This window comes from Marmota marmota, unplaced genomic scaffold (genome assembly GCF_001458135.2).
Source record: "Marmota marmota marmota unplaced genomic scaffold, marMar, whole genome shotgun sequence".
Taxonomy (NCBI): Eukaryota; Metazoa; Chordata; class Mammalia; order Rodentia; family Sciuridae; genus Marmota; species Marmota marmota.
Genome location: NW_026000016.1, coordinates 24,312,497 through 24,384,585, shown reverse-complemented (window position 1 = coordinate 24,384,585; position 72,089 = coordinate 24,312,497). Strand labels below are relative to the sequence as shown.

The following is a 72,089-nucleotide window of genomic DNA, read 5'->3' as shown; positions in this document are numbered from 1 at the left end:
CAAAGATACTGCTGTGATACAAGAGCATGTCAAGCTTTATGGCAGGAACCATTTATTACAAGATTTTAGAATGTGACCATGAAATAACCCATTAATAGTGTACCCCTGACCAACAATTGGCACTAGATAATGATAAAAGCACATTATTTTTCACTAGAAAAGATGATTCTTTTCTATCTGGATAAGTGTACTAACAACTTTTTTAGAAAAACTTTATTATTGTAAATCTCTTTCACTCAGAACATTACACTGATAGATTTTGAGGCTTCTTATAGAGATAATGGTCACTGCCATGGGGACAGGCTAGAAACCATGTCCTTAAATGACAGCAGCCCTTCACTGCCAACCCAAATTTCAAGCTTCAATGGCATTTCAGAGGACAGAGGAAATGTTAAATGTAAATAAGAAGAAAAATAGCTTAGGTTTTAACACTTCTAACCCTATTGCAAGTTTTTCTGAAAGATGATAGAAATCTCAACTTCAATTTTCAACATTTGGATTTTGTTCAAAGATAATATTACAGATGATTTCACTAAACCCTGAGTATCCTTTTGTCCTCCACCAACCTATGCAGGTGGAAATGGACTGGTAGAAATGGACCTGAAGGTCAATTATCTATTCCATGAATACTTATGGAGGAACAACTGTATAATGCCATACTAAATGCCAGTATTTCAAAGTCCCAGCTGTTAAGGAGCCTCCATGCCTAGGAAAATAAGATAATGTTATGTGCAAAATGAAATAAGAGTATGGGGCTATGTGTTACTAAATGATAAATGGGGAAAGCATTAATAGCTGCTAACTTTCTGAGAAGGAAGGTAAGTCTAGAGAACAGAGAGGCATTGTTACCTGGTAGAGCCCAATTGCCTGCATTTAAATCCCAATTTGACCTTTGCCAGTCCTTTGTCCTCAAGCAAGTTACTTTAATTCTCTCTGCCTCAATGTCCTGATCTGTAATGAGCAAAGAGGATGCAGGGAGATAATGTAGAAGCAAAAACTGACACTTGGCCTTGTTTCCATGTGACTAAGGTTTTACATTCCATAATCAGGGGGAAAAAATCCAGTACCTTGTGATTCATAGATAAATCTAAAATAACAATCACCCTGATTCTCTTTCCATGAATAATTAAGTCCTCCATAGTTCTCATAAACTCCCTTTTATCTCTAAAAAAAAAAAAACTTATCTCTTTTTTGTTGTTGTTATGTTGGTACCTGAACATGTCATAACTTTTTGTGAAAATGATAATCATGTGGGAAAGTTGTTGCTTTTTCACCCTAAAAAAATATGTTAATTCTAAAGCCAGGCGCAGTGGCACACACCTGTAATTCCAGTGGCTCAGGAGGCTGAGACAGGAGGATCACGAGTTCAAAGCCAGCCTCAGCAAAAGCAAGACACTAAGCAACTCAGTGAGACCCTGTCTCTAAGAGAATACAAAATAGGGCTGGGGATGTGGCTCAGTGGTGGAGTGCCCCTGTGTTCAAATCCCTGGTAAACACCCGCACCCACCCCCCTGCCCGAAAAAAAAAAGATATATCAATTCTATAATCTTAACAATTTTTAGGTTTGGGCCCTTTAAATCCTTCTGTATGTATTTGGCAAACAGGGCTTCTGAAGCCTGACTCTCCCACATTCTTTGCAAGTCAATTTTCTGTTTCCTTTTCTAGATGTTCTGTCTGAGTCTCTTTTTGGCAGTAATAATACCTACCTCCTAAAGCTGTTGGAAGGATTAGCTGAGTAAATATTTATAAAGCACTTAGCACAGTATGAGGCTTTTGTTAAGTCATGAAATGGCACAGTATGAGAAGACTTCCCAGAGAAGGGCAAACTTGACTTGGTGGAGGGAAATCATTTAGAGGGAGAGAGGAACTGGTATGAGGGTAAAGATGTGAAGAAGCAATTGAAGAGCAGAGAGGCCACCTCCTTGGATGGGAACAAAAGACCGTGTGGAGAGAGAGAGAGAGAGAGAGAGCACCCAAGGGAGTGTCCGGTTTTGAATCATACATCGAAGGGCCTGTTCTTGTTGAGGAAAATAATAGAGAGTCAGGGACACTTTTATACTCAGTGTCACGACATGGCCACAACTCTGCCAGAAGAAATCTTTTCTTCCAAAAATGCCTTCAAGGCCAGCACCACCATTATCATGAATCACTGAAGCTTAGCTTTTCTCTTGCCAGTTGCCTACTGCTGCTGCTGCTGCTGAAAATGGATCTCAGCGTGGCTTCCGGCCCACTCCGCCAACCCCGCTAATGTCAGGGGCTGCTGGTCTGCTTGGAGGCCACAACTGAAGTTATTTTGTAAACAAATTAGAGAAGCTACAGTGAGCTTCTTTAGTATGTCCTAATGGCTTTTTGTTTCTGCCCATCCTATTTGAGGTGAAGCCACTTCAGATCAGCAAATAATTGCTACTGGCACACTGTGTAGTGTCCAGCCTTTCTTCAGTTCCTTTAGAACTCCCCCTTCAGAACTCCTTCTAGATCATGAATCTAGAAGTAGAACGTGTGATCTAGAAAAACAAGAACAAAGCTCGAAGCCTCACCCTACCTGGTAGGATTTGCATGAGAGACCACAAAGGCCCATGTGTCAAAGGTTTGGTCCCCAGGGTGTTAATTAGGAGGTGATGGAACCTTCAAGAGGTGAAACCTGTTGGATGTCTTCTGGTCACATGAAGGTGTGCCCTCCAAGGGGATATTTGGACCCTAGCCCTCTTCTCTATTTTCACTTCACCTCACTGCCATGAGGTGATCAGCTTCCTCCATCACACAGTCCCACCATGATGTACTTTCTCATCACAGGTCCAAAAGCAATGGGCCAATTGACCATGAACTAAAACCTCCAAACTTGTGAACCAAAGCAAACCTTTTCTTTTTGCACTGATTATATCAGGTATTTTGTTATAGTAATACAAAGCAGATTAGCATACTATGTAACTTCAAAATATACTACAAAGCATAGTAATGACAACATACATGGTACTGGCATAATAACCAACACGTGGACCAATGGATCTACATTGAGAGCCTACAAATAAACCTGCACATTTATGGTAAATTGATTTTCAAAACAGGTATTAAGAAAACAATGGGTAAAAGGATAACCTGTTTAATAAATAGTAATGGGAAAACTGGATATCTACATGCAGAAGGATCTCTTTCCATACACAGAGATCAACTCAAAATGGATCAAAGACTCTAACATCTGTCTAGGCAATGATTATTTGGATATGTCTCCAAAAAAACACAGGCAATAAAAACAAAAATAGAGAAATTGGATTATATCAAACAAAAAAAAAAAACTTCTACACAGCAAAGGAAACAATCAACAGAGTGAAAGACAGCCAGTAGAAAGGGAGAATATATTTGTAAAACATCTGATAAGTGGTTAATATCCAACATATATAAAAAACTCAGACAATTCAATAGCAAGAAAACATAACTTATTGTTTTAATAGGCATAATATCTGAATTGATATTTTTCAAAAAAGACATACAGAGGCTGGGGTTGTGGCTCAGCGGTACAATGCTCACCTAGCATGTATGAGGCCCTGGGTTTAATCCTCAGCACCACATAAAAATAAGTAAGTTAAAAAAGACATACAGCTAGGCTCAGTAGTGCATGCCTATAATCCAAGCTACTTGGGAGGCTGAGGCAGGAGGATTGCAAGTTCAAGACCAGCCTGGGCAACTTCACAAGACCCTGTGTCAAAATAAAAATAAATAAAAGGGCTGGGAATATAATTCAGTGGTAAAGCACCCTTGAGTTCAGGTATTAAGAAAATGCACACACACACACACACACACACAGCCAAAAGATATATCAAAAAATGTTCAATATCACTAATCATCAAGAAAATTCAAATTAAAGCTATAATGAAAAACCATCTCACAGCTGTTAGGTTGGCATTATCAAACTGATGAAAAAAATCTAATAGTCCCATATCTTAGCCATGTTATAAATTTTGTGTTCTTTTTGCTGTAGAAAAAAAAAGGATGAAGGATAACAAGTGTTGATGAGGATGTGAATAAAAGGGAACACTAGTATACTGTTGCTGGGAACATCAATTAGTATGGCCATTTTGGAAAAGAGTATAGAGGTTCTTCAAAAAGTTAAAAATAGAACCACAATATGATCAAATAATCCCACTATTGAATATCCAAGAAAATGAAATCAATGTGTTAAAGACATATCTACCCTTCCATGTTCATTGCATGCTACTCACAATAGACAAAGAATCAACTTAAGTGTCCATTAACTGATGAATAGATAAAAGAAAATATAGACTATATGCACAATGGAATACTAGTCAGCCTTTAAAAAGGAGCTTCTGTCATTTGTCATGAATGGACTGGGAAGACAATATGCTAAGTGAAATAAAGCCAGACACAGAAAGATAAATACCATACGATCTCATTTATATATGAGATCTAATAGCATTGAAGTGGAGAGTAGAATGGTGGTTACAAGGATTCAGAGTTTGGGGGCCAGGAAGATATTAATCAAAGGATACAAGATTTCATGCAGATAGGAAGAATAAGTCCAAGAGATCTATTATATAACAAGGTGACCAAAATTAAAATCAATGTGTTGTATTTTGAAAATTGCTGAAAATAGATTTTGAATGCTCTTACCACAAATAATGATAAATCCCTCACAATGGACCCATTTCACAACATATACATATTTCAAAACTGCACGTTGTATACCATAAATATGCACAATTTTATTTGGGAATTTAGCAAAAAAGGTATTTTTTTGGAATTGATTTATGGACCATTCAGAGAGTATTACAAACGTTTTGCAAACATTGGTTTGACACCTAATTCCCCTTTGCCTTTATATTTTCTATCCCCTTGATTCTATACTACCTTCTAACTTTTAAAAAATCAATGGAACATGTGCAGGAAATCAAAAGATTTTATAATTTTCCTGCCAGTTAGAAGAACTGTCTGCCAAAATCTTTCATTCCCACCAGAATCTTCTAATCTCAATTTTTTTCTGCATCTGCAAAGGAGTCCATAGTTTTGTGGTTGTGCTTTAGGGAATGTTACTATTTACCTATAGCAGTTCCAATTGCTAGATTAAATCATTTAATTGGCCTGGTGCTGGGAAAAGAGCATTGGTTTCTTATCCTGACCTCAACTCATGGCATGCTCTCAAATAAGATCTACACTCGCTGAATTTGATTTTTCTCACCTGTAAAACAGGAGGGTAGAACTTGTATAGATAATATTTAAGGTTCTTTCCAGCATTAAAATTCCATAACCTATTATCTCACGTGTATCTAATCAATCAAGGTGCCCTAAGACTTCCATCTCACTCCAGTCAGAATGGCAGTTATCAAGAATACAAACAACAATAAGTGTTAGTGAGGAGGTGGGGGAAAAGGTACACTCATACATTGCTGGTGGGACTGCAAATTGGTGCAGCCATTATGGAAAGCAGTATGGAGATTCCTCAGAAAACTTGGAAGGGAACCACCATTTGACCCAGCTGTCCCACTCCTTGGTCTATAGTCAAAGGACTTAAAATCAGCATACTATGTTTATAGCAGCTCAATTCACAATAGCTAAATTATAGAACCAACCTAAGTGCCCTTCAGCAGATGGATACATAAATATATATAAATATAAATATATACATACACACACACACACACACACATTTGAATATTACTAAGCCTTAAAAAGAATGAAATCATGGCATTTACAGGTAAATGAGTGGAGCTGGAGAATATCATGCTAAGTGAAATAAGCCAATCCCCAAAAACCAAAGGCTGAATGTTTTCTCTGATGTGTGATGCTGATCCATAATGGGGAGGGGCTAAAGAAGAATGGAAGAACTTTGGATTGGGCAGAAAGGAGTGAGGGGAGGGGAGAGCATAAAGGGGTGGGAAGGATGGTGGAATGAGTCAGACATTATTACCCTATGTGCATGTATGATTGCATGATTCTGCATCTTGTACAGCCAGAGGAATGAGAATCTGTGCTTCATTTGTGTACCTAATGTCAAAATGCATTCTGCCAGCATGTATGACTAATTAGGACAAATTTTTAAAAATAGTTATTTTGAAACAAACTCATTAAAGGATACCTTAAGTATTTTAAAAAAATGCCCTAAGTCACCAAACTCTGTGGACTAAACTGATTGTGGTAGAAAACCCCTGATTTGAATCCCAATGTCCCTCACCTCCCTCCTGTGTCCATGCTCTTATGTAATCTCCTCCCTTTCAATGTGGGCTGGACCCAGCATCTTGTTTCTAACTGATAGAATACAACAAAAGCAATGAGATGTCACTTTGCTAATTAGGTGCAAGGCTGCAAAACTAAGTGATTCTAACCTGATGCTAAACCACCTGGAGTTAAAGCAGACACATAGATTTAAGGACACAGTCCCCAACAATATCTGCACATCAGAAACCAGACCCAAGTTTTGGGGATTCCCCAGGCCACTGGCATTTTGAAGCAACTATCTACAAATTTGGGGAGTTTTCACAGTCTCCTCAGGTTAAAAAGTCCACTAGAACAACTCATAACTCAGGAAAATGCAATACTTACAAATTATAGCTTTATTGTAAAGGATACAAATTAGGACCACCAAATGCAGAAACACATAGGGCAAGTTTGGGAAGGGTCCCACAGGCATAGTTTCCATGTCCTCTCCCTGTGGAGTCAAGACACACCATGCTCCTGACACATCAATATGTTCACCAACGAGGAAGTATATACAAACTTCAATGTCCAGAGACTTTATTGACATTTCAATATGTAGGTAAGATTGGATGAATCATTGGTCATGTGATATGATTGAATTCAATCTCCAACCTCATCCACTCCCCAGAGGTCAAGTTAGAAGTTCCAACCCTCTAATCACATGGTTGGTTTTTCAAGCATAGCAACCACTATCCTGAAACTGTATAAACCCCATCATGAGTCATCATGTTAACACAAACTCAGGTGTGGTTGAGGGGCTAATGATGAATAACAAACACATTCCTATGACCCAGGAAATTCCAAGGATTTAGAGGTTATTTCCCCGGAACCAGAAGCAAAATCAAGACAAATTCTGCACCTTTCAACATTAAAACATTACCAGACTGTGACCTTTGTCTTGCTAGTAGAATGCCCCTCATATTGACCTTGATGAAGCAAGTGAGATGGTGCTGAAGAGCTCAGGTGAAAATGCTAGAGGAGCTGAATCTCCTCAATAACTCCATGAGTTATGTTGGAAGTGGCTCTTTCCCCAGTTGAGCCTTCAGATGAGGAATTCTGCAGCTTTATGAGGAATTCTGAGGCAGAGAACCCAGCCTAGCCCATCCTGTGTCCCTAAATCATGGTAACTGTGAAATCATGAGCATAAATTGTTTTAATCTGCTAAATTAAATATGTAGTCTATTACATAGCACAAACACACACACACACACGCACATACACAACTAATGTATTGACTACATTATGACCAAAAGCCAGTGATGTCCTGAACACAGATAACCTAGAAGATTAACCAATGGATCTACTATAGTAATATTTAGTAAATGATAAAATGAAATGGATATGTTAAGGAGAAAACTACTACCAACCTGAACTTCTTGTCTTAGAAACAAAGTTTGAATTGCTTGGCAATAAATCCTAAAAGCTAACAATTAGTTCATTTTAAACTGTGTGCCAGGCATGGTTCTAAGTATTTTGTTTATAGTCTCTCATTTAATTCTCACAGAAATTCTATAAAGGAGTCATCGTTATTAATCCTATTGTAGATAAGGAAACTGAGGCACAGAATTAAATGGCTTAACTTAGCTCAGGTAGGAAATTAATAGAGTGAAGATTTGAACCCTCAGTGGTCAGAACACAACCAATGCATTAAAACACTACCATACCATATTCCCTCCAATAAAAACTCAAACTGTAAAAAGTGAATTGCCTGTTAAATTGGTTAAGGGTCCATATTCTTATTAAAAAGAATTGCTCCCCCTCAAGTTTTTAACTACTTATTATGTGACATTGTTTACAAAGATATTATAAAGTATCAAATTATTCTATAATACCCCATGATATCTTATAATCAAAATAAAACCAAGGACTAAATCAAAATAAAGAAAACATAAAGACAGAGGGAAAAAAAGAATGAAGCTTGGAACAAAGTGAGAGCTACAAAGTCTTTTTTTATTGGGCAACAATGAAAACCACAAACTTAACTCTGAATGTTCAAAGTTCCAGTACAAAGAAAAAGTATATACGGTCAATTTTACATGATCCATAGTCATCTCAAAAGATTAAAGCAATTAGTTGCATAGGGCAAGAATAATCATTCCTACTTGAAAACCAAAGGAAAATGTTCCTGTATGCTCTCACAAAGGAAATACTATGCAATATAGTTCTGACCTGCCACAGCACATAGGAGGCTAAACAGTGCTCCTCAGCTTTCTGCTGACGGCTCAGCTCATGCACAGATTAACTAGAAATGCCTCGCCTCTCCTTTTATCCTTTTTTTAAATTTCTCAAAATAATTTTTTTAGTTCCTCCTACTCTCTGGTACCTTCTCTTGTGTCATTAGAGCATGGTGAAAAGACCGAAATTCAGAGCTGAAAGTGAAGACCAAATCAAAATCACTCTTACAATTATGGTTCTCATAAACAGGGAGAGGAGAGGGATAGAAAAGAGGACCTAGTGCCCTATATAAATAAATTGCTTCCTTCATATTGACAGCTAACTCTCCTCCATAGTTATAGGCCCTGTGTTCTGCTATCCTGCCAGTCAAGTTTTAAATTTGCTCTTACGATACAATAGATTCCAGCATGTATCTTCTCCTTTTACAGTTGCAGTAAGATTCTTTTTAATCTCTTTGCTGTGAAATCTTAATCCTCCAACACTATCCTCAACGGCTGAGCTGGGAAACGTCCTACCCTGTGCAGCTGTTTGAAGTCTCTGGCCAACCTATTTGAATGCTCATTATTTCCTGGATCCCAATGACCTTATAAATGAAGCTATTATATGATTATGGAGAACTGTTAAAAATAATATCAGGAAGCCAGGGGATATAAAACAAAGACATGAATAATTGCTTTGGTCTGTGATCGTTAAATGTTTGGTATCCATAAAAGGCAAAGCACTTAAAGTGGGGCAGGATGAGGCAAAACACTACCCAACTTCTTCCCAGAGTCCCTTTTGCAGATTGGTGCATATGGTTAGCCTTCTGATTTGCATGTGATTATTAGACTAGACAAGTGATTCTCAAAGGTAAGTTTTGTTTTATTTTGGGGTTTTTTTTGGGGGGGGGGTACTGAAACCACTGACCCAGCCCTTTTTTATATTTTTCTTAGAGACAGGATCTCCTTAAGTTGCTTAGGACCTCACTAAATTACTGAAGCTGGCTTTAAACCCACAATCCTCCTGCCTCAACCTCCCGAGCTACTGGGGTTACAGGCATGCACCACTGCATCCAGCTCAAGGGTAAGGATTATCCCTCTCTCCACCTGAGAGGGATTTATCAGAATCTAGAGAAGTGAACTCTGGAAATCACATTACATTATAATATTTTGCATTGGGGAAAAAGGAAAATGCTTATTTTAATTGCCAAAACTTATAAAAGTAGTGCTCAACAAGATCCTATTGGCTGCAGAGAATATGGGGAATTGGTGATTCTTAAGAGCACTAATCTCTAGAGTATATAAAGAATTCAAAAAGCTAAACACCAAAAAAAAAAAAAAAAAAACCAAACAAATAACCCTATCAATAAATGGGCCAAGGACCTGAACAGACACTTCACAGAAGAAGAGATATAAACAGTCAACAAATATGTGAAAAAAAATGTTCATCATTGCTACCAGTTAGAGAAATGCAAATCAAAACTACTCTAAGATTTCATCTCACTCAAGTAAGAATGGCAGCTATTTTTAGTACAAACAACAATAAGTGCTGGTGTGGATGTGGGGGAAAAGGCACACTCATACATTGTTGGTGGGACTGAAATTGGTGCAGCCAATATGGAAAGCAGTATGGAGATTCCTTGGAAAATTGGGAATGGAACCACCATTTGACCCAGCTATCCCACTCCTCGGTCTATACCCAAATGACTAAAAAACAGCATACTACAGGGACACAGCCACATCAATGTTCATGGCAGCACAATTCACAATAGCTAAACTGTGGAACCAACCAAGATGCCCTTCAGTAGATGAATGATAAAAAGAAATATGGCATTCATACACAATGGAATATTACTCAGCAATAAAAGAGAATAAAATCATGACATTTGCAGGTAAATGGATGGAGTTGGAGGAGATAATGTTAAGTTAGCCAATTCCAAAAAAAACCCAAATGCTGAATGTTTTCTCTGATATAAGGAGGCTCATTCATAGTGGGGTAGGGAGGGGGAGCATGGGAGAAATAGACAAACTCTAGATAGGGCAGAGGGGTGGGAGGGGAACGGAAGGGGCATGGGTTAGAAGTAATGGTCATCATTATCTGAAGTAAATGTGTGAAGACATGAATTGGTGTGGATATACTTTCTATACAAAAAATGTTTAATAATCATGGTAACAGGGAAAATCAAATTAAAAATTTGCCATAAATATTAAAAAAAGAAAACCATTATATCAGACAATGGACTGCCTAATTCAGTTTTTATTCTCCCAGTATTTATGATTTCTTTTGTATAATCTCTAGGACAAATAAATCTAATCCATGGTGATGGAATAATATTAAGTGGTTGCTTGGGACAGGGGGTGGGAAATGAAGATCAACCGGAAAGGGGCACAAGGGACCCTTTAGGGGAAATGGAAGTGTTCTTTATCTTGTTTGGGGTGGCATGCGCATATATATTTAATATCACATATCACACTACCCAATTAAAATGTGTGCATTTTGTTATATGCAAATTATACGCCCATAAAGTTTATTTCAAAAGGAAATGTAACGTGTTAAAAACTGAATTCGTGGTGCCCTTCACACCAAAATCACTCCTCCTGGCCTTCCCTACCTCAGGAAATGTCAACTCCGTCCTTTCATTTGTGCAGATCTTAAAGTCATCTTTGATTCCTCTCTTCATTTTGTCTATAATTCCTTTATTTTCATCTACGTATGATGCTTGTGTGTCTCCTCTGCTCAGAACCCTGTTAACAGTGTCCTTGATCATTCAGGATAAATTCCAAAGTGCTTACACAGCCTCCAGGACACTCCATGATCTTTCCCCAGCCCTCTTCCCACATAGAAATAGTCTCCCTTCTCTACACACACATGCCTGCCTTTTGCTTTTACACTTACCCTCCTCACTCACTAGGCTCCAGGCCCACTCTCCTCTATGCTGTGTTTGTGTTGTTTTGTTTTGGGATACCAGGGGTCGAACCCAGGGATACTTAACCACTGTGCCACATCCCTGGCCCTTTTTATTTTTTATTTTGAGATAGGTTCTTGCTAAGTTGTTGAGGCTGGCCTTGAATTTATAATCCTCCTGCCTCGGCCTCCCATGCACACTTCTCCCTCAGGAGATTTGACTTGTTCCTTTGCCTTCGATTAACATTCTTCCAAATATCCTAAAGCCTCATCAGAAAGGCCATCACTGACTACCCTATAGAATAGCGTTCCCTGTCAATCTTTATCACTTGATCCTACTATTTTCCTCATTATAATAATCACCACCATCTTACATATTATACCTTGGGGTTCTTTTCCTCTCCTAACTAGAATCTATTTTTTTTTTAATGTTTTAGTCACTGATATATTCTAAGAGCCTAGAACAATACCCGGGATGTTTAAAATGATCAATACACTTCTGCCCAAGGAATCCATTTTTCTTTCCTTTCAAGTCTGAAATCAATCTTAAAATTGACATGACTTGGGTTGGGAATGTAGTTCAGTGGCAGATCACTTGCCTAGCATGTGTGAGGCACTGGGTTCGATCCTTAGCACCACATAAAGATAAATAAAATAAAGGCATCCTGTCCATCTACCACTACAAAACAAAATTGTTTTAAAAATTGACATGACTTGTCCATCCCTTAGTCTCTCCTCATTAAATGGCCTCATCAGTCACCTATTGCTCCCAAACCTAGGAATCAGCTTTGATTCCTCTCCTCACCTCATCTCTCACATTCAATTCATCAATCCTTTTAGATCCATCTCCAAAATATAACCTTAATCCATCTATTTCTCTTATATTTCTACTGCCACCATCCTAGTCCAAAACAACATTATCTCTGCCCTGAATTATTAAAAGAGTCACTTGAATGCAAGTAGTACTAATGTCCATGTTCCCACTCCTACTATATCACTTTCTCTAGCTTGCACCTAGGACCTCATGGGGAGTTCCCTAAGATCATTAAGCAGAGAAAGACAAAATTCAGGCCTAGTTTATCTCTGGTTCTGCATGAATAAGTGGATAGCAACAGCATTATACACTCTTTCTAGGATATCCCCAGGGGACAGAGGTGAAGGAAGATGCAGAACTTCAAATTATATGCCAGCCTGTACACTTTGCTAAAGAAGAAATGGCTAGACCTACGATATATAATGATATATATAATGAGATACATATATATATATAATGAGATATATAATGATATATCTCATTATATATACCTATATATGTATATGTGTGTGTGTGTGTGTGTGTGTGTGTGTGTGTGTGTATATATATATATATATATATATATATATATATATATATCTCCAATGATTTGGCTAGTTGATCAAGAACTTGGCAAGAATATGATGGGAAAATTGGTGCAAGGAATATTGGGAAAGAGGTATGTGAATAGACTTTTCTGAATGGACCAAAAAGAAAAAAAGTGGAGATATTGTGTTCCATGGGAATGTTCACCAAAAATTGACTTCAACAAAGGAAAATTTTAATAATCAAGAGGATAGGTTGACTCGTTCTGTGGCCACAAATTGGTCTCTTTTCCCAGTCACCCTGTCATTGCTCAGTGGGCTCATGAACAAAGTATGTATGTCAGCAGGGGTAGAAGTTATGCCTGAGCTCAGCAAGTGGGACTTGCTTTCACCAAGGCTGTCCTGGTTATCGCCACTGCTGAGTGCCCAATCTGCCAACAGTGGAGACAACACTGAATCCCTGATATGGCACCATTCCCCGGGGTGACCAGCCAGTGGCCTGGTGGTAGGTTGATTATATTGGACCACTTTCATCAGAGGAGCAACAGTATTTTTTTTTCTTATCAGAAAAGACACTTACACTGAATATGAATTTCCCTTTGGGTCACAGTGCAACTTTACCTCTTCATTACCACCCTCCAAGATCAGATAATATGAATTACACTTCACATGCATCTTGTTACATTCAATGTCATTGCTATCTAAAATTACCTCCATTCATTTGTACAATCATACACTGTCCATTTTGTTCCACGATAAGTTTCATAAGAACTCTTATCTTTTGCTCCCTACTGCCCCTTGACTAGAACTGCTTAGTAACTTTTTTATATCTTTATTTTATTTTGTTATTTTTATATGGTGCTGAGGATCAAAAAGTTACTAAGCAGTTATAGGAGCCGGGTTTGTAGCTCAGTGATAGAGTGCTTGCCTCACACAAACCTGGCTCCAATAACTGCTTAATAACTTTATATAAGAGGTACTCACAGGGGCTGGGGTTGTTACTCAGCACTGGGTTCAATCCTCAGCACCACATAAAAATAAAATAAAGGTATTGTATCCAACAACAACTAAAAACAAACATTTAAATACAGAGGTACTCACAAAATAATTATCACAAAAATAAAGGAAAATGCACTTTAAAATATAAAGAGGTGGAGGAGATTTATTATGGAAACTTTGCAAGCATTTTTAAATGAAACTAATAGCTGGGTAGAGTGGTGTACACCTGTAATCCCAACTACTTGGGAAGCTGAGGCAGGAGAATGGCAAGTTTAAGGCCAACCTCAGCAACTTAGCAAGACCCTGCCTCAAAAGAGAAAATAAAAAGAGCTGGGAATATAGCTCAATGGTAGCATCACTGGGTTAAACCCCCACTACAAAAGAAAGAAAAGAAGGAAGGAAAGGAGGAAGAGAAAGAGGAAGGAAGAGGAAAATGACAAAAAATAAAAACTAGTTGACTGATTTCCAGCAGGGGTAAAATATTTTGCATTTCAATATTAACCATTTGACCTTAAAAAGTTCAAACTCTTTGATTCATTAGTATCATGCCTGAGGAATCATTGAAAAAAAATTACAGTAAAATGTCTAAGTATAAACTCTTTATTGCATTGTCTATACGGTAACAAAAAATTAAAAACCCCTCTGTGTTAAACATTTGGTAAATGGCTAGGCAAGTTGTAGACATTTAACATTAAAATTACCAACTGTCATGGTCTAAATGTTTGGGTCCCTTTAAAAGTCATATGCTGAGGGGCTGGGATTGTAGCTCAGTGGTAGAATACTTGCCTCCCACATGTGAGGCACTGGGTTCAATCCTCAGCACCAAATAAAAATAAATAAATAAATAAAGATATTGTGTCCATCTACAACCAAAGAAAGAAAAATTTAAAAAAGTCATATGTTGGGCTGGGGATGTGGCTCAAGCGGTAGCACGCTCAGCTGGCATGCGTGCGGCCCGGGTTCGATCCTCAGCACCACATACAAACAAAGATGTTGTGTCTGCCGAAAACTAAAAAATAAATATTAAAAATTCTCTCTTAAAAAAAAAGTCATATGTTGAAACCTAATCTTCAAAGTATTAAGTATTTGGGAGTTTTAAGAGGTAATTAGGTCATGAGGGTAGAGCCCTCATGAGCAGCATTAGTAGTCTTATAAAAGAGGCCCAAGAGAACTCATTTGTCCTTTTCACTGTGTGAGAACACAGAAAGACGGCATCATCTATGAAATAGAATAAGCTGTCCCCAGACCCTGAATCTGCTGACATCTTGATCTTGGAATTTTGAGCCTCTGAAACTATGAGCAACAAGTTTCTGTTGTTTATAAACCACCCAGTTTATGGTACGTTAGTTATAACAGCCTGAATGGACTAAGTTACCAACCTTATATGATATCAAGGGGAAAATGTTTCTGGTATGTTGTGTTTTTAAAAAGCAGAATCTAAATTTATATATTACAAATATGTAAAATATGAGTTTAGCACATAAAGAATTGCAGAAAAGGGAAACATCTATATTAGAATGGCAGAAATATAGGGAACTTATGTTTTTAAATTTTTCTTTCATGCTGATTCATAAATTTTTATAAGAAAAATTTTGTACCAAACAAAATGATGTATTTTCTCAGATTTGGAGGCCACTATTCAACCTGAAGACAATTTTCCAGAACTTCTGGTACATAAGAATTTCTTGACATTCAAGATAAGTTCCCTGGACCCACCCCAGCCAAATCCACTGAATCCAAATCTCCAGGGAGGTACCCAAGAATCTTTTAATAAGCACAGATGAGTTAACAACCACTAATTTAGGGCAACAAATGACGTCATTGTGACTTAAAAGAGTCAATGTAATTTTCAGTTCACCAATTGATTTGCTCCCATAAGTACATGTTTCTCGTTCCTCCTTATTCCCTCTTATTAAAAGCCTCGACCTAGTTCTTGCAAAAGCTCACAAGGTAGCAATGTTCTCAAGTAATGCATGGTAACAGAAAAGAAATCTGGAGCCTGACCTGGGTTACTCAGTGAATTACAGGTAGAGAGTAGACCAAGATATTGTTTATGCAACCTGGAGGCAGAAAGAAGGAAACTAAATTTTTTAAGCAGCATTAAAGTGATTGCAATGATACATTGGGGAGAGGGCAATGATTGAAGAAGGAAGTAGGTAAGAATACAAATTTTATTTTCAAAGGTGACAGTTGCTTCTTTCTTTCAGAGACGACAATGTCTCAAGAAGCTCAGAAGCTGAGCAGGAGGGTGTGCATCTAGCTCTTTAAAGGCCTCCCTTCTCTAATCTATATGCACATCTGAGCCACAGTTGTTAACTCCAGAGCCCCATTTTTCATTCAGAAATATTTCAGACACCTCAGGTCTACAGCCCTTGTCATTTCATTTTCTCTGATCACTTGTCTCATTCTATGGCTCCAGTTCTGCAATCCACCCTTCAGCTCTTTGCATCTCCTATTGTGACATGTGATGAATTGGCTTTGCTTGACTCTGCCTTCACAGCCTAATCTGGCTCTCATGTGCTCCTGTTGCACCTGCTTACAATACTGATGTCTTAAAACAAGCCCCCTCCAGGGGGTACAGGACAATGACCAATGGACAGGAAAGACATTGGAAATGCTATTTGCAGGCTTATCTTCACTTTAAAGCTGCAGATTCATTTTGGTCTATTATTTATGGCTTAGAACCCCAAACCCTTATGTCACATTTAGATGAAAGCAAGAAAAAAAAATAAAGAATTTTTAAATGAGATTTATTATCTCCAGGACCACAATTTTTATCAAAAACTCCACAGGCAGTAGCGTCTAGTGAGTCTTAAATCAGAAACACTTGTGATCCTGAGGCTGTGTCGATTAGAAGAATTTAACTTGGGGAATAATATCTTTCAGACTATAGATCATCTGTCGCTCACACTGCTGACAGCTCCTCTATCACTGGCCAACCTGTGACGATGGAAGGTGCTGCTGCTGCATCTGCCATTGCTGAAGAGCTGAACACCCATCCCCATTCCATTCCAGACCAATGACTAATAAATCCAAACATGTCCCACTGTGTGCCATCATCACTTTAGCTAATTCACTAGATATTCGGAAGCATCAACTATGTCAATGTACCATGCCACATACTTGAGGAATACAAAGATAAATGAGTCAAGTTCAAGTTCTTAAGAAGTACAAATCCAAATTTAGAGAGAAAAAGAAATCAAACACTTATTTATCAAAAACATTTAGACTTATTTATCCCCACAAAGCTTCATAAAAATCACTGAAGTAGAGGCCAGTGCCTGAAAGCAAGAAGAAAATGGTTGTTAAAAAAGTTCTTAAGTAGTTAACTATTAGTTAACTACTCAGAAAATCTGAGTTCTCATGTTACTATGAACTTGAGTACAAAATTATGCAATCTAAAAACAACAGCTTCCTCACTGATTGTGGGGGAGGTGAAGAACATATAAAACCAGAAATTCAGATGCTGTAGAATGCCTAAGGAACAAGTTTGGGGCTTATTTATAACAGAGATTCTCAGAGTTTCCAATATAATAGATCTTGTGTAGGGCCTGAAAACCATAATTTTAAATGAGCACTCCAGATGCTTCTACAAGTTTCCACAGTGTCGAGAAATACCAAACTTTAGTAATAGGAGACAGGGGCAGATCATGCCACATTGATCTGAAACTAAATTGGGATATTGAGATTCAAATATCCAAATGCCCTGGATCTGTCAATTTGTCATCTCTCACTCTCCTCCATTAAAATGTTCTTAGCACTGTAAGAAATAGGTCTCTTGTTTTTCATTAATTACCTAGTCTTGGGTATTCCATTATAGCAGCACAAAAAGGAGTGATAAACATTCAATAAATTGGAGCTATTACTATAATTCTCTTTAAACAGAAGCTTCACAGACACTTAACCCCAATATGCCCAAAATCAAGCTCATTGTTTTTTCTACTCTCACACCCAGTCTGCTCCTTTCCCTGCAACCCCAACCTCCGTCAGTGGCACATCTAGTTATCCCACTGTTCAGTTTCCATAGCAGTATCAGCTTTATATTCTTCTAATATCCTATCCTCAACATCCAGTGAGTATTAAGTACTGTCAATTTCTTTTAGTTCTGTCAATTTTAACATGTATGTGTGTGTGTCTGTGTGTGTGTGTGTGTGTGTGTGTGTGGTGTTGGGGACTGAACGCAGAGCCTCATGCATGTTAAATACATGCTATACCACTGAGTTACACACAGCCCAATTTTAACATTTTAAAACTCTCTATCCATACCTCTTTTTTTGTTCTAATTCAGGCCCAAAGTCTTCTTTTTCTTTGAGTACTATATACTAACTTCCTAACTGATATCCCTAACCACCAACTCTACTTTCCAGGAGAGTCTTTCCATCCTTACTAGAATGATTTTTCTAAAACACAGAACTGATCAAGCTCTTCCACTAAATGGCTCCAAATTGTCCATAGCAACAATTTTCAAGTGTTCTATAGAGCCCTGGGGTTTTGAGAAGCAGCCTTAGAGAGGAAAAAAAAAAAAGGCTGAATGAGGTAAGGCTTGGGCCTTCCACCCAATAGAGATCTGCACTTATCTGTTCTATATAGTGGAGTTCTTAAGATTATTTTTTGCTAAAAATAAAAAAGATTTCCTAACCAAATAAATCTGGGTCCAAACAAGAGAAAGAAATAATACAATAATTTGAACAGGAAAAGCTTACTATAAAGATTTATTAACTATAACAAGGGATTGAAACGATGAGTGATGAACTAATAAGAAGATACCTCTGAAGAATATAGGAAGAGCAAATATAAGGAGCAGTCATATCCTTTGAGCTGGGATACAGCACCCAAGGAAGAAGTTCCTGCAGGGCTGAGTCCCAGATCTTGTTGGAGGACATGCTACATGGCAGAGAAGTCGCTGCGGCACTGTGCTGGCAGAACTTGCTGGAAATCTCCTCCAGTACCTCAAGGAAAACTTCATGGGGAGGAGTATCATCACAACACCATGCAAGGGAGGAGGAGATGCAAGGGCACTTGCTGGCCAGTGGCTACTGCTGACTGCCATGCAGTGCAGGAGGTACTGCCCAAGAAACCGCCCACACGCCCTTGTGCTGTAAAAGCCTGCCAGTCAAGCATATAGGAACTAGGAAGCAAGATCTTTCCTTCCTACAATGTCTCTCCGGAGCCCTCTACTGACATGGCTTAACACTATGCTAGCTAATAAAGGGGAACTATTTCAAGGGCCCAAATGTATTTTCACAAAGCAGACAACAAGGGTGAATTTAGATCTCAAAGGAAATGAATTGATAATTGTCACAGCTTTTTTTAAAAAGCATGAAAGCAAAAACGACCACTGTGGCTTGCAGAATTAAAGTCCAAAATCCTGAGCATACACTCATTTCTTCCAAATCTGAATGTTTATATCATTTATGCCATTTACACTGTTATTTTGCTTGAAATATCTGCACGTCCATCTTTGCCTTTTAATTAAGAAAGCCTCTGGGGCTGGAGTTTTAGCTCAGTGGTAAAGTGCTTGCCTTAACCACTTAAACTCTCCATCCCAGTGCATGTGTGAGGCACTGGGTTGGATCCTCAGCACCACATAAAAATAAATAAATAAAGGTATTGTGTCTATATATATATATATATATATATATATAGAGAGAGAGAGAGAGAGAGAGAGAGAGAGAGAGAAAGAAAGAAAGCCCCTGCTAGGATCCTCTGCTAGGATCCTGCTATAGTTTGGATATTAAATATCCCTCAACAGCCCATGTGTAAAAGGCCTGCTTGCCAGCCTTTGGTGCTATTTGGAAGTAGTGGAAACTTTTTAAGAGGTGGGACCTAGTGGAAGGAAGTTAGGTCATTGAGGGCATGCCCTTGAAGGGAATATTGAGATGCTGGTCTCTTCCAGTCTCTCTCCTTGCTTCCTAGCCTCCATGAGGTAAGCAATTTTGTTCTGAAACACGTTTCCACCACAGGCTCAAAGCCAAGGGACTGTGGATGGAAAACCCTGGAACCATGAATCAAAATAAATCTTTTCTCTTTTTAAGTTGGTTATCTTGGGTATTTTGTCACAGTAACTGAAAGCTAACGTAGATCCCACGGCACCATCATTCTAGGTCAAGGTCAACTATAACCTCCTCTGTGAAATGTTTCCTAATTTTTCAAAACAGAATTAACTGCTTCTACTTATATGTTCCTGTAATTTGTGTTTATGCACCTTTCTTAGGGCTGAGAACACTGCTAGCTAAATCACTTCTTCTAAAGAACAGCCCAGGAAATTAAGCTTTTCTTTCTGAATATACAATTTTAGGAAGACTTCAGGGATTAAAGAGATACCAGTCAATCTTGCCAGGACAGTGGGATCAACTCAGTGGATCCACATGGTGACTGATAGTGTTGTCAGACTCACAATCTCCTGAGGATGGGAAACATTTCTTAGCATCTTTCCTGTATTTTACTCATTTAGCAGCCAATAGACACTGAATTAGAAGTTTAATGAACTACTTTCTCTGGAATCAAAGCTTCAAATTTAATTTTATATATTTATGGATATATATGAGAGTTCCCACAATCTATTTACAACATGGTTCCATATATATATATATATATATATATATATAAATATATATATATATATATATATATATATATATTTCCTCATATGTATCTAATAATAGAATTTTAGACATTAGCCATGATAGTAAACTTCTTGTCTGGTCAAAAGATGGGTCTTTTAAAATATAGGTAATTATAATTCATAGAAACTCTGAGCCTCTTATTGTTTAGGATATGAGCTCATCACTCATTCTTTCTGAATATATTACAAATCTGCTAACAGAAAAAAACAATGTCTGGTTTTAGTTTCCTCTTTTACATATATAAAGCTTTTCTTCATCCAAGAAATTAGATCACCTCTCATCCTACCCGACCACACCCAGCCCCCTAACACACATGTGGATCAGGAAGCGAAGGATAGGGGGCCCAGGATGACATATTATCTACACTACAGTATACTAGCTTTAACACTTTTAATCAGAGGAATTGAAGACTCTACACCTTTGCTGCCTCAGTTCATCTTTATACTGAGTGAGATAAAAGAAGGTAATATTATTTATTCTCTTTTACCAATATAAAACTAGAAACACATAGACCTTAAGAAGTATGTGCCTAGCCATACTTGAAACTGCTGTCTTACAGTAGTTTGCTGGGATACAACTACAGTTGGAACTCAGAACTCCTCCTAAGGGCTCAAATATTTATTATAGTTAGAAATATTTGTTTTGGTTGGAAAGCATATCTAAAACAAGCATTGATTTTAATAACTGAAATAAAGCAGCCATTTGCTTTGAAATTCTCTTTATTAAAAAAGTATAGGAAACACAAGGGTAGAGATCCAGTATATATAAACAGAGAACAATTTGAATGAGCTGACTGGCAGGAACTGGTTTGAATTGTTCCCATAGTTGTACTCTGTTATTTATATTAAGAGATCTGGATGTTAACTAGTTGGCCGCCCGTGGAGAGATAAGGGAGTAGGAATGCTTTTTCACAAGACCACTTCAAACAAACAACTGCATGTAATGATTGGATTTACAAAATAGATGAATTAAATTAAATAATAATGATTCAAGTTTAAAAGGACTTTCTTTAATTGAGAGTTCCCATAATCCATTTACAACATGGTTCCATTTATAGACATTCTAGTTCAATCTAACCTATCATGAAAGCATCTAACTTTAATAAAACAAGGTAGAAAATGAATTCAATTTACAATAAATATAATAGGTTCTCTGAAGAGATAGCAATAACCTAAGTAGAAAAGTGATATTACAATCTATTAGGGGAGATAAAACTAACACATTATAAATATGCAAACATCTCAGGAACAGTTAGACATAAAGCATATATTGAATGCAAAACCACTCTGCTATAGTCGGATATGGTTTGAGTATATCCATCAAGGATTCCTCTATTGGAAGCTTGATCCTCATTGCAGTGACATTGTAAGGTGGTAGAACCTTTAAGAAATGGAGCCTACTGGAAGGTGATTCAGCCATTGGGGGCACTACCCTTGAAAGGGATTAAATAGTTCTCATGAGACCCAGTTAGTTTCTAGGAGTGTGAGTTTTTATAAAAAGATCAAGACTGGTCCCTTCCTGTTTGGGGGCTTCCAATATCATCATTTTATGTTTCCCTCTCCCAAGTGTTCCTACCATGATGCCATTCACCATGATGTGACACAGCCAAGGGACCCTCACCAGAGGTTGAATGAATAAGGTAGTCCTATCTTAGACCTTTGGCCTCCAAAACTGGAGCCAAATAAAATTCTTTTCTTTACACATTATTCAACCTCAGGAATTGTTTTATATCAGTGAAAAATTGACTATTACAAACCCCAGCATAGGAGAATCAAAGAAATAATCAGAGGGGTATGGTGGTATATGCTTGTGATTCCAGCTACTCTGAGACAGAAGGACAGCAAGTTCAAGGCTAAAGGTATTAGCAACCTAGTTGAGACCCTGTCTCAAAAAATAAATAAATAAATAAAAAGGACTGGGGGTATAGTTCAGTGGTAAAGCACTCCTGGATTGAATCCCCAGTACTCTTCCAACACACACACACAAACAAGTTCAAAAGTTTTGCAACAATCATAGGTAAAATGACTAATTGTTTACATGCCCAGTGAATAGGGAAAGTTCAATCTGACAAGCTCACCACCACCAATACTTCCAATTAATTTCCTCACTTTAGTTATCCCCATATTGGCTTTCCCTTAACTGTTAATCATGCTTAGCTTTTTCTGCAGTTTTCATACCTACGGTGCAACAATTGGATTCCAAAACAAAGCTGGAAAAGAAAGGACAATTGGATACTTTAAGATGAAGACCCAGAACCAAGGAACAGAAAGATTCAAAATTTGGTAATTTAGGTACCTTTATCTTTGTCATAGGGTATTATGAGGATAGAAAGTTGTGGAAATATTAAGCAAAATTTAAATTTTTTTATTCTGAAATAATTAAAAAATAGGGCAAGGACTTTCAAATTTGCTCTGCACCCAAGTTCACATATTATTAACCTCTTGCTATATTTGCCTTATTAATCTCATTCTATTTGAACAATTTGAGAGTAAATAGAGATATCATTCTCCTTTTTCCCTAGATACTTCAATATGTATTTCCTAGGAACAAGGACATTGCCTTAAAAAAACACAATTATCCAAATCAGATTATTTTTTTCAGTACTGTGGGCTGAACCCAGGGGTACTTATCACTGAGCTGCAGCCTCAGCCCTTTAGATATTTTTAAAAATATTTTTTTAGTTATGGATGGACACAATATCTTTATTTTTTAATTAATTTATTTTTATGTGGTGCTGAGGATCAAACCCAGTGCCTCATGCATGCAAGGCAAGTGCTCTACCACTGAGCTACAGCCCCATCCCTTGAGCCCTTTATATTTTTAAGACAGGGTCTCGCTAAATGGCCAAGGTTACAGCATGGGTCACCGTGCCAGGCCCAAATCAGAAAAATCTGATGATTAAATATTAAAGTCAATTGACATAATGTCCTTTATAGCTATTTTCCCCCTACACCAGGAACCAATCCAAGATCACCATGGATTTAATTGCTATGTCCTTTTAATCTGAGACAATTTCTTAGTCTTTGTGTTTCATGACATTTTTTTGAAGAACATGAGCCAGTCATCTAGATTTGTCTATCTCAACTACAGATTATGCATTATTGTGTAGGAATATTACATTAAGTTGTTCCTCATGTTGAGGAACATGATGTCAGTTCTTCCCATAACTTGTGATATTAGTCTTGATCATTTTGCTACAACAGTGTCTGTTAAATTTCTCTATTGTAAACATTTTTCATCTTTGTAATTAATATATAATGTGTGGAGTTATTTTTATGTAAGTTTTTTTATTTATATATGACAGCAGAATGCATTACAATTCTTATTACATAAATAGAGCACAATTTTTCATGTCTCTGGTTGTATACATAGCATATTCACACCAATTTGTGTCTTCATACATGTACTTTGGATAATAATGATCATCACTTTCCACCATTATGAATTACCCCATGCCCTCTCCCTTCCCCTCCAACCCCTCCGCCCTATCTAGAGTTCATCTGTTCCTCCCATGTTCCTGCTCCCTATCCCACTATGAATCACCCTCCTTAAATCAAAGAAAACATTCAGCACTTAGTTTTTTGGGATTAGCTAACTTCACTTAGCATTATCTTCTCTAACTCCATCCATTTACCTGCAAATGCCATGATTTTATTCTCTTTTATTGCTGAGTAAAATTCCATTGTGTATAAATGCCATATTTTCTTTAGCCATTCATCTATTGAAGGGCATCTAGGTTGGTTCCACAGTTTAGCTATTGTGAATTGTGCTGCTATAAGCATTCATGTGGCTGTGTCCCTGTAGCATGCTGTTTTTAAGTCTTTTGGGTATAAATTGAGGAGAGGGACAGCTGGGTCAAATGTTGGTTCTATTCTCAATTTTCCAAGAAATCTCCATACTGCTTTCCATATTGGCTGCACCAATTTGCAGTCCTACCAGCAGTGTATGAGTGTACCTTTTTCCCCACATCCTCGCCAACACTTATTGTTGTTTATATGCATAATAGCTGCCATTCTGCCTGGAGTGAGATGAAATCTTAGAGTGGTTTTAACTTGCATTTCTCTAATTGCTAGTGATGATGAACATTTTTTCATGTATTTGTTGATTGATTATACATCATCTTCTGAGAAGTGTCTGTTCAGATCCTTGGCCCATTTATTGATTGGGTTATTTGGGTTTTTTTGGGGGGGGGGTGTTTAGTTTTTTGAGTTCTTTATATACCCTAGTGATTAGTCCTCTATCTGATTTGTGTGGGGTTAAAGATTTGCTTCCAAATATAGGCTCTCTATTCACCTCACAGATTGTTTCTTTTGCTGAGAAGAAACTTTTTAGTTTGAGTCCATCTCATTTATTGATTCTTGATTTTAATTCTTGTGTCACAGGAGTCTTATTAAGGAAGTTGGGGTCTAATCTCACATGATGGAGATTAGGGCCTACTTTTTCTTCTATTCAACGCAGGGTCTCTGGTTGTATTCCTAAGTCCTTGATCCATATTGAGTTAAGTTTTGTGCATGGTGAGAGATAGGGGTTTAATCTCATTTTGTTGCATAAGGATTTCTAGTTTTCCCAGCACCATTTGTTGAAAAGGCTATTTTTTCTCCAATGCGTGTTCTTGGCAGATTTTTCTAATATAAGATAATTGTAGTTTTATGGGTTAGTCTCTGTGTCCTCTGTTCTACACTATTGGTCTACCAGTCTGTTTTGGTGCCAATACCATGCTGTTTTTGTTACTATTGCTCTGTAGTATAGTTTAAGGTCTGGTATAGTGATGCCACCTGCTTCACTCTTCCTGCTAAGGATTGCTATAGCTATTCTGGGTCTATTATTTTTCCAGATGAATTTCATGATTGCTTTTTCTATTTCTATGAGGAATGTCATTGGAATTCTGATTGGAAATGCATTAAATCTGTATAGTGCTTTCGGAAGTATGGTGTGTGGAGTTATTTTGAGACACTAAATGTTATGTTCATCATCACTTTTTCTTCTAGTTTTAGCATCTTTTGATAATTCTAGCCTAAAATTAATTGTTTTGCTGGAAAATAATTAGTATATAATAAAAATTCATAGTAGCTATTATGAAGACAAACAACAATAAATGTTGGTGAGGATGTGGGGAAAAGGGTACACTCATACATTGCTGGTGGAACTGCAAATTGGTGCAGCCAATATGGAAAGCAGTATGGAAATTCCTTGGAAATCTGGGAATGGAACCACCACTTGACCCAGCTATCCGTCTCCTCAATCTATACCCAAAAGACTTAAAAACAGCATACTACAGGGACACAGCCACATCAATGTTTATAGCAACACAATTCACAATAGCTAAACTGTGAAACCAACATAGATGCCCTTCAGTGGATGACTGGATAAAAAAAGTGTGGCATATAGACACAATGGAATTTTACTCAGCAATAAAAGAGAACAAAATCATGGCATTTGCAGGTAAATGGATAGCATTGGAGAAAATAATGCTAAGTAAAGTTAGCCAATCCCCAAAAAACAAATGCCGAATGTTTTCTCTGATATAAGGAGGCTGACTCATGGTGGGGTAAGGAGGGGGAGCATGGGAGGAATAGATGAATTCTAGATAGGGCAGAGGGGTGGGAGGGAAAGGGAGGAGGCAGGGGATTAGCAAGGATGGTGGAATGGATAGTTATCATTATCCAAAGTACATGCATGAAGACACGAATTGGTGTCAACATACTTTATATACAACCAGAAATATGAAAAATTGTGCTGTATACATGTAATAAGAATTGTAATGTATTGCACTGTCATTTATTTTTTTAATCAATAAAAATTCATTATCTTAAGTTACACAATTCATTATTTTTAGTATATTCACAAGTTGTGCAACCATCATCACTATAAATTCCATTTCATCCAAAAATATACTGTGCACACTACCGTTGTTTCTCTTCCATACTTCTCCAGACCTGTGGCAAATACTAATCTACTTTTAAGTCTTCAGCTACTTTATTTAAATGGAATTATATAATAAATGGTCCTTTGTGCTTCTCTTCTTTCACTGAATATTTTTTAAGGCTCGTCTTTGCAGTAGTTTTACCGATAATTTTATTCTTTTTTGTTTGCCTAAATCAATTTATTACCATGATTCTGGGAAAATGGTAATATTCTAACTACATTATTATTTTATTATCAATATTTTTATTATTATCAATATTTTTATTGTCTTCTGTGAGGAAATTCTTCAAGAAAACTGTACCAGTGAAGTTCATCTTAATAGCTAGGATTCCCTTGCTCTCAAGTGGTTTCCAATCTTAGATAAAAGAGTCTAGGACGACCACCTTTCTTGAGGTTTTCCAGCTCTTTCCTCATTTCCACTTGAACAAACACCAAGCCTGCATCTCTTTCCGCCTGTCACCCCAGAGCTCCTCCCTCTCCCCTAGGTGCCCCCTCCCCGCGGTTGCAGGAGGAGGAAGTGACGCGCCGGAAGTATCCCCGTTCCCCTTACAGTGGGGGAAAGAATCAAACTCCCAAGATGGCGGCGGCGTCGGAGGAGCGGATGGCTGAGGAAGGAGGCGGCGGCCACGGCGACGGCGGCTCCTCTTCGGCCGCCGGCTCTGCTCAGCGACAGCTCCCACCGCCTCCGCCACAGCCTCCGCAGCCGGGGTCCCAGGCACCCCCAGTGCCGGCGCTGGCTCCGGACCAGCTGCCTCAAAACAACACTCTGGTGGCGCTGCCCATCGTAGCTATCGAGAACATCCNCGAACTGTCTCTTGGCGTCCGTCAGCGGGAGTGGGCTCGTTCCTGATTGCGCCGTGGCTGCGGGATCGGGGGCTACTTCCCGAGAGAACTTGGCCCCTAGTCGGGAAGCCAGACCGCGGGTGAAGAGGAGTTGGGCTTTCCACGTATCTGTCCGGAGCGTGGACCACCACCCCCCCCCCCCAGCCAGGGGTCTTGTTTCCTGTCTCTTACATACCGCCTCCCAGCCCCTGGCCCGAGTTGGCAGGCAAAACTCAGAAGTGGGCTGATCCCAGCCAGACCTGGTTGTCTTGCAAGAATAACGAAGGTATTGTTCCCCCCAATCACTCAAAGCTTCCTTGTTGGAGAAGATGAAGTAGGGGTCGTCGATTCTCCCCAAACCCCGGTAGAGATAGTGAAAAATTGGAACGTGTTTTCGTGGCTTTAACCCAAACGTCCTGCTTGACCACTAAAGTAGAGCCCTGGGAAATGACCATTCTGGCCCCTCCTCACCCTGACACTTCCCCTCCGAAGTGAAGTAACTTGCCCTTTGACAGTTTCTCCCCCGCCCCCCTTTTGCAATTCATTTTTAAACTGGTGCTTTACTTCCACCCTCCAGCTTTAGGAGAGGTTTATTTATACTTTAAAATCACAGTTGTTCTGTCCAGGATATTTTAAAACAAAAAATTTGCCATTGGAATTTTATTTCACCCCAGTGATTTGACTGAAGATTTGATGAATGTCTTAGTTCAGTCAGATATTTTGCTTCCTTTCAGCGAATTTATCTTTAAGTGGTCAGGAAATTGAAGGAGGTGGACATTTTGAAGTGATTGCAAGCCGATTCTGTGTAGAAGCTATATCTGCTTGGGATTGTTTTTAAGAGGACAAAGACATTTTGTAAATGTGCTGTGTATAAGCATTTCTTATTAATCAATATGCCGTATTTTAGGCTTAGGCCTCCAGTCTGAATTGGTTATAATCGCATTTTTCAAAGGAAATAATATTTTTAAAAGAAAGCTTGTAAATAATCACACTGATGGCCAATTTTTTCGTAGTCAACACAGCAGTTCAATCATGCCAGTCTGCAGGATGGAAAATTTCTTCAGTTGAAAATAGACATTTTAAAATTTATTGTCCCTGATTTTCAAAGCATTTCATCCTAGAATTTTGTTTAGAATCTTAAATATTTCTTCAGATTTTTACAGACTGGTGTTTGATCCAAATTTACACTATATGCACATGGTGTCTGGAAATTGAACTGAACATTTGATTGAATTGAGCTATTCAGCCAGACAATGGCTCTGTGAAGCTTGAAGTGTTCACAGTTGTGTTTCATTATAAATGTAGAGGAAAACTGTGGGTTTTGTTAGCTTATTTGTTAGTCATTTTACTGTTTTAAAGTTAGAACATTCTTAAGGGGGGAGGGACAGAGAACAAGAGTTAAACACATTCCACAGTTTATTAATAAGTAATAATCTCTTTCAAGTGATATATTCAGCTGCATGCTTAATTTTTAAGCAGTTCTTGTTTTTTTTTTGGTCTTTTAAGGTTACAAATTTATCATTTCAGACATTTTCTGAAGGAGTCCCTTTAGTACCAACTCCCACTCCCACCCCCAGGAAAAGATTTTGTAGCCAGTTTTACATCTGCAAATAAGTTTTTTTGTTTTGTTTTGTTTTTGTTTTGTAATGAAGATTTTTTTTTTCTTTCAGGTTAATGGATAATTCTTAAATAGATTAAATGGATAATCTTTTGTGGGAATTTAGAGGTGTCTTTGGTTTTAGAGTCATTGGTTTGATTTCGGAAGGTACATTTCAGGTAGCATCATAAAAGAAAGATGTTCTTTCTTGCCACTAGGTGTCAGCGTTAATTTAATTATGTTTTTTAATGAAATTAAGACAGTGCCTGGTTAGGTACATTCCTTTTCAATTTAAGTGGTTATTTATATTTAAATAACCACTATATCTAAGGAATTGTTTACCAAAAAAGAAATCTTGAGACTTAAGTATTGGTACCTCCTGTATGTATTGCAAAATTTCTTTCATTTTAAGAATTTTTTTAAGTAGAATTAAAGCTGGATATGCTTGAAAGAGAATAATATTGAGAACAGAATTCATTTCTGTAAAGCCAAATGGAAAATTCATTTCCATTAGCTATTTGGTGGAATGATGAGCTAGCTTATGCATTGTGTGGGTGTTTTGTTTTGTTTGGACTTTTTTTCTTCCTTTCTATTTTCCTTACTTACCTTATCCTATATGACCTCACTCATAGCCACTGTTAGCACTAACTTAGAGGACAAGTGTACAGTCCATGTGCTTATTTTCTTTGAAAGATTTCCTCTAAGTAGAAATTGCTTAGAATAATGTTTTTTCGATTATTTGTGCAGGTTAGTTGATAAGTCTTTGTCTCCAGTTACCATGAATAATTGAAATTTGACTCCAGTTCACTGATTTCCAAGGGACTGTCTGAATGCCTTATTAAATTGGATCTTTTTCTGCCATTTATATTGTTCCAAACATGTACCTAAAACCTGCAAATCCTGATTACACAGAAATAGTTTTATATTTAACTCTTCTAAATGTATTTAAAATTATTTGGATGAACACAGCTTTTGAAATGACAAAACATGTACTTTGTTACTCCAATAAAACAAATTTTTGCCGGTGCTACATTAGTGTGTCACCTAGGCCCCCTTAGTAGGTACATGAGAGACTTTGAAACAAGTGCCAAAAGTCCCCTACCCTTAGAGAACAGGTCAAAGGTAACTTTGAGCCTGTAACTTTGGCTCATAAGCACAGTATTCTTAATCTGCTGAAAAATAAGTACTGGAGGCTTTTAAGAGATGTTTTAGAGAGGCACTATCAAAAGTATTTCCCTGTGATTCAAGTGGAACCATTAGTGGTTCAGAACACAATTTAATAATAATTCTTATTTATTATCTGGAATGAAATTTTCTAGTCAGCAACAAAATGTATAGAAACACACTTTGTCCTAAGACATTTTTCTAGAGTGCTCTAAGTAGTTCAGTCTGCTACCTGTGTATAATTCTTTCACATCTTCAAATGTTAGAAGAGTTTTGTTAACCATATTTCACTGCATAGTTGTTGAGCTGATTTTATGCCAAAATTTTCCCCAAAAGCAGGGTGCAACCGTTATGTGAGACTTAAAAATTGTGCCAGTATTACTTAAAAATCATTTATTACTAAACTGTCTTTGGTACAAGATGAGGATGCATGTAACAGTTGTGAATATATGTTAAAATTGAATAGTCCAAATTGGTGCACATCATTTCTTCATGACAGTTAAGTGAACATTTGTATTAACATTAGTTATTGATTTGTGACTACTAGTCAAAATATTACACTTGGGAAAATTTACTATGATTCTGTGAAGTATGGACTTACAGAATTAACTCTGTCTGAAGACTCTATGCCACTATCATTGGTTTTATTATCTGACACAAATGCCCCACCCCAGTCCTCAGTGCCACTCTTTATTAGATGTGTTTATGGTTAGTGCTGCAGCACTCTAAAAAAACCACACCAGTTCCACTTTGGGAAATAAATACTGACAATGCACATGGGCTGAAGAAGACAAACGTGCATCCATATAACACTGGTGAATGCATTGCTGCTCTGTTTACCTTTTAAGTGGCATGAGGAACAGTATTATACCATGCTATAATTATATGATGAAAAGTTATAAGCCAATTTTTGGACTGAAAAAAACAGGCTGTTATGTAGTGGCAACCATTTATGCAGGATAAAGTAGGTCGGTTGGTAGAAAACGTGAAGGAAAATGGGGGAAATTACTTCTTTTAAAACAGGAAGGTTTTGTTGTTGTTTTTTGGTACTGGGCATTGAACTCCGAGGAACTCGACCACTGAGCCACATCCCCAGCCCTATTTTGTATTTTATGTAGAGACAGGGTTCACTGAGGCTGGTTTTGAACTGATAGTCCTGCCTCAGCCTCCTGAGTGGCTGGTATTACAGGCTTGCACCGCCACACCCAGCTAAAGCAAAACAAAAGTTTTGGTTTAAAGTATGGCACTCTCTGCCTTGTATTGCCCAATGTATACCAAGAGTTCTCAAGTTTTTCTTTCATTCAAGCATTATAATTATACATAGTATTTGGGTTTCTTTTTGACAAAATTATACATATAAGGAATTTGCTTTCAGTTCCCATTTCTTCTCCCTTTTCTCCCTTTCTCTATTCCCCTTTTCTCCCTCCTCTACTTAACTGAGCTTCCCTTCACTCCTTTGTTTATTTTTGATTGGTACTTTTTACGTATACATAAACGAGTATTCCCTTTGGTACATTTTTATATCTATAAAACATAATTCTGGGTCTGGGGCTATAGCTCAGTGGCAGAGCACTTGCCTAGCATGTGTGAGGCTCTGGGTTCAATCTTCAGCACCACATAAAAATAAACATATAAAATAAAGTTGTCCATGCACAACTACAAAAAAAATTAAAAAACATAATTCTGTTGTAGATTCATTCCATATTTCTCTCCCCTCCAACCTCATGCCCTCTCATTCTCCTGCTCTACCACTCCCCTCCCCGGCTGCCTTCTTTCCCTTATTTTGCTTTAGCTTCCACATATGAGAAAAAACATTTGACTGTTGATTTTCTGAGCCTTGCTTATTTCATTTAGCATGATTTTCTCCCCTGTACAGTCTAAAAAGTTATTGGAAGTCCTAAGAATTTACCTTAAAAAATTCTTGAAAACACAGAAATGCCCAACATATGCCATTAGCTGCCAGAACAGTAATATCATCATTGTCTTATTGCCTTTAGAAAATGATGCTTGGATACTTGTTAGAAAATAAGTAAAAAGTCAAATAACTTCTTAGCATTATGAGAATAGTTTGATCTTACAGATTTACAGAAAGTATCCTTTGAATCCCCGGAGTCCCCATACCCCACCTTAAGAATCATTGCTCTGTACTGTGTTCTATAGAGAATATACTCTGTTGGCAAATTTTTATAGAGTTTTTTCCCTCCCACATCTCTTCCTCAGGCTTTTGATCTTCTTAATTGGTACTTAAGAGTAGGTAAGAAATTATAATCGCTTAGGGACAGTTTATTCTTCCTGGCTAATTTTCACAAAATAAAGGGGCTCAATCAGTAACTCTGTCGGCAGTGTAATCATGGAGACATAATGTATACCCTTCCTTGAGCATATTTACAAAGCACCAGAATAACAGATGCAAAGATAGTAAATACACGAATGTTTGGTTAACCAGGAGACTTTCTCAAGATAATGAGTTCTTAATCAGTAAAAATGGAAGAAAATTCCCAGCAGAAAAAAGTGACATATAATGATGAAATTGGAGAAGAGTTATAAAAGGATTGATGAGCTTAAATTTGAAGTACATTAAATATTCTGGATTATTGGTCAGTCTTCCCTCAGCCTTGAACTTTTTTATCTCACAAACCAGTCAAATGTAAGAAACCAGGCTGAGATAGCGTTTATAGGGGGAGCAAAAAGGATATTAAAAAAAAAATTTTTTGTCTTTTAATATCATAATTATTTCATAAGAGTGACTAGATATATCTGCATACTCTGTGCTATTATTTGGATCTGGACTGTCCTTTCAAATGCCTAGATTATTTAAAGATTTGGTCCCAAGCTTGTTACTCTTGAGAGGTGATGGAATTGTTTTTAAGTGGGGCCTAGTGGGAGGTCTAAGTCATTCATGTGTGTCCTGGAAGAGGACTATTGAACTCCAGTTTATTTTTCTCTCCCATACTTCCTGCCACAAAGTGAACAGTTTTGCTCTGACACACACTCCTATCATGACCTACTATCTCTGCCCTTCAGTTGCCTAAAAGCAATGTCAGCCCAGTCATGGACTGGAACCTCCAAAACTGTGAGCCAAAATAAACCTTTCCATTTGTAAGCTGTTTATCTCAGGTGTTTGTTGCAGTAAAAGAAAATTTACACACCCTGATAAGTTCCATGTGATACAGATTCTTAAAATATTAAAGAAGGTACTGTATTAAAAGAGTGATCTGTGCATTGTGCATGTAAATCCAATTTCGTGATTTGGAGATTAGAAGCAAAGAGAACATTTAGTAGAGGTTTCTCCCAACCACCTGCTTTCACCATGAAAGATTAAATGAAACAAACATGAGGTTGTTTACTTTCCCCAATATCTCAGGCCTCTCGGAGCACCTACTTCTGTTTTCCTTCTCCTGTGCCTTTCAGCACCTCAGGCATTTATACTCAGCAAAGCCTTCCATGATTCTTTTTCCACCTGAAACAGAATTGAACCCAGGCCCTGGAACATGCTAGGCAAGTACTCTACTGCCAAACAACATCCTAAGCTCCAGCCTTGTGTGATTCTTATCTGAACTTAGCCAATATGTCTTTAAGTTCCCTTTACATCATTATTATAATTTTGGAATTATTTTTGGAAGAGCTTGTTTTCCATGAGGTATAAGCTCCATGGGGGTGAGATCATACCTCTTTTCATCATGAATCTGAAGGCCTTAGACAGTCTGTGATTCGATATAAGCACTTCATATCTGTTGAATAAGTAAAAGTCCTTTAAATATTTCACTCCTCTAAGTATACAATAGAAAATCTGTCATTGTGAAGTGTTTTCTGCATAAATTATAATAGTGTTAAAAATTGCTGCTTAATACCTCCAATAGAGATTAGAAGTTCTTTTTAATTTTTTAGTTCACCTAAGATCTTTAACAGATTATAAGGCCATTTTAAGAAAATGGTGACTCAAGAAAATTCTTACGAGAATAAAAATTGATAGGGTAATTTGCAGTGAGTATATAATGAGCAGATAGCCATTTATAATAGTGCATCAGATCTTCTTCATTTTAATCAACACTCAAGTCTTTATATTAATGAGGAGAATAGGCTGGACATGGTGGCACACACCTGTACTCCTAGCAGTTTGGGAGGCTGAGACATGATGAGCCAGCCTTAGCAACGGCGAGGCACTAAGGAATTCAGTGTCTGAATAAAATATAAAATAGGGGTAGGGATGTGGCTCAGTGGTTGATTGACCATGAGTTCAATACCTAGCCACCCCCCCCAGAAAAAGAAAGAATAATAACAGATAATAAAAAACAATAATCAGAATAGGTGTTCTCTTTATAGAGTGCATTATAGGAATTCTGGAAACAGACTTCTTAATTGTTTTTCTCAGGCCAGTGTTAAAATGAATTTATATTTTCTTTCCAAGTGAATAATCTAGATGAGATACCTAGAAAATGTAAAATTTGTTGTAATTCTACCTGTAGACATTTGAGGATTACATATATGTGTGTGTGTGTGTGTGTGTGTGTGTGTGTGTGTGTGTTATATACATACCCACAATATAGTAACAAAATAATCTTAGGAAATCATGCAAGGTAGGTGGATTTTTTTTTTTTTTTTTTGTAAAGGATTACAGTATTATGCAAGAGGTGGCAAGTTGTAGCCATATTTAAGTGAGGGAAAATAAGATGAATTCATAGTAAGAGGAAATAGGACAAAAGAAGATCCAGAATGGTTGTGATTCATTCATTATTCATTTCTAAATGATTTTTTCAATTGTCATTAACTTTTGGCACATTTGCTTTCTTTCACTTGTATTCATTCTTTCTCTAAATATATATATGCACACATGTGCACATACATAGCAGACAAGGATATATGTATCTCACATATACATTTATTAAATCATTTGAGATATGCAAATATAATTATATGTTCCCCCTAAATACCTCTCTTCCATAAATCACAATATCATCACTTTCAAGAAATTTAACACTGCAGATTATATTCAGATTTCTCAATTACCACCAAAATGTCCTTTATAGCTCTTGTGGGAGGTGGGATATTTTGAATCTAATAAAGAAAGGATTCAACTCTAGAACACTCCCCACCTCCCTCCCTCCCTCTCCCCCCTCCTCTCTCTCTCTCTCTCTTTCTCTCTCTCTCTCACACACACACACACACACACACTCTTTTTCATTCTTTCTCTGCATTGACATATTTGAAGAGTCTAGCCTACCACTTGGCTTGTGTAAAATGTTGAGAACTGTAGGGCACCAAATGAATACCTTTTTTAAAAATTGGGTTACATTACAGTATATTCCTCTAATATTCCTCTAAGATATAAATAGTTTTATATTTTAACTTTTTTTTTTTTTTTTTTTTTGGTCTTCCTTTTAGGAACTGGGGATTGAACCCAGGACTTTCACACATATGAGGCACATACTTTGCCACTGAACTACATTCCAGCCCACATTTTGGTATTTTTGAAATAGGAATGTATCTTGATTCACTTTTGTATATATTATTGTAGCATTATTTCTTGGATTTGTTCCCCCCCCCCCGAAGACCTTTGATTAAATTGATCATATGTCTTTGTCCCTGTGGTATCTTAAAATTAAAGAAGTCCAGCATACTGTTTTTCATGTCAACTAAGTTATGTGAGAAAACAATGATATGAATTATGATTATAAGACATATATTGTAAGTCTCAGTGTCAGCTATTTAAAAACATTCATCTTTAACTCAGTTATCATTAGATATTAAAAGAAAACAGCATGTCTTACATTAGTAACAAGGGCCATTTTGGCATAGTAAATCTAAAAAAGATTTCTAAACAAATACAAGAAATATTTGTCTTACTGAACACTTAAATTAGAAAGTGAAAAAAGGATAAACATGGCATTTTAAGTCCTGAATTAACAAACTAAGAAAAACTGTATCTATTATTCAGCAAGTAGCAAGAACTTCAGCTAAATATCAGTATCAAACCAATAATTTTTCCTATTAATTGCCTTTGGGGGTATATTTTTTAGTGTTTTATAGTTTATATTTTTCCTAATCTTCAAGTGCCCTGATATTTGGGGGGAGGGGGCTTTTTTGTACTTTAAAATTTTTAATGAAGCCAGGCATGCTGGCATATGCCTGTAATCCCAGTGGCTCAGGAGGCTGAGGCAGAAGGATTTCAAGTTCAAAGCCAGCCTCAGCAACTTAATGAGGCTCCATGCAACTTAGGGAGACTCTGTCTCAAAAAATAAAAATAAAATAGGCTGGGGATGTGGCTGAGTGGTGAAGCACCCTGGGTTCAATACCTGGTACTAAAAAAAAAATTGTAGTGACATCTAAAGCTTTTTATTTTCATAAAGTATATTAATTTTAAGAGCATATTATTGATGTGAATGCCTATATTGCATTGAGTTTGCCATCTCAAGACTATAAACATCTTGTTAATTAACATATATACATCTGTTATCTTTGCTATTCCTATGGTTTTGCAACTATCATACTATGTAAATTGATTATAGTTTTTTAAATAAAAAGACAAGGGTAATAGTGAAGGCTGTTCCCTATAACATCATTTACATTTTTTTTTAATGGTCAACCTTTTTTTTTTTTTTAACTGATACGTAAGTATCATCTAGATTTATTTATTTATTTGTTTGGTACTGAGGCTTGTACTCAGGGGCACTCCACCACTGAGCCACATCCCAGCCCTGTTTTGTATTTTATTTAGAGAAGGTCTCACTGACTTGACTAGTGTCTTGCTTTTGCTGAGGCTGGTTTTAAACTTGTGATCCTTCTACCTTAGCCTCCTGAGCCGCTGGAATTACAGGCCTGAGCCACCGTGCCCAGCAATCCATGCAGATTTTTGAGGTGCCATGTGATGTTTCCACATATTACACATTATTTAATGTTCTAATCCTGGTAAACATCTATCTCTTCAAACCTTTATCATTTCTTTATAGTGAATACCGCATTTAAAATCCTTTTATTTATCTTTTTAAAAATTTATCTTTATCCTTATCTGTAGTTACTATTCTGGGCAATAGCATAGCAGAACTTCTTAGTCCTATTTAATTGTAACTTAGTACCCATTGATCACCCTCTCCCAATCCCTCCCAGCCTCTGCTAAGCTCCATTCTCCTTTCAGTATCTATGAGCCCTGATGATTTTTCTACTTGGTCATCATCTGCATTATCTTCTGGGGTCTTATTTTACTGTCATATTGCTAGGATTTTTAAAATTTAATACACAATATTTCTTTCTTTTAGCCTTAGAAAATTATTAACATAACAACATAACCTTAAATTTGGAGCTATACATTTTGGGGGGCGGGGGGCGGCAGGGGATACCAGGGATTGAACTCAGGGACACTCAACCACTGAGCCACATCCCCAGCCCTTTTTTGTATTTTGAGACAGGGTCTCACTGAGTTGCTTAGCACCTTACAGTTGCTGAGGCTGGGTTTGAACTGGTGATCCTCCTACCTCAGCCTTCTGAGCCAGGGGGATTACAGGCATGCACCACTGCACCCAACTGGAGCTATACTTTAAATGAGACAATTTTTTGTTGTTGTTTGGGTTTTTTTATTTGTTTGTTTTGTGTGTGTGTGTGTGTGTGTGTTGCTAGGGATTGAACCCAGGGCCTCAGGCTTTTGCACTCTCCGGATTGAGACATAGCCCCATCCCTAAATGAGATACTTTTACTTGCAAGTTAGCATATACTTCTAACAGTGATCATTAAATTCCTGGCCTTGGGGAAATTCTGTGTATTTCTGTTTTCCTGTGGTCATTTTGTTTCTTTTTGAATTCTAACCAAAGATGTATGCACGTTCTTTCCAGTTCTTGTGCTGACAATCAGTGTTTACGGAACATGAAAGGAGGACAGTGTTGACTAATGTTTCACATATATTCACTTTGTCTCTTGTGGTGATATTTTAATTTCTTTGTGAACTCTTTTCTTTTTTTCTTCAACCAGCTTCAAACTACAAATGCCAGTTGAAGTTTCGTTTGTAGGCATTTACTTTTTTTTAATACAATTTTTAGAATTATTTTTTAGTTGTACTTGGACACACTATCTTTATTTTATTTATTTTTATGTGGTGCTGAGGATCGAACCCAGGGCCTCACACATGCTAGGCGAGCGCTCTACCACTGAGCCACAATCCCAGCCCTGGCATTTACTTTTTTATCTTTGACTACTTCTCTTGGAGTTTATCTACATTGACTTCAGCTATCTCCAGAGAAATTTCCAGAACCATATTTTTAGTCCTAATATTCCAGGGCTTACAGAAAATAACTAACCAACTATCCTAGTATGAGATCTTTCAAAAATGAGTGATCTTTTCTTTTTTCAAGTGATTTCTTATTATCATCTGATCTCCCTGCTCAAAACACAGAAAATTCTATTCTCATTTTTGTCCAAACTAGTCAATACTAATATCCAGTTGAATTTCAAGATGATTAGTGAAAGACAGGTAAGCCCTAGCACTAGCTAGATTCAGTGCAGCAAAATTCAAAATAATTTCAGCAATACCTTGAAAAAAATTTTAATAGTAATTGACCTTTGTTGTTTTTCTCTGTTGTTTTCACTGCTGAGAAACTATTTCATCTCTGACCTTAACTGCATTGTGAATGTAATTGTAATGTCTGTGGAGACTACAAGGTTATGTTAGAGGGTACATAACAGGTCTTTCTTTTTAATAACTCTTTCCATCTTATGATGTAAAGCATCAAGTAGTTTTGACAACAAAAATTAGTTTTTGCAGTCCCCAACTTTTACTTTCCGTAGGTACCACTTTCAAGTTCTTTGGCTGATCTTCTATTGATTTTCTACTATGAAAGAAGAGAGGTTAGCCCTCTTTGTATCCCATATTTTACACACAAAAACACACTGCCATTTCCTTCCTCCAATAATACAGTAAAAGTTTATTTTCTGCTGGGCACAGTGGCACATGCCTGTGATCCCAGCAGCTCAGGAGACTAAAGCAGGAGGAATGCAAGTTTAAAGCCAACCTAAGCAACTTAAATGAGACCCTGTCTCAAAATAAATTTTTAAAAGGGCTAGGGATGTGGCCATTGGATTCATTCCCTAGTCACAAAGTATTTTCTTCTCACATAAAACATGGTACTAGTGTCTGTGACAATGTGGTTATTCAGGATTAGTATACTGATTGTCAAAGTATGGTCCAGGGAACCAACAGCGATTCCCAGGATCTTTCCAGGGGTCCATAAAATCTAAAATATTTTTGTTAAATAATATTAAGATATTTGTGTTTTTGACTGTTCTTTCACAGCTATAGAGTGGCAGTTTTCCAATAGTTGTGTGAAATGGAATGATGTCTATATAGTGACAGTAAATAAAACGTGTGCTTATGTGTTCTTATGTTTTTTAAAAGGTTTCTAAGTTCTCAACTTTTCAAAAATGTAATATAATGTCACTATATTTTGTTTTGGAAGTAAGAGTTATTTTTCATTAAAAACTGTTAAATGTTAACTTGTTTGCTGGATTTTTTTTTCAGTGATACTGAACAAATATTGATAACTGGTTTCATTTAATTAGAAATAGATTCTACCACATTTTAAAATAACGTTCGTTAGAAATTACTCTGGGTACTTACATTTTATTATGTTTTAATTTATTATGAGGTGAAAAGAACTGTTTTTCTTAATACTTTTCACATGGCATGCTGTAGTATAGGAACTATCTAGTATTAATATTAGAATAGTAAGGCCTTCACGAACTTCATCCCAGTTTGCCAGAATGATTTTTCTTCCTATATTTTCAGGAGGAAACAAGTAGATTGCTTCATCAGCATTTCATTTCAACAAATATATTTCAAGCATTTGTGCTTAGATACTAAGAGAAAGATAGAAGCATAAGATAAATTGTGTGTAATTGACCTGGCCGAGTCAGAAATTTATTTCAGTGTCTTAAGTACCCATCCCTATCCAGTAATCAACATTCAGGTTGATGACTGAATTGCTGCAGAATTCTCCACAATCAAAAACCAAACAGATATTATATATTAGGTTTAATTAAGATACAAAAGATAGGAGCCAGGGTTGTGGCTCAGTGGTGGAGCGCTTTCCTAGCATGTGTGAGGCCCTGGGCTCAATCCTCAGCACCACATAAAAATAAATAAATAAAATAAAGATATTGTGTCCAACTAAGGAATAAATATTTTAAAAAAAAGATACAAAAGATGCTAGGATATCTCAGAAATATAACAAATATGCAGGGAAAAGTTTTTTAATTAGCGTTACCAAATGATTTAGCATGTATTATTTTAATGATACCCCTATAACTAAAAATACTGTTCACAGTGTATTGATGGCTGTCTCAGGTGCTCAAATGATAGCTGACATGCACAAAATACATACAGATTGGGTTTCAGATGAGCTGTTTTGACTTCTGATCTTTTGCTTTTACTTAAACACCATGTTCCTTGAGAGTTCGAAATAGTTCTTTCTCCTACACTTGAAGATATTTTGGAAGATATAGCAGAAATTAGTCTAAAGGCTTCGACTCCTTATTCTCTATAGTTAAATTACTAGAATAAATAAAAATTCTCATTTGCTTATAATTGATATAAATTTTGTGAGAGGTTTGAAGTTTGAATGTACTTTTTTGGCTATCGGAAATTTTCTTGTTTCATGCTATTAAAAATCTTCAAATACATTGTTTTACTGATCTTAATAACTAGTCTCTGAGAACATTCAGTTGACACTTAAATGATATTCATTTGCCCACAATGTAATATTAGTAATGAGATGCCATAGAAATTACATAGATTAAGGGATTTACCCACTGCCACTAATAAGAGATTCAGACACCAATTGGTGAACAAGTAGAGAGAACTTTTGGTCATCAGTTAATTGTCTATTAATAATTTAGTTATTAATTTTGTTTTTATTCTGCCTCCCCTGTCCTCATAGGTTTGTAAAAGAATGGACTTGGTCTGCCAGAGAATGTTGAATCAGGGATTTCTGAAAGTGGAAAGGTACCATAATCTATGTCAGAAACAAGTTAAAGCACAACTTCCAAGGTATGATATGGCAAACAATGGAATTAATTTATAGTTGGGGGTATTTTTGTTTCTTGTTTCGGAGGCTTTTGTTTGTTTTTATTTTTGTAAGGATAGTCTTTATTTGTTTATTTATTTAGAGACAGGATCTTGATGTACTGCTTGGGCTGGCCTTGAACTTGCAATCCTCTTGGATTATAAGCATGCATCACTGTACCTGGCTAGACTTTTAGTGTTTTCAGTAATGCTGCTAGGAAAACCAGGTATCTTCATGTAAATCAATGAATTTTTTTTTTGGACCCCTTCCTCAGACTGTATACAAAAGGACCATAGATCCAAGTGTAGATTGTCAGCCCAATACTCTAAAATCCTTAGAAGAAAACTTAAATAATAAATCTTCATGAATTTGGATTGGGCAATGGTTTCTTCTACATGACAACAAAAACATAAATGGTAAAAAAATAAAGTAGGCAAGTTAATGTCAAAATTTTACAAAGTTTTGTGGCTTAAAGGATACCATCAAGAAAGTGAAAAAAAAAAAAAAACCCATAGAGAAAATTGTGTGAATCATATTTGATAAGTGACTTGTATTTAAATTATGTGAGAAACTTTGACAACTCATAAAACAACCAAATTCAAAGTGGACAAATAATCTCTTTCTCCAGAAAAGATATGCTCATACCTGGTAAGCATATGAAAGATGGAAGATGTTCAGTATCAATTGTTATAAGGGAAATGTGACTAAAACCATTACAAGGGGCTGGGGATATATCTCAGTTGGTTGAGTGTTTGCCTTGCATGCACAAGGCCCTGGGTTCAATCCCCAGCACCACCAAAAAAAAAAAAAAAATTATTATGAGATAACACTTTCCATCTTCTTGGGTGGTAAAATAAGAAACCACAAATGTTGAGTGAAATGTGGACATATTGGAGCCTTCTTTTATTACCATTGAAATATAAGACAGAACAGCCACTTTTAAAAACAGTTTGGCTGTTTTAAAAAAGTTAAATAGACTTACCATATGACCCAGCAATTTTACTCCTAAAGAGAAACTAAAACGTGTTCACACAAAATCTTATGGGTGGGAGTAGGGGATGTAACTTAGCAGTAAAGTACTTATCTAACATACATGAGGCCCTGCCTCAGTCCCCAGCATGGCTAAAGTATCAAAAACTTGTGTATACAATGGAGTATTACTCTGCATTAAAAAATGACAAAATCATAGAATTTGCAGGGAAATGGATGGCACTAGAGCAGATTATGCTAAGTGAAGCTAGCCAATCCCTAAAAAACAAATGCCAAATGTCTTCTTTGATATAAGGAGAGTAACTAAGAACAGAGTAGGGACGAAGAGCATGAGAAGAAGATTAACATTAAACAGGGATGAGAGGTGGGAGGGAAAGGGAGAGAGAAGGGAAATTGCATGGAAATGGAAGGAGACCCTCAGGGTTATACAAAAGTACATACAAGAGGAAGTGAGGGGAAAGGGAAAAATAATACAAGGGGGAGAAATGAATGACAGTAGAGGGGGTAGAGAGAGAAGAGGGGAGGGGAGGGGAGGGGAGGGGAGGCGGGATAGTAGAGGACAGTCACTAGTATGGCAATATGTAAATCAATGGATGTGTAATTGATGTGATTCTGCAATCTGTATATGGGCTAAAAAGGGGAGTTCATAACCCACTTGAAGCAAAGTGTGAAAGATGATATATCAAGAACTATGTAATGTTTTGAACAACCAACAATAAAATAAATAAATAAATAAATAAAAAACATGCTATTAAGTAAGGATTTAAATATTAATCAGATGAAATATGTTTGGAACCTTGTAATTAAAATTGTGAGTAATTTCTCTCAATTTAAAAAATAAAATAAAATAAAATAAAAACTACAAAAAAAAAAAAACTTGTGTATAAATGTTATTGGCAGCATTATTTATAATAACCAAAAAGTAGAAACAACCCAATTATACATTAGCTAATAACTAGATATAGTGATGATATATGATAGAATGTTCAGCAATAAACAGGTACATGCTGGAATATGAATAAACCATGAGAACTATGTTAATGAAAGAAACCAGACCCAAAAACACATACTGTGATTCCTTTTATTACAAACATGTTCAGAATAAACAAATGTATAGAAATAGAAAATAGATTAGTATTGGCAGAAGGAAGAGTGTTAATGGTTACATGTCCTTCATCTGTGTCCTTCATCTATGATTAAAATGTTCTGTAATTAGGTGGTGATAATTGTACAACGCTGAATATATTAAACACTAAATTGTACACTTTAAAATAGTGAAGTTTATATGTGTTAATTCCTTCTGAACAAAATTGTTGAAAAGTTTGAAGGAAGTAAATTTCATTTTAATTTTTGTGGTACGTGGGATTGAAACAGGAACCTTGCACATGCTAGGCAAGTGCTCTACAGATAAGCTGTCCCCGGCTCAGGAAGTAAATTTTATGAGCAAAAATATGTAGTCTCTTACCTAAGGGTCCCAATATATTTATTTCATTTACCTAATTTCTCTGATTCGCATAGCCATTAGAGTGATAATAGCCAAGAAAACAAGTCAGAGATTGAAATTAAGTGTAAAAAAATATATATATATATTTTTTGTAGTGCTATGGCCTTAACTCAGGGCTTCTTGCATTCTAGGCAACTGCTCTATCACTGAACGGTATTCCCAGTCCTAATTCTTTTTTAATATGAAGTTATTTTTTCCCCAAAATATTTTGTCAGTAAGTGCTAGTCCTCAGGAAGGATTCCTGTGCATTATAATTAAATTATGACCCAAATGTAGATTTCTAAGTTGATAATGAAAATTGATTATTTTATTAAGGCATTTTAATTGTTTAACATTTTAGTTCACAGTTATGCTTTAATTATCATTTATTTTTGTATCATTATTTTAGGAGAGAGTCAGAAAGGAGAAACCATTCTTTAGCTCGTCATGCAGACATCCTTGCTGCTGTGGAAACAAGGCTGTCACTATTAAATATGACTTTTATGAAGTATGTAGATTCCAATCTCTGCTGCTTCATCCCAGGAAAGGTAAAATACAACTGCTTGTCCAAAATAGCTTGATTGTCCTGTGTAAATTTTAAATTATTATAAACATTATTAAAATTATTATATATTTTAAATTATTATAAACTTATTAAAATTATTATAAGTGATTTTTGAGATGTTAGAATTGTTCTTCTGAATAAGTTTCTATGAATGTCTTTGTTGTATAGTTATCAATAAAGATATGTATGTGTGATGTTTATATTTAAAATTCCAATTATGAAATTCACGGTAGAAGCTCTGGTAGTCTGTAAAAAGCTTGTTAAGTGTTCATATGCAAGCTTGGCACAGTGACACATGCCTGTAATCTCAGTGACTCTGGAGGCTGAGGCAGGAGGACTGCAAGTTCAAAGCCAGTCTCAGCAACTTAGCAAGGCCCTGACAATTTAGTGAGACACTGTCTCAAAATAATAAAATTTTTTAAAAAGGACTAACTCAATGGTTAAGTGTCCGTGGGTTCAATTCCTGGTACCAAAAGGAAAAAAGAATTCATACTCAAGAAAAAATACTGAATTTTTACTTTCATTAAATGCCTAAGATACTGCAATGAATAAGAGATGGGTTATCCTGCTTTCAAGATTTTGTAATTTGGGGGAGGTGGAGAAAGACAAGTTTGTTTTGTTTTGTTGGAGAAATGTTTTATAATGACAACCTTATAAACTTTCCGATTTGACCAGAATACATAATTGCCACATAACAACACAATCAGAGCTAAGTAATGGTCCTCTTTAGTATAGAAATAAGTATATTTTGGTATATTTACCTTTAATAAATTAATGAAAATCCCAACATACCACATGCTTCTTAATGAACTGTAAATCCAGTTGAGATATAGAAGCAGTAGAGAAGTACTTAAGTCATTTTGACACCTGGTTGATGCTTGGAAAAGATCTTAAAATGGTTGTAATGTTGTATTTTTGTTATTTTCATAGATAATTTATATTGTCAATACCATATATGTACTATCTTTTTTTTAGTTTTATATGACATTTATTCTGAGGGACAGTCCTACAACTTATAATTTCTTTTAAACAATGAACACATCTTCTTATAGGGTTTGGGTTTTGGTGTTTTCTTGTTTTTGTTTTTGTTTTAGTAGAGGGACACAATACCTCTATTTTATTTATTTACTCTTAAATATTGTGTTGAGGATCGAACCCGGTACCTCACACATGCTAGACAACCCCCCAGCCCCTACTTATAATTTTATTGAAATATTCCTTGGTATATATCACTTTTCTTATATTACCTACAAAGGCTTTTATAGTTACTATAAGAGTATAAGAGGATGACTAACTAGAAGCTTTAGATTCTGATTTTTTTTTTTTTTTTTTTTGGTTCTAGAGATTGAATCCCAGAGTGCTTTACCACTGACCTACATCCCCAACCCTTTATATGTTTTATTTTAAAATGGGATCTTGCTAAATTGCTGAAGCTGGCCTAGAATTTGTAATCCTCCTGCTTTAGCCTCCCAAGTTGCTGGGATTATAGGCATGTGCCACTGTGCTTGGCATAGATTCTGATTCTTATGCCAGATTTTATCTGAATCTGATTTATTAAATCCTTAACTCGTAGTGTTACTTTTGAGTCAGTATAGGTTGTCCCCTCCAGCTTCATAATTTTTATTGCACGTCTCATTTTTAGAGTATGAACATTTAAGAAGACATTTACAGTTTTCAGAACTTCAGACAGTTCAGGTAGCTGTTAAACTAACAGAGTGGAGTAATTTGTGGCCAAGTTCATGGGTCTGCAGAAATTAAAATATTTACTATTTGACTTTTACAGAAGAAGATGCCAGTCAGTAATGGGGATTTTTGCTATATAAGCAAAAGAGCTCAAGTCCATTTGAGTCCTGTTTTTTTTGGGGTGGGGGGTGGGAATACCTGTTGGCTTCTCACTTTAAATTCTAATTCCCAAATAAAAGAACAAAATTAAGTTGCAGCCACAGAGGACATCTGTAGTTTCCAAGACACAATAGATCCTAGTATCCCTATTTCATTGATAAGAAAACTAAGGCCTAGAGAAGTTGATTTGACAAAAGCTATACTTCAGTCTTTTGATTTCTCAATTGCTTTTTTTTTTTTTTACTTTTATCGTCCATTTTTCTTTACTAGCACCCATTTCTTCACGAGAATTTATGCTAATTTTTTCTCCTACAAGCTCCTATCAAAAAATAACACACTTTTTGTGTTTATTCAGATATGTGTACCATCATAGTTAATTCAGCTTGAATTATTTTTGTTCCTAAAAGTACCTTCTTTATAGCTTATATTTTTCCTAAAACAACAGTATGTATACTCAGAATTTTTATTATTTGTGTTGCTGATTTTTTTTTTTTTTTTTAATAAATGACCCAACTTCTCACAAAGTCACACCACTTAAAGGTTCTACCTCTTCCCAACAATGCCCAGCTCAGGACCAAGCCTTCAACAGATTAGCATTTGGGGAACATTCCAGATATATATTATAGCAAATATTATACGAATAATTTTCTTTCTGCCCTATATAATTTTGATTCTCTGGTGATTTATTCCTGTTATCCCTCTGAATGTGCTCCTGGATTATAATAGTTCAGGAGCTTTTATACTTTGCAAGAGAACTCATTTTGTGAATAAGATTGTGTATCCATTTTGTTAAAATTTGGATCTACTATCAGCATTTTATTTCACACGTGAATCTAGGCAGTAATAATGTAGTTTAAATTAGATTGCCAGAATTGTACCACAATTTTGAGAGTTTGCTGCTATTATCTAAGGCAGGGACCAAGAAACGTTTCTGGTAAATATTTTTGGCTTTATGGAACATGTGGTCTCTATTATAACCAATGGACTTGGAGAAATAACCATGGACAACATATAGTTCTAGTAAAATTTAATTTGTAAAAACTGGCACAGACCAAATAGAAAAATATTTGGACCACACTGACATCCCATTCATCTTCTCTCAGAACTGTTGTTATACATGGTTGACTTTCTCAAATCTTAGATTATATAAATCTGACACATGGAAGTTGTACTTTTTATACTAATCTCATGTCCACAGCAGGAGTTCCCACTAAAAATTTGTGCTGTATGTGAGTGGTGGACAGCTAACCATTCTGGAACATATAGTAATGCAATACGACATGATAGTCCCTGCTCTTGATCATTATTAGTAGCCCTGGTAAATCTTGTGTTCTCATGGAAATACAGTGTTGTCCAAATACAGGTTTCCCCAATGTGAGTGTATGTCTTAAAGCTGTCCCTAAACAGATGTAAACTCTATATATTAATGTGACTGGTTTGTTTTTAATGTTTTGGGAAAGAAAACTAGTGTTGTTGTATTTTGTTATCCAGAGCCAAAAGTTACACACCTTTTTTCCTGTTTGTTTTTACATTTTATCTATATTTGTCTTTTTCCCCCTGAATAATTTGAAAATAAGTTGGAAACATTATGATCCTTAAATTTTTGTGTTTCTTAAATATTTCAGTACATTTCCTAAGACACTCACTTAACCACAATACAAATAGAAAAATTGGAAAATTTAACACTGATATAACAACAAATTTATATTCAAATTTCGTTACTTTTGTGGGGGGATGGGCTTACTGGGGATTTAACCCAAGGGCACTCTAACACTGAGCTATATCCCTAACCCTTTTTATTTTTTTACTTTGAGACAAGAGTCTCACTAAGTTGCTGAGGCTAGCTTCTAACTAATAATCCTCTTGTCTCAACCTCTCAAGTCACCAGGGTTACAGGCATGTACCACCATGCCAGCAGATTTCATAACATCTCAATAATACTTGTCCTAACAGGTTTTTTTCCTCATTCCAGAATCTAATCTTAGGACCATATGTGGATTCTAATCTTGAATCTGAAACAGTTTCCTAGTCTGTTTTTGTATCTCTTGATTTTCACTTTTTTGAACAGCATAGGTTAGATATTTTGAGGGATGTCTTTCAGTTTAAGTTTTTATAATGTTTCCTGGTTTCATTTATTTTATAATTTTTTAAAAAAAAATTTTAGTTGTAGATGGACAATATCTTTATTTATTTATTTCTATGTGGTACTGAGAATCAAATCCAGACCCTCATGCATGTGAGGCAAGCACTCTACCACTGAGCTTTATAATTGATTTTAATGTGAATATGCTCATAAAAATCAAGATTAGTTGGGAGCTTTTCTTTGTTTTACTGTGAATGCCCTAAAATATACATAACTATAAGCTTTTAAAATGAAAAAAAAGAAAATTGGTCTATTTTCCTATTGAATTGTTAAATCCCTCCTCCACCCCCATCTTCCTGATCAGCTTTTTCTGTGCAGCAGCCTTAAATACAAACAATGCAGAGAATCACCAGACTGATATATATCAAAACAGGCACTTCTGTAATCCCAGCAGCTTGGGAGGCTGAGGCAGGAGGATCACAAGTCATTTGAGGAAACCATGTAAGAGGTAGAAAATTTAAGAGGCTATAATACTTGAAACTATATTCAAATACATGCTGTACAAGAAATATTCAAAAAGTTTTAAATGCACTTAAAAATTTTAATATTAAAAAATTTAAGTTAAATAAAATAGGTGGAAGGAGAAGTTAAGGAAATCTCAAGTAAAATAAAAAGACAAAGAAAGTGAGGAAAAATGAGGTCATACAGTCAATATTCAAATAAGCTTTGTTTGCTAAACAGATTAAAAAAGAGATGTTCTCTCACCCAAAAAGCCTAACCACTTAATATGTCATTTATTACTATGCCAATGTAAACAGAAATGAGATTGGCGAACTTTGTGTATTAGAAATGCAACAGTAGTTCAACACATTTGGCTTGTACCATACTTTTTTAAAACTTAAAAATATTTTTTATTACTTACTACTTTTACCTGAAGCCTGTGTAGGCTTTAGTGTGTGGCATATTATTTGAACGGCATAGAAAAAACCATTAGGTGGTCTTTCCACTGGACTCAACGTAATTTATAGAAAATGACCATACCTACTCAGAAAATGAACGACTTTTCAGATGTGGTGAGTCTTGTATATGCCTTTAAAAGCCATTGTAGCCACCAATAAATCTGAATGGAAGGTGTGTGGTTCTTTCATAGTGTTGTTTTGGTTCATCAGGTTTTTTTTGGTTTGGTGTCCTTCATCTTGTCCTTTGCTTCCCACTATCTAAACATTATAAGCAACTATTTTAAATCTTATTGAAAATGTGAATTATCCCACTTGATTTAAATCTATATATAGTAAGATTTGAAAATATTACCTTTCCTAATAAGATATTTAAGCAAATGCAAAGAGATACTTTGCGTTCATACTATCTTTAGAAGACTAAATACTAAAGAATATTTCATAACTTCTTTTATAGATGTACTTTTAGTATCAGCATCCCTGTGGGATATTTTGACATGAAATTTTCTGAAGAATAGTGATTATGGAAAAGATCGATTAAAATACACCCTAGAATAAATGCCTGGTGGACAATAGTACTACAAAATGTTGATTTCTTCTCGTCACCTGTCCATCCACATCATCTACCTGCCCCTTTGTCTGTTCTCCCTTCCCTTACCTGTTGAAGTTGCACATACTCCTTGTTATCATGTTCTCATTAGACCTACCCAGTTCTCTGAAACAGATCTTATCTCTACTTTCTTTATTTTCACGTAGTACTTTGCTTGTACAGTGAGTGTATTCCAGTCTGTCTGACTTATGCTTTGCTGTTGGGTCTTTCATGACGTCATTATGTTCCACTGATAGGACCTGTGTCTTTTCATGCCTGAACCTTTACAACAATCATTCCTAGTAGTTCAAACATACTGTTAATATTCTTCTACTGTATTTTTGTACAAACATAATTTCTAGAGATTTATTAATAAAGCTATGATAAACATATAAGTACAATTTTAAGGGGTTTTTTTTTGTTTTTTTGTTTTGTTTTTAGAAATTCTGTTAACTTTGGCTTTTATTATTCTAAAAACTGTGCTCTTGGGATTGGGGATATAGCTCAGTTGGTAGAGTGCTTGCCTCACATGCATAAGGCTCTGGGTTCAGTCCCCCAGAACCACAAAAAACAAAACTGTATTCTTGTATTGAATTTAACTCTGTAACTTTTCCCTAAACAGTTTTGCTTAGGTATGTTGATATTAAGCAGTTAAACTATTTGACCATCATTATCCCTGATTTAAGAAACACTTATCAAATATCTGCCATATGCCAGACTCTGGTAGGCTCTAGAGATCTGACAGTAAAACTAGCTAGCTGTGATCTCTTCTGTCAGAGCTTACTGTATTATAATGAAGACAAATTAACAGAAAGATGTACTTGTATATTGTGAAGGGAAAATAAAAGATTTGATGACGTTGTTAACATGATTTATACTGGAGGAAGGTTCAGAGAACACAACTCTCAGAAAGTGAAATGTTATTGAGGCCTCAGAATGAGTAAGGAATTTGATGTGGAGGAGATATACAAGAAAAATATTACAGAAAAAGGGGTCAGAATGTGCAGAAGCCCTCAGGCAAGAAAATTGGGGTTTTATTTAGTTCATAGAGTTAATGACCAATTTTTGGCTATAGATGCAAATATACTAGCCGAACATTATAAAAATAGTGGAGTATTGTGGTGCTTTTCTTACTTATAACCCACATGTACAACTTTATCCTGGCACTAGCAAAACATAAAATTAGTCAATGAACAACCTTTTAAAAAAATACTCTGCTCTGGGCTGGGGCTGGGGCTGAGTGAGCAGTAGTGCACTTGCCTGGCATGTGTGAGACACTGGGTTCGATTCTCAGCACTGCAGATAGATAGATAGATAGACAGACAGACAGACTGACTGACTCTTCTAAAATGAGTTTCTTACGGAGTAGAAATGCCAGAAGTGAAAACATCACTAACCACTAGTGCCTTAGACTTTGCCTTTGACTATCTTGTTCTGCATGTTCTCCCTTGTTACTCTCACTCCCTCTTATTCTATTGGCTACTGAAGTCTCACCATCATCTGCAGTTTCTCTCCTGACACCTGCATGTCCCATGTAATTCAAAACCAGAATATCTTATCTCCCATTACATCTGCCTATGTACAAACCACCACAGCCCAAGCCAGTTCTTGTTCATTTCTCCAAACCCACAAACCCTTTTCTGTGAAGTCTTCCTTGAGTTTATAATAAGGACAAATTCAAACAGTTTAGTTTTTCCTAAATTTATTAGGCACATGTCATTCTAGATTAACAAGGATCATTACATTGAAAGTCTAGAAAAGGGAGAGATCATCTAGGTCCGTGGACTTCGCCCACAGTTTTGTACTGAGGATTGAACCGAGGTTACTCTTCATGGAGCTACATCCCCATCCCTTTTTTATTTTTATTTTGAGATAGGGTCTCCCTAAGTTGCCAAGGCTGGCCTCAAACTTAAAATCCTTCTGCCTCAGCTTCCTGAATCGCTGGGATTATAGGCATGTGCTACCATGTCCTGCTCTATTAACAGGACATGGTTTTTGACCAACCGTTTATTGAGAACTAAAATACACAGGGGTCAGTTTGTAGCAAAGGGTACAAAGGAGAGAAGTACAGCTTTCCAGTGAAATAATGTATTGTCCTTAACTTCAGAGCCTTGTGAACAGGCCTTACATTTGTCTAATAAATGGCAATGAAGAATATTCTAAAAGAAAAAGAATAAAACAAACAATTCCAGCAGTGCTCTTAGAAATAGAAATCTGCTTAAGAGTTTTGTCCTTAATCCTTACTGTGATTGGTCTGGAGTAGGATTCTCCACCCACTTTGTCATCATCGTCTTTTTTTTTTTTTTCTTTTCTGCCTTCATTTTATTTATCTCCCTCTACTTGCACACATCATCACTTGAACATTTAAGAACGGCAGGCACTGTTCACATCTGGTGCACTGTGAACTCTTGTGATAACTGGCCAACAGGAGCTTTGATTGTACAACCTTATACCTAAAGAAGAAAGAAAATGGCTCATTCTGAGTTTTCTTTTCATGTGCCAAGTCTAGAGGAACTTGCTGAAGTTATGCAGAAGGGACTAAAAGATAACTTTGCTGATGTCCAAGTGTCTGTAGTTGATTGCCCTGATTTGACTAAGGAACCATTTACCTTTCCTGTAAAAGGTTTATGATCTGAATATAATTGCAAAAGAAATCAACTTGCCTGGAGCCTTTATTCTTGGAGCAGGGGCAGGCCCATTTCAGACTCTTGGGTTCAATTCTGAGTTTATGCCAGTTATTCAAACAGAAAGTGAACACAACCCTCCTGTGAATGGAAGTTACTTTGCTCGTATTAACCCTGCAGATGGAGGATGCCTATTACAGAAATACAGCCAGAAATACCATGATTTTGGATGTGCATTACTGGCTAATCTTTTTGCCAGCGAGGGCCAACCTGGCAAGGTCATTGAGGTAAAAGCCAAACGAAGAACTGGACAACTTAACTTTGTGACTTGTATGAGACAAACTCTGGAAAAACAATATGGAGACAAGCCTGTAGGGATGGGAGGTACTTTTATAGTTCAGAAGGGAAAAGTAAAGGCTCACATTATGCCTGCAGAATTTTCTTCCTGCCCATTGAACTCTGATGAAGAAGTGAATAAATGGTTGCATTTTTATGAGATGAATGCTCCTTTGGTTTGTCTACCAGTTTTTGTTTCCAGAGACCCAGGATTTGATTTGCGACTGGAACACACTCATTTTTTTAGTCATCATGGAGAAGGTGGACACTATCATTATGACACGACTCCAGATATAGTGGAATATCTTGGATACTTCTTACCTGCAGAGTTTCTCTACCGCATTGATCAACCAAGAGAGACCCATTCAGTTGGACGAGATTAAATCATCTTATGCTTAACAAAAATAAATAAGTTAATTAATTAATTCATTACTAATATAAAATCCAATAGAAATTATCTCATCACTTAAAACCCTTTTTTTGTCTTTGAAATGACACTGTATTCTATATTATTTCACAGGTATATATCTGAGAGAGATTATTGGGAACAGAGATACATTTGAGATGGTCTTTTTTTTTTATGCTCACATAAATTTATTGAGCCAACCGCATTTTTTTAAAATTCTATAATATCAAGCAAAGTCTATCATATGTTTATATCTCAAATATAAATATGATTAGGAATCATGATTATTCCTACTAATAGCATTAACTTACATTTGTATAATGTTCATTTTTTCAAATTAAGTCTTAAAACTGCTAAATAGATTATTTCTAGGCATTAGCAAAATCAGTTTAGAAATGTTGATGGTTAAAGCCAGGCATGGTAGCACATGTCTATAATCCCAATAACTTGGGAAGCTGAGGTAGGAGGATCACAAGGTTCGAGGCCAGCCTCAGCAACTTACAGAGGCCTTTGAGCAACTTAACAAAACCCTGTCTCAAAATAAAAAATACAAAGGGCTGGGGATGTAGCTCAGTGGTTAAGCACTACTGGGTTTAACCCTGGTACCAAAAAAGAAAGAAAGAAATGCTTATGGTTGAATCTTTGTATTGAATTTTAAAAATCCATTCCAGAAATCAGAGTATAATTTTTTTTTCATGGAACAAGGTAAACAAAGTAAGCCCTTCATCTTTTTCATGAAGTTAAACCATACTCAGAAGTTTGCAATTTGCCTTTCACAAACATTAGTTAGCAACAAAATGGTTAGCCATGATTCTTCCCTTGTTCTGATTGCCATGTGGAAGCAGTTTGTTGGTTATTTGCAGTAAGAGAAAGGAAAAGAAACAGCATCAAAATACAAAATTTATGTGAGCATACTTTAATTTTCAATAAGGCTACTGCTGAAAGTGACTAATGCCCTTTATGAAATATAAAATTATATTCAATTACTGATTATATGGTTGCCTTTGATATTCTTCTATAATAATCATTACCTAGAAAATCAACTCTCCATTCTTGCTAATGCCAAAAATGTGCAAATTTAGGTGCTTTAATTTAGTACTAAGCACACTTCAAATAATATTTTGGACTGTTTATTTTCAGTTTTAGCTGTAACATGTGAGTATAAATCTGTGCTATTTTTAAATAAGCACTATTTTGAAGCAATGAAATTAATAAAGAAATAAAAAGAAATTAATAAAAAAAAAAAAAAAAGAAAGTCTAGAAAACATTAAGAACTACTAATGTTTCCAGGTACTATTCTGATAGATAATGTTTTTCTAATAGTCTGCAGCAGCCTGAGTAGAGAGAAGAAGACAGATTACAAAATTTTATCCAGAGTTGGAAATTGACTGGATAAATGCAGTAACAGGAATGTCTAGGATTCCAGGTTGTTTGGAATTTTGGTGACAGAATAATTTTGGTTTATTAGTCCACAATTCTCATGAGATAAAAATCGTTTTGAATAGACATTAGCTGGACTGGGGTCTTCAGAGATGTGAATTATTATATTCAATTCTGTGCTGAAGCTATGGAAAGTATTAAGAACACCCTCACAGGGGTGTAAGAATATCATTTCTTCTTCATGTATTAGCTGTGCCTTGTCTTTCTCCATTGCATTTACCACTAAAACAAAAAAGGATCTTTTGCTATACTTTGGTGATGGCAAGAAAATGTGTTCTGAGGAAACCTCATTCCAATCCATGATAGCTTGTAGAGAAATAAAACTTCATAGGGAAGTGCAAAAGAGAAAAGGAACTGAGTTCCTGGGACTTGGGGAATAGAAGGGGTTTGGAGAATTAATATAATATGGGTTTGGGTAATGTCCCATCCTGTATCTACTCCCAAAAAGGATTTAATTTCTTGGTTTAGTCCTCTGGTTTCTTTAGCAACTTATATAGCCATCTTTGTTGTGTGTGTGTGTGTGTGTGTGTGTGTGTGTGTGTGTGTGTGTATCCCCAGAAATCTGTGATTTCCTTCAGGGCAGGAGCTATATTTTGATGGGCAGGGGAAGTGCCAGACATTGAACGCAGGCACTCAATCACTGAACCACGTTCACAGCCCTATTTTGTATTTTAGAGACAGGGTCTCACTGAGTTGTTCAGTGCCTCGCTTTTGCTGCAGCTGTCTTTTAACTCCAAGGCCTCCTTGGATTACAGGCATGCACCATCACACCCAGAGCTGTATTTTATTTGTCCTCCTTCTTAGCCCCCCCAGCACAGTACCTGGTAAACATAAAAGATCCTTAATAAATCTAAGTATAAAGTATTATACAAGACCAAAACCTATGTGTGGCAGATGGTAATATTATCCATAACTTGTATATCAGCTAAGTCACCCTCTAGGTCTTTATTAGAAATTGCAAAACATGCAATTACATCTGCTTATTTAGCACTTTTCTTCAAAAAAGAAAAAATCTGAAATACTAATAAGAATTTGTTTTTTTAGGTGATTGATGAGATTTATCGTGTGTTGAGATATGTCAATTCTACCAGAGCCCCTCAGCGAGCTCATGAAGTACTACAAGAGTTAAGGGATATTTCCTCCATGGCAATGGAATACTTTGATGAGAAGATTGTTCCAATTCTAAAAAGGAAGTTGCCAGGATCAGATGTGTCTGGAAGACTTATGGGCTCTCCTCCAGGTATTTCTTATTTATAATATCTTCAGTTTATAATAACATTCATACATAGTTTTATAACTTGTCTTTTTCCCCCATAACCATATATTTTGAATTTTTCTGCTAGCAAATATTTATCCACAACATAATTTTTACTGATATATTGAATAACAGATCATATGTAACTTGTATAACTGATCTACTTTTAAGGTATATTTGTAGTTTATGATTTTCTTTTCTTTTTTTCTTTTCTTTTTTGGTGCTGGGATTGAACCCAGGATCTCACACACAAGTATGTACATGCTATGTACATACTCTGTCTACCATTGAGGTACATGCTCAACTTTCTGTTTCAAGTTTTTCAATTAAATTATACTGTATAGAATGTACTTATGGCTAAATCTTTGCACATATCCACAACTACTGACTTACAATAAATTTTGTTGAAGTAGCATTGCTACTCAGGAAGCTGAAGCAGGAGGATTGCAAATTCAAGGCCAGCCTCAGCAATTTAGTGATACCCTGTTTTAAAATTAAAGAGGGTTAGGAATATAGCTTAGTGGTAGAGTTCCCTTGGGTTCAGTCTCTAGTACCCTACCCCCCCCAAAAAAAAAAATTTTTTTTTTTTTTTTTGAGAACAGAATCTAGCATACCAAATAAAACCCAAAAATTTCTTTATGGGAAGAATCGAATCCAGTGAACTGTTTCAGCCATCAAAACATCTGGCTTCTTATCTACTGAAAAGCTGAATTGTTTAATTTCCTCAACTCTTATAAATACTTTAAATTAGGGGAAAACATTTATTAAACCTTTTTGTTTTGTTCAGATTAGTTAGCTCCCTGTAGTACTCAGTGGGATACCTGAGTGGATCTCTAATTTAATAAAAAAGCCTACAGTATCTCAGCATTAATGTATGTATTATTTATTAAGTACCTATTATATGTACAGCACTATACTGTATGAAGAATAAAAAGAAGTGTAATACATGGTGTCTTCTCTCAAGAACCTTACTGTTTTAAAAGGTAAGACATGTCCAGACTCAAAGTGAAATCATCATAAGCAAGAGAAATATTTAAGACATTGTCTACTTATATACCAAATGAAGCAGAGACAGAATCTTTAGGAAGATAAAATCACTATTGGGGCTGGGGTTGTGGCTCAGTGATAGAGTACTTGTGAGGCCTTAGATTCGATTCTCAGCACTGCATATGAATAAAATAAGATTCGTCAACAACGTAAAAAAAAAAAAAAAGATTTTTTAAAATCAGTATTGGCTGGTCTCACTGAGATGTCAGGAAAGGTAAGAATTGTCTTGAGTCTTGATGTAAAAGCAAGGGGTTGTGGTTGTAGCTCAGTGGAAGACATCTTGCCTACCACATGTGAGGCACTAGGTTCGATCCTCAGCACCACATAAAATAAATAAAATAAAAAGTATTGTGTCCATCTACAACTAAAATAAATAATTTTTTTAAAAAAGAGTAAAAGCAAGGATAAGCAGAGAGGGAAGGAAGACTATACTTCAACCAAGGAAAATATTGTGATTATTTAAATGTGCAAGGAGAAAAATAGTTCAATGGATATAGGTAGGAATAGATCCATCTAGTTCTTTTTGAAAAAGATCTTCAGGGTAAGGTTTTTAAAAATTAGGTAATTAGCTTAAAATAGTGAATTCTATGCCTATGTTATAATTTATTTACTCCTAAAAGGGAATAGTTCCAAAGCCTTCCTATGCCATGTTATGTGTGATATAACCTACTCTTTGATGTAGTTCCTGCTCTGTGGCTAAGTTGAAGCCTTTGCATTTATTTAAGTGCTGGTGAACTTAAAAACATGATAGATCTAAACTTCTCACTTGAAAGTTTGTGTTTGTTTATGTAAAATTAGAAACCATTTTCTAATTTTAATACTTGTATTTTCTTACTAGGTCCTAAAAATGTTGAGCAGTATTTTATTATATTTATATAATTTTATTTGTTTAGCTGTAGATATTTATTTTATTTATTTATCTTTATGTGTTGCTGAGGATTGAAACCAGTGTCTCACATGTGCTAGACAAGAGCTCTACCACTGAGCTACAACTCCAGCCCCAGCAGTATTTTAAATCTAAGTGTATGCAGGAGAATGAGAATTCAAATTCATTCATAGTTAAAACAATGTGTCTGATTAATCTGTAGAACAAATATATTGGAAAGAATAAATTCTCAGAAGAGATAGGAGGATATTCCATTCTAAAATAAGTTTGTTACTGATAGTGAAATATGTATTAAGTAGTTGACCCTTTCAAACAATTTCTCCACAGTGCCAGGACCCTCTGCAGCCCTAACAACAATGCAGCTCTTCTCCAAGCAAAACCCTTCAAGACAAGAGGTTACCAAACTCCAGCAGCAGGTTAAAACCAATGGTGCTGGCGTGACTGTTCTCAGGCGTGAAATTTCTGAGCTTCGCACCAAAGTGCAAGAACAGCAGAAGCAGCTTCAAGACCAAGACCAGAAACTGCTAGAGCAAACCCAAATCATAGGTGAACAGAATGCACGTTTGGCAGAGCTGGAACGCAAACTACGAGAAGTAATGGAAAGTGCAGTAGGAAATTCCTCCGGGTCTGGGCAGAATGAGGAGTCTCCTCGGAAACGAAGAAAGGCAGCAGAAGCTATAGACTCTCTTAGAAAATCTAAACGTCTTCGGAATAGAAAGTGAATTGAAATATGGTTCTAGCTCCAGAGGAATACACAGCTTGGTAGCTTAAGCAGTTATGCATATCAGGATACTGGGAGCAACATGGTGTCTGTCCCTTGGGCTTCTAGGTTTTCAGAACACAAACTTGAACTCTATGATTGGGACATTTTTTTCCCACTTCTGGTGGAACTGATGCACAGAATCTTTTTACTTTGCAATAGATTTGTACTAACCAGACCCGTTCTATCATGTTTTGGGGAGTTAACTTTTTTCTGTGCAAATAATAAGGAAGTTTGTTTCTGCATATATGCACATGACATAAGGATCTTAAACAAAATCCAGTCTTGACAAGAGTTAAGTTTAATACAGAAAATGTCCTGTTCACTTGAAAGAAAAAAACCTACTTTTTAAATGGACACTATGTTGTTTAAAAAAAAAAGCAAAAACAAAAACAAAAAACGTTGACTTTTTGTTATAAGTGACCTTTGTCTGGAATGTCTGAAAAGTAGTTAATGCTTTTTGGTATTGAAGTGATGGGTAACTGAAAGGATTTCCATAGTATTGACTGTAGAAGGAGCCTCTACAGTATTGACTATATATTTTTATAAACTACTGGCAAGGGACGTATCCAGTTGTTATTATATACATGTTTTCAGTTCTTTTGGGGGCCATGTCCTACATTTGCATGGATGGATGCATGCATTGCCTAGTCAACTCACTTAAAAAGCTCTTGCACTGGTATCGATCTTGAACCTCTATACTTCCTTCTCCACTTTTTAGAGCAGCGTCTTCATTGATCTAAGCACTTAACATCTTCCACCACAACAGTTTGCCTCTAGAGAGAGAATTGTTAGTCCATTTGTCCTCCAGTTTTATAGGAACAAGACTATTAAAGCCCATTGCTTTATCTATTCTCTGTAGGGTTCAGGTACACTGATTAAGGCAAAGTCCAAATTCCAAGGCTGTTTCTGTCAAGATCAGACCTCCGGGAGCTAGCAAAGATCCTAGCTCTTCGCTATGTGCTCATGGATCATATTGGTGACTGAATAGGCTGAATAGGGGACCTAATTGTGGATGCAGTTTGCCACTGAAGGAAAGTTTATTGAAGAAAATTGTACCATGAAAAAGCAATTCGATCATTTCATTTCTGGGCGATGACCCGAGGGAAGCTTTTTAATATTAATTTCAAGCCTTCCTTATCCTATAACAAAAGCTTTAATTTTTTTTTTTTTTTTTTTTTTTGCACTTCTGTTTTTAGCTTGTAACTGGAAAAGCATGTCTTGCACTGTTCAACCTTTGAGTGGTCACTTTAACAATCTCCAGATTGTGTACAGTGGTTCTTTTGCCCAGTTGTATATTTTTGAGACATTCAACGATCACTGTCCAAGTTTTATTTTAATGTACTAAATTATGTAGTTATTTGTCAAGTTTTTAAACAACTGTTGCCTTGGGCTTCAGTTATTTAAAATAAATTTAGGTGTAATATAGAAAACTATCCCTTTCCAATAGTTTGATACCTGTATACAATCTAAGGTTTTGGTAAGTACCTTAGTTGAATAAAAGCACAAGGTTATCACCTTTTTTATCCGTCCAACATGACATGGTTTTTGCATTCTTTAGGTTAACTTTTTCCTATCTTTTTTTAGTATTGTCCTTTCATAATATTGTCCTTAGATTTTGATCAATTATATGTCTACCTTTGAAACTCCATTTACAATGTAGTATGTTTTCAATGAAAAAACATAAAGTAACATCCAAGTGTTTATGGTTTGTTGGGAAGGTAATTTTAAAATAAACAGTTTCCTAAAAACATTTGTCAGCCAAGGTCATCCATAAAAGTCCCCGTCTGGAACTCATTTTCTCAGCAGGTCTCATTTTGTAATCATAGGATTTAGCCATATTATCATAACTTTGGAGGAGGCCTACTGGAATACTCATGGCCTTTACTATTATGCTTTTTCTGGTAATAGGAAACCTTTTTTAAGTATCAGAGTACTGGTTTACAAACTATGATCCTTATGCATCAAAGGGATATAGCCTCAGCTTTTTGGTTTTTTTTGGTTTTGGCAGTACTGGGAATGGAACGCAGGGCCTTGTGCATGTTAGGCAAATACTGTAACCACTAAGCTACACCCCCAGTCCTCAGATTATTTCTCTAATAGTTATTGAATTACTAAAGTTTCCTGAATTTCTTTTTAAACTACATCAAAATAGCCTAAATATATCTGTAGTCTTCCACTAGTTAACATGAGTATATGGCTTTCAGAGTAAGCATTCACACTGTTAGGAGGTAAATTTTTTGTTTCCAAATTCAAATTTCTACAATGTATACTTATAATCCCTGTCCATAAGATTGAGTTGCACTTGTTAATGCATGAGTGTTTCATAATTAGAATAAAGCACTACAGTTGTTTTATGTTGTAGACTAGCTAAAACAGGTTATGGTATTGTCTTAAACATTTATTAGAATAGTTATTGGGTAACTGTTAAACTTGCTTTTGGATAGCATAGTAGCGTTTAGGGTTCTATAAATACATCTAAACTTGACATGTTACAGGAATTTTATAAATTAGTCTCAGAACCTTCTTGCTCTGCATTTTATGCCAGTAATTTAAATGCTGTATGTTTTAATAGTACAGCATTCCATGAAGTATTGCCATCATCTTCCTTGGCGGAAGAGACTTCCCTGTTTTAATGGGTCATTCCCACACATAAACTATGGTACAACACTACATACATGGATAAAAATGTGAAAAGACATGGATAGGAAATGAAGAGGACTGGCCTCAACCCTCACCCCAGCCAGATCCTCAGCTTAGCTTTCGTGTGGACACGGTTTTCTTACATTCTGAGGTTATAGAAACTGCTGTTTTTCAGAATTCTCTTTTGATGTTCAGAGCCTGGAAATAATGGGGCAAATGCAAATGTATTCAGAGTAATCCAACTGTTTTTAAAGACTATTGGGGTGCCATCAGGTCTAAAGCCGCTGGTTTTGGAAGCAACTTTTGTAAAATGTGTTTTTTGGAGTACTGAACTTTACAGAGGCTTGCCTTAATCTCTATTTAGTAGTTTCAAGATGTATGCGCTATTGTTCTACATGTTCAAATGTTAAAATATTCTATGTAGCCCCAGAAGTGGGTAAAACAGAGTATAAGTAATGCCTAAATAAATAAGCTAAAAGGTGTCACTACAGCTGAGTTTTTCAGAGAAAGTGGACATATAAAAATAGGCTATGCGTCATAAAAATAATGGCACCTTAGGATTGCACTATTTTATGCATTATTTTATATGCCATTTCATAGCCTGCACTTTAATCTCCAAAGAAATGATGTATGATATCCCAGTTGTTCCTTATTATTAATAAACTTTTTCCTAAGACAGGGCACTTAATTCTATTTTACTATACTGAATTAGTTTCTTGGAAGTGGATTCTTCTTTTGGGTTCTCTATTTCCTTAGCCATAATATTTTCTAGGATCTGGGAACTCCCTCTTTTGTCTATTTACAACAGTATATAATTTTAATTTAATGTAATATAAATCTCATACCGGTGATCAGCACATTCTTATATTCTCTTCTAGCAGTGAGTACCCATTTGTTACATTTATCAAACCCCTAAAAATACGTGCTTTAAAATTTGAAGGCAGGAATGAAAGGTATCCTGATGCAGTCACTAGCAAAGAAAGCTAATTGTAATAGGAAACCCAATTTGATGTGCTGTCCAATTCTTTGACTTGGCATTTATCTGAATTCCTTTAACTAGCAAACAAAAGGTAAAGTTAGAACTACTTAAAAGTAAACTTTCAGCCTGCCATCTTCGGTGAGTTATTTTCAGAAAATACTTAATCTACAAAATGAGACTAGTCATTAGTTGATTGCTGCCTGCCATAATCTCATTTTGAATAGCAATACAGTTATATTGATGATAAATATGACAGGCTGAAGTAAATTAGTTGGCCTTTTGCACCTTCCTAAGAATCTTGGTTAAATTTCTGAAGTTCAGAAATTAAATCTAAATTTTTCCTGTTGTGTCTGAAGAAAACCATGAGGTTTAGAAGCATTATTGGTAATCTGCTGAGTTTGCCAAAGTCTAGTGGTCCAAATTCAAAACTACCAAAAGGTTAGAGTGTTTAAAATTCCTTTATGTGGTACCATGTCTGTTTACCTATGCTTATGAGCAACAATAAATCACTAGTTTACCTTCTGGAATTTTAATTGTTAAAACCTAATCAACTATTGGAAAGTAAAAAACACCTCCCAGTTACACAACAGGGTACGTAAATAAATGTGTTATTACCAGTGCTACTTGTTTTCTTTGTATTTCATGCACAAGTTTGGAGCTCCATTGCTAATGGGTACCATATTAGTAAGTATTGTCTCATGAAGCACTATACTGTGTTTTTACACATAGTTCTTCACAGCCACCTTATCAAGCAAGTTTTACTCCACGTGTGGTCATTGGACTTTGGTTAAGGAACAGGTCTGAAGTGTTAGGTAAGTGACTTTTTAGGAGTTGACCCAGACTGCCTCTGAAGGGTTGTACTTCTTGCTACACTGCCACATTGAGACACTAGACTTCCTGTGTGAGTGATCATGCTGTACATCACACAAAGCAGCCAGTGCACAACATCACTAATGCTAAAAGTAGTATATAGAACTTGAATCAAGTATAAGCTGATCTGAGGAGGGACTGTTACACCAAAGTTTTTTTTTAGCAATGGGTTCACTCTTAAGAGTGTAAATAGAAGAGATAAATGTCAAGTTTTTTAATTAATTTCATGTTTCTTAAAGATGTGACTGATAGGGAATTGCTGACAAGAAAATTCTCCAAGGAAAGACAAACTTCCTACATAGTTAGTGCTTACTCCCCTTCCCCAGCTCATCCACAAGGTTGACAAAGTGAGATCACAGATAATGTGATGCTGAAAGGTGAGGGTGACAGTAGAGTCAGTTGTCCCAGTAGTACTACTGCATTCTGATCACCCTGATAACAGCTTAGAAAAATAAAACCTGCTGCTGTGTATCCCAGTGTTCAGAAGTGGAACACAGTGGAAATCTATCTATAAATTCTCAGTGGCTCAGTTGTGTAATAGTTTCATGATGTTAGAAAAAAAACAAGGATCTTGACCAGTATTAATTAAGTCCATTAAACACTGCATATTATGTTTTACTTGCTGGTATACATTCCTCTGGTTTTTGGTGAGTCATTCTCAGAGCAAAATGAAGGGTAAATTGTAAGAAGACAAAACAGGAGTGGTGGGTGTTTGAGCCAAAAGCAGAAATTATGTCTAGAAAGAAAATATAAATCAAGGTTGAACTTTTCAAAATTAAAGATTTCATTCACAGAAACAAGGTACGGGTGACAATGGAATCAGTTGCCCCAGCACTGTACCTCTATTTCTGTAGTATCTAAATAGGTTCAGCTTCTGTGTTTTAAATCCCCCCCCCTTCCTTGGAATTGAATAAACCTGAGTTTATAATTAACAGATTTGGTAAAAAGTCTGTGAAGCAGCATTATAAATGGTAAATTTAACCCTGGGAATGAAGACCTAAGGTATACCGCTGTGCTGAGACTAGAAAACAACTCGCCCTTCTCGAGGCCAAGTGAAGGCCAACTTGTTCTTCCTTTGTAGGTTTGGAGCAAGCTTACTTGCACAAGCTCTTAAAACAGTTTCCATGACCCTAGGTATTGCCATAGCAGCTGCCCTCCATTCCCAAAGCAGTGGTGAAATGCAGTAATTGTAGTCTGCCCAGGAAGACAATGAAGGAATGAGTGTCAGGGATGAGCTAACAGTGCCTAGTATATAGTAAACATGCAATAAATAGTTGTGACGTATATTTAGACATGATTACACAAATAGAGGTACAGCTATTTTGGAAACACATGTATCTTCTTTAGGTGGAATGACATGTCTGATTGGTCGTCTCCAAAAGTAAGGAGCTTATGTTATGCATTAGCCCCAACATGAGTTTATATTAGTCCTTGTATGGAGTACATGTGAAATGCATACACACACTTGTATTTAGCACAGAAAACAATATTACTACACTTAGCCTTCTGAGAAAATTTATTTTCAGCCTATCTTAGCTTTGTCATATCTTAGAATCCTAGAACAGAAAGGAAACTTGGAGCTGATTTAAATTGGCAACTTTTTCATCCATGAAGTCACAGTGATTTGCACAAGGCCACCTGCTCTCAAATGGCAACTCGGGGTATTTGTTCATAGGACTTTCTGCACTGCCTCACTTTGCCTCCTCTAGAGCGGCAGGAGAGAAAACAAGTTCTTCACCTTAGGCTTAGAATCAGGACAAGGAAAGTGGTCCTTGGGTTACAATGGTAGAAGATAGGAACCTCTCCAAAACTCCTTACACCGTAAGATGCAACTTAGAGGTAAAGGCCAAGTGCACTTGTTCTGGAATTGATAAAGGAGCTTTCAAACAGCTCTCCCAGTCACCAGCATTGGTACCTAAGATCTCCGAGGCTCAGTATTAGTATTTGTAAAATAAATCCTATCTCCTAAGGTTGTTGCAAAAATTAAAGAATTCAAGTAAACTATCAGACCTGGAACCTGGCATATAGGCTTCATAAATGAATTGTTCTTAGAAATGGTGAAGGCCAATGTCATACAGCTTGCACAAAGCAGCTCAGTGAGTTTCATGCTATATTTCTTTCTGAAAAAAGCACACACACACACACACACACACACACACACACACACACACACACTCTTACTCTCTCTTCTTTTTATTCCATTACAATACTTTTTTGAAAACCAGTAGACCATATGCCTGCAATCTATTTATAGACTGTTTTGTTCCACTGATGTATCTACTTTTTTTTTCCTTGTGGTAAAATACACAAAAAACACAAAACATAACATTTACCATCTTAACCATTTTGAAGCATACAATGCAGTAGTTTTGAGTACATTCACATTGTTGTGCAGCCATCATGACCAGGCCACATTCTTGATGACTTGGCTGAAGTGGCTGGGCGTGATGCCATTTCTCTGATCTTTCCTTTAGAATGTAGTCATGGAGCCAACTCTTGCACCACCCCCAGAGGTCCAGGTGCCCTGATATGGAAACAGCTGATGTGAAGAACCAATTCTTATTATAGGGAACAAGTTGTTTGTGCTTGGCCAGCTGGACTCTGTCCACCCACTCGAGGACCTTCAGCTTCCTGGATTTTTAAAGAAAGGCTGCCAGAACTCTGATGAACTCTTGCTGGTTACATCTTTTACAGGAATTCTAAGTTTCACGTGCTTTCTGGACTACTGACCAGGGGAAAGGGCATCAACTATTTTTTTTTTAAGCCAGTATAGAGGATATAAGATAGTATTTCATTGTGGTTTAAATTTGCACTTCTCTGATGACAAATGATGCTAAGCAGCTTCTCGTGTGCTTGCTAGATACTTTCATATCTTCTTTAGTGGAGTATCTTCAAATCTTTAGTTTATATTTGGAAATTATATCTTTTTATTGAACAGGAGTTCTATCTATATTCTACATATAAGGCCTTTGTCATATATATACATTGAAAATAATTTCCCACAATCTACAGCTTCCTTTATTTTCATAACAGTGTGTTTTGAAAAGTAGCAGTACTTAATTTTGATAAAGTTCAGTCTTTCAAGTTTTTTTCTTTTTTTAATATTTTTTTTAGTTGTAGTTGGACACAATACCTTTATTTTATTTATTTATTTTTATGTGGTGCTGAGGATTGAACCCAGCCCCTAGCACAAGTTAGGTGAGCGCTCTACTGCTGAGCCATAATCCCATTCCCTCGTTTTTCTTTTATAATTTCTATTTTTCTTCATTCTAAGAAATCTTACCCCAAGATCACCAAGGTTTTTCTCTTAGGCCTTCTACTAATAATTTCATAGGGTTTGAATCATATTTTCTAAGGTTTAAACATGCTTTGATCAATTTTTTGTGTATTGTGTAAGAAATAATAGGTTTTATTGTTTTTCTATATAAATGTCCATTTGTTCCAGAAACATCATTGAAAAACACCTTTTTTCTATTCAATTTCATTGTCCGTTTGTCAAAAACAAATGGGCCACTTACAAATTCTATTCTGTTCAGTTGATCTGTGTGTCTATATTTACACTATACCATTCTGTCAAATTACATTAGCTTTTAAAAGATTTATTATAATTTAAAAATTTAGCATGATACATCTTCCAACTTCTTTCTCAAAATTGTCTTGTCTAGTTTAGATCCTTTGCATTCCTTTCCAATTTTTAGAATCAGTTTGACAGTTTCTGGAATGTTCAGTGGAATCACATTCAATCTAAGTGCATGTGATATTTAATATCTTAATAATTCCATAAGCAATGGTATATCTTCCCATCTATTTAGGTCTTCTTTAATTTATTCCAACTATACTGTGAATTTTCACATACAGGTCTTGCACATATTGCGTTAGACTTACGACTAAGCATTTCATGCTTTTGATGCTGTCATAAATGGCTTTTAACTTCAATTTCCAATGGCTTGTTGCTACCTTTGACTGTTGCCATTGATTTTTGTATTTTGGCCTTTTATCCAATGACCTTGCCAAACTCATTTACATTTACAGAGTAGGAGTCTTTATAGATTCCTTACAATTTCTAAGTCATTTTAACATAACATTTTACAATTTCCTTTCCCATCTGTATACTTTTATGTGTCTTTTTCCTTACTGCACTGGCTAAAATTCCTATACAATGTTGAATGGAAATAGAGTGAACTTTCTTGCGTTGTTCTTGATTTTTAAGGGAATGCATTCATTCTTTCCTGCTAGCTGGTGGGGGGGGAGTGTGGAACACTGTATTATTGCCTTACTGTGTGACAGGAAAACCTCTTGTCATCATCCGGTTTCCTCCCTATTTTGTTTATTTTATAAATTCTGAGCTCCAAGTCTGTGAGCCTATTGCTCAAAATATTTAAAGGCAACCCTCAAAAATATCCTTAACATTTAGATGACATACTGGTGGAAAACATCCCATTTATAATAGCAAAATAATAATAAAATTTGGTAAAGGGCATTTTCAGGTGAGCTTTCCACATCTGAGGATTAGTATTTATTTCAGACCAGCAGAAAACGTGGACCAGAACCCAGGTCACAGCCTCCCAGTATGCTGTCAGAAGTCACCATTATCCAGACCCTGGTCCTTCGCAGGCTGGCTGCCCTGATGTGGTCTTATCTGAGACTACTTTGGGGGCATCAGCCTAGTTCCATTTTCTGGTCTCTTTCTGTCTCCCCACATTACCAAAACCCATTTTAGCTTCCATATTATCAGGTAGAGGTTCTTTATGGGTACTGTGAAAAGTTAATATTTTCCTACAATTAAAAGAGAAAGAGGAGCACTGAGGGTTTAGCTCAGTGGTAGAACATATGCTAGCTTGCCCTGGGTTCAGTCTCCAGAACAACAACAACAACAAAGAATCCATGTGCTGCTCTGAAATTTTAGCAATTGTCATGAAAACATTACCCTTAAGTGCTGTCCTTTCCACCTTGATTATAGATTAAGGGCTCTTTCTACATAGCTATCCATTTTGCCTGAGCCAATCACATTCCTGGTAAACATTTAGACCCTATCAGAATCCCTTCTGCTTCGAGGAAGAAGTTTCACTTTTTAAGACATTCTTATCAACAAATGTGAACAATACAGTGTTCTCCTCTCCACCTCCGGCCTTCATCCTGGATATCTGCCCAGAACATTCAGAGAATCCTATTGAACTCTTTCAAATTCAGTCTTCTGTCCCAGTTTTCTACTGCTTTAAAATCAGCAAAGACCTCAGAAAGCTTTTAGCACTTTCCCACAGGGTTAAGGCCTTAGCTGCAAGATGGTTTGATTTTCTAATTTCAGTTTAGGAATTTTTTTAGTGACCCAATAGTGCAGACATTTATTGTACAAAATAAAATTTTTATAAAATTTATTCTTTTTAAATGTATTGTGAAATATAGTATAGCATATATAATATTATTTCCTCTCATACTAATTTTTACAAAGGTAATTTTTTTAGTTGTTGATAGACCTTTATTTATTTATATGTGGTGCTGAAAATCGAACCCAGTGCCTCACACATGCCAGGCAAGTGTGCTACCACTGAGCCACAGACTCAGCCCTCATACTAATTTTTTTAAAAAACTTTTTACTTAGTTGTAGTTGGACACAATAACTTTATTTTATTTATTTATTTTTATGTGGTGTTGAGGATCGAACCCAGCGCCTTGCACGTGCTAGACAAGTGCTCTACCGCTGAGCCACAACCCCAGCCCCTCATAGTAATTTTTACATTTAATTAATTGTGAAAGGTAGCAAAGTAGTGTATGAAAATTTATATTTACAGAGTAAAAAATAACAAGTAAAACAAACACTGCATGCTAAAGAAGAAACCAACCCTTTATACATAATAAAACTCAGCTTAAAGGTTAAAATGCTGATAACAATAACAAAATCTTTATCTACAACCATCATGACCCTTTCATCCTTTGCCTTCTTCTGATTGAATAGTGTGACTTCCCTTGTTGATATATATGTTTGAATATATTCTCAAATGTTCTGGCCCTTTGAAGTTTGTTAATGATGAGCACAAGGCCCTCCCTGTTGTGTGGATCCCAAAGCAGTTCTAGGAAGAGGTATGTATAGTTAGGGGAAGGAATTGTAGGTGGTTAAAGGAAGAAACTGATGTCCAGCCTTGAGATGTTCTGGTTCCTGGACTTACTGGTTGGTCCCCTCATTTCTCTCTGCATACAGATCTCTAATAAGTGACAAACACACATTTCAAAAATGTGAGTTTGTGGTCTTTTGTACAACTGCATGTACTGCTCTGTCCATGGAGGAGAAATGATTAACCCCAGAAGCCCTGTGTGTTCCTCAGAAATTATGTCCCTTCCAGTGGCACTATGGTTTGCATCTATCCCCCAAATTTCATGTGTTGGAAACTCAATCTCCCAATTCAAATTTTAATGGTATTTGGAGGTGAGCCTTTGGGGAGGTGATTGGGTCATGATGGCACTGCCCACATTAGTGAATTCACTGACATATGGATTAATGGGTTACTGAGAGAGAGAAAGCAATCACTTTCTGACTTGGTGGCTCTGTTCCACCAGGTGATGCCCTCTACCATGTTATGATGCAGAAAGAAAGACTCTCACCAGATGCTGAGTATATACCTGTGCCATGCTCTTGGACTTCCCAGCCTCACAACTGTGAGCTAAATAAACATATATTCTTTATAAATTATCCAGTCTATAGTATTCAGTTATAGTAACAGAAATTGAAGTAAGACAAGTGGTAACCAATATTCTGAGTTTGGTATAGTCATTTCCACATTTTTCTTTAGATCTTTTCCTATCTACGTGCTAGACAGATATACATTCAATGGTGGGCTGGCAAATGTTCTACAACAAACTTGCATGGGAGGAAGAAGCCATGATGTATAGTAACTGCAGATTTCTATGCTTAAATACTCCTATGGTGGTCAATTTCAAGGGACCAATGTGACATCAACTGACTCACAAGTTTGTAATGATTTAACTTTCAGTACTTGCATACTGGCCCTAATACATCACTGTTAATGGCTTCAAGATGATAATCCATTGTCTATATATACCATATTAAGTAGTCATATTTTGATGGACACATAGGCTGAATCCATAGTTTGACTATTGTGAAAGTGCTGCTATAAACATGAGTGTGCATGTATTGCTCTAATATGATGACTTTCATTCGTTAGGATAAATACTGAAGAGTATTACAGCTGGGTCACATAGTGGTTCCATGCCTGGCCTTTTGAAGAACTTCCATGTTGATTTCCACAGTGGTTGTACTCATTTACAATCCCACCAACAGTGTAAAAATGTTCCTTTTTCTCTATATCCTTTCCAGCATTTATTATTATTTGTTTTCTTGATATTCTTGATGACTGCCATTCTGACTGTGTGAGATGAAATCTCAGTGTAGTTTTTTTTTTTTTTTTTTGGAGGGGGTACCAGGGATTGAACCCAGGGGTACTCAATCACTGAGCCTCGTCCCCAGCCCTATTTTGCATTTTATTTAAAAACAGAGTCTCACTGAGTTGTTTAGGGCCTCACTTTTGCTGAGGCTGGCTTTAAACTTGTGATCCTCCTGTCTCAGCCCCCAAGCCCCTGGGATTACAGAAGTGCCTGGCAATCTCAGTGTAGTTTTGACTTGAATTTCCCTCATTGCTAATGGTTTGAACATTTTTTTCATATATTTGTTGGCCATTTGTATTTCTTCTTTTGAGAAGCATCTGTTTAGTTCATTTGTCCATTTATTTATAGGCTTAATAGGGTTGTTTGTTTGGGTTTTTTGGTGTTAAGATTTTATATATTCTAAATATTAATTCTCTGCCAGAAGAATAGCTAGCAAAAATTCTCTCCCATTCTGTAGGTTCTCTCTTCAAATTCCTAATTGTTTCCTTTGGTGCATAAATGTTTTTAATTTGATGCTATCTCACTTATTAACTCTCGACATTATTTCTTGAGCTTCAGGGGTCCTGTTGAGAAACTTGTTTCCTGTGCCTATATGCTGCAGTGTTGACCCTACATTTTCTTCTAGAAGTTGCATAGTTCTGATCTAATTCCTAGGTCTTTGATCTATTTTGAGTTGAATTTTGTACATGGTGAATAATGATCTAGTCTCATTCTGAATCTATGAATAACCAGTTTTCCCGGTACCATTTGCTAAAAGGGCTGTCTTTTCTTCAAGATATATTTTTGGCAGCTTTGTCAAGAATCAGATGATTGTAGATGTCTAGGATTTGTCTCTGTGTCTTATTCTGTATCATTGGTCTATGTGTCTGTTTTTATGCTGGTATCATGCAATTTCTGTTACTATAGCTCTGTAGTATTTGAAGTGAGGTATTGTGTTGCCTCCAGCGTTGCTTTTTTTGGCTTAGAATTGTTTTGGTTATTTTATTCTTCCAAATGAATTTTAGGACTGTTTTGTCTAATTCTGTGAAGAATGCCATTGGTATCTTGATGGAGATTGGTAGAATGACCAGCTTAACAATATTAATTCTGCCTATCCATGAACATGGGAGGTCTTTCCATTTTCTGAGATCTTTTTCAATGTCTCTTCAATGTTCTATAGTTTTCATTGTAGAGGACTTTCACCTCCTTAGTTGATGGTGTAGCCAGAACCACAGAAGACCAGGTTCCTGCTAGGAGGTGTGAGCTGCCTGGGAAAATAAAAAGTCTGAAATAATCAGTAAGAAAGACAAATCCAAAGATTAGATTCAGGAAGTGGGGCACCTGATGGGTCTTCTAGCCTTGACAGCAACTGGAACTGAAGGACTGAAAAAGGCCCCAATTCTTTATTTAAGGGGAGGTACATCAAAGCCAGGGATAAGGTTTCAGTTTGGGAGGAGTCTTGTTTACATGCTTGGCAGGTTACTCCTATCTCTGGGCGGCTGTGAGGTAAGGCAGGGTGCCTGCATGATCTGGGCTTTCTCAAACCCAAGAGTATTTCCCAAGAGTTCCCAGAAAAGCAGCTTCCCTGCCTTATGTTTGCTCAAACAAACCCAAAATTCATATATGGTTCCAACACTTAGTTAAGATTTATTCCTAGGTGGTTTCCTAGGCAGCATACAGATGGTTGCCTCCTTGTATGCTCACATAGACTTTCTTCACTCTTTGTGTGGGGGGCGGGTGTGGATAGAGCTCTTATAACTCTTCTTTTTCTGATGAGGACACTAAATCCATTGAGGTGGCTTCACCCTCATGACCTCATCTAATCCTAATTACTTTTCAAAGACCTCACCACCAAGCCTGGCTAGATATAAAATTCTTGATTGACAAGGTTTTATTTCAGCACATTGAATTGCCTATTGTCTGCTGATAATGACACAATACAACACATTGGGTAAATTACAAAGAAAGGGGTTTAATTTGGCTCATGCTTCTAGTTGAAGGTCTAAGAGTTATGTGTGAATCAGCTTTCTGTTACTGTAACAAATAAACTGATAAGGAGGAAAGTTTTATTTGGGCTCACTGTTTTGGAGATTTCATTCCATGGTCAGTTGGCTGATTGCATTTGGACCTGTGGCAAGGCAGCACATTCTGGTGGGAGCATGTGATGGAAGAAGTTG

General features: G+C 36.3%; 2 protein-coding genes and 1 long non-coding RNA gene across 3 annotated transcripts in view; 2 read left to right on the top strand and 1 right to left on the bottom strand.

Moving 5' to 3' along the window:
* The first annotated feature begins 26,692 nt into the window (after window positions 1–26,692).
* On the top strand, window positions 26,693–62,285 carry Fbxo28 (F-box protein 28). Its single transcript, XM_015483323.2, has 5 exons — window positions 26,693–26,991; window positions 40,656–40,765; window positions 43,664–43,802; window positions 55,140–55,335; window positions 57,611–62,285. Exons 1-5 carry the CDS (start codon window positions 26,731–26,733, stop codon window positions 58,003–58,005), a joined length of 1,101 nt encoding a protein of 366 aa, XP_015338809.1. The 5' UTR covers window positions 26,693–26,730; the 3' UTR covers window positions 58,006–62,285.
* Window positions 51,050–53,885, top strand: LOC107140514 (ester hydrolase C11orf54-like). Its single transcript, XM_048809312.1, is given in 3 exon segments — window positions 51,050–51,090; window positions 51,658–51,907; window positions 51,909–53,885. Coding segments are annotated over 2 exon segments (873 nt in total). The 5' UTR covers window positions 51,050–51,090; window positions 51,658–51,758; the 3' UTR covers window positions 52,633–53,885.
* Window positions 62,286–70,531: 8,246 nt separating the features above from the next.
* Window positions 70,532–72,089, bottom strand: part of LOC107140513 — an 8,451-nt gene continuing 6,893 nt past the window's right edge. The window contains exon 2 of the long non-coding RNA XR_001503289.2: window positions 70,532–71,180. This is a non-coding gene — a long non-coding RNA (uncharacterized LOC107140513). The remainder of the gene's footprint in view (window positions 71,181–72,089) is intronic.